The sequence below is a fragment of the Aethalodelphis obliquidens genome, unplaced genomic scaffold (genome assembly GCF_003676395.1).
Source record: "Aethalodelphis obliquidens isolate GAN/ISIS:26980383/991018 unplaced genomic scaffold, ASM367639v1 scaffold11, whole genome shotgun sequence".
Lineage (NCBI taxonomy): Eukaryota > Metazoa > Chordata > Mammalia > Artiodactyla > Delphinidae > Aethalodelphis > Aethalodelphis obliquidens.
Genome location: NW_020837955.1, coordinates 2,139,289 through 2,211,377, shown reverse-complemented (window position 1 = coordinate 2,211,377; position 72,089 = coordinate 2,139,289). Strand labels below are relative to the sequence as shown.

At 37.7% G+C, this 72,089-nt stretch overlaps 1 long non-coding RNA gene across 1 annotated transcript; it reads right to left on the bottom strand.

Moving 5' to 3' along the window:
• Positions 1-12,306: 12,306 nt before the first annotated feature.
• LOC113623626 (uncharacterized) lies at positions 12,307-32,583 on the bottom strand. The gene is made up of 3 exons (XR_003433999.1): positions 32,556-32,583; positions 20,971-20,976; positions 12,307-12,466 (listed from the first exon to the last, which is right to left on the bottom strand). It is a non-coding gene; the product is annotated as an uncharacterized LOC113623626 (long non-coding RNA).
• Positions 32,584-72,089: the final 39,506 nt, after the last annotated feature.

Sequence of the window (72,089 nt, the reverse complement as noted above, 5' to 3'; positions counted from 1 at the left end):
AAAAAAAATAATTCTACAGTAAATCTGACTTTTAAGATTGTTTTGTCTAGTAAGACAAATATATTGCAATCAGAAAGAAATTATACCAGACGTGTTTTCTGGACACTTTCTTTAATCTTTGTTTTTTGATATAAATACTTTGATATATGCTACTTCGAAGATTTATTATTAAGCTGATTGCTCCAGGTAAGAGTGAATGAAAACCTTCGTGTCCTTTTTGTTACAATTGTGTTCCTTTTCTCACCAAAGCAGAAGTATAAGCATAGGCAAAGTGTCCCAAATTTTGTTGGAGTATTTTGTATTTTATGTCACACTAACTTCGATTAGTTTACTGACCTAATAACCTTCATTTCCTAACATAAAATCTTATATTTTTCCTACTTTTAAGCTTTACATATTTGCAAATATGTAACCTGTTATAAGCCATTCTTTCGTAGAATTGATAAATGGATATTTTTCTTATATAATCATTACCATTTAATTTAATTCTCTTTTGAGATATTCCTAGATGTCACCTATTTATTTAATTTGGTTGCACCAGGTCTTATTTGCAGCACATGGGCTCCTTAGTTGTGGCATGTGAACTCTTAGTTGCAGCATGCATGTGGGATCTAGTTCCCAGACCAGGGGTCGAACCTGGGCCTCTCCGCAACGGGAGAGGCTACAACAGTAAGAGGCCCGCGTACCGCAAAACAAAACAAAAACAAAAAAACAAAAAAACCAAACAAACAAATCACTTTTTTTTTTTTTTGGCATACGCGGCAGCACAGGTTCTAGACGCGCAGGCTCAGCGGCCACGGCTCATGGGCCCAGCCGCTCCGTGGCATGTGGGATCCTCCCGCACCGGGGCATGAACCCGCGTCCCCTGCGTCGGCAGGTGGACTCTCAACCACTGCGCCACCAGGAAAGCCCAAGGTGATTTTTTTTTAAAAAAAAGCTCAGGGAGTTTAAATTGGCCAAGGTCAAGTAGCTTATATTCATTCCATACATATCCCAACTTAAATGTTAACAGAGGATATTATTTTAGACTAAAACCATCTTCAGTATAAACTTTAAAAGTACTTTATAAATGTAAAGTAATAAAAAATGCAAGGAGATGTTATTCAACCATGAGTAGAGAGGAAAAAACATGGACTTAGCCTTATTACCCAGAAGACCCATTACAAGTTACCTGACTCCCGCTGAGGGACTGAGAGAAATAATATTCCAGGAATAAGAGAGAAATCAGATACATTCTGCCATCCCTATATTTTGTCATTAGAGTAACTTGGTGAAATTATATGCTAATGAGAAAAATAAAGTTAATAATATTATGAATTAAGACTCTCCTGGGTGTAGTGTTCTAAAATAAACACTTAGATATATGTACATGTAGACAGTGGTTATAGCCAGATGGTTGAATTTGAGGATATTTAACTTTGCTACATCCGTGACATATTTTGAAAGAAGCACATATCAGGATTCTGCTTCAGTGTAAGATACAGTAGGATGCAACAGGCCAAAGCACTCACTGAAGACCAAAAATGCCTAACAGAAATAAATCATTTTAAAGATACCAGAGATCTGTGAAAACAACAAGGATTCAATGAACTCAACTTCAAGAAAGGGAAGAACACTTCTTGGCACTTCCTATCACTTTTCCCTACTTTATTTTATGCATAGGATTTATCACTCCCCACATTATACAGGTCACACTCACTTACCTAAGCTAAATATCTTTGAGAATTCACATGCTTTTTAATTTTAGAAAAGCAATACAGTGCACATATTCTACTTCTGTTACACTGTCCATATCAAATTAAGCAAATTAATACTCCTATAATAAAATATATGAATATCCACTCTGTGATGAGTAAAAGTTATAAACAGTCTTTCATTAATTTAGGTCAGGAGATGAGTTATAAGGAAATTTTGGTCTCCAGAAGTTTTTGATTTCAGAATTATGCTAAAGAGAGATGTATTATATTTTTGTCATTAATTGTCTGCTTCCACTAAAATGTCAGTTCTGTGAGGGCAAGGACCTTTTTATATTTGAATTATGGTAGCCCCAGATCCTAGAACAGTGCATGATTGATAGGAAGCTCTAAGCAAATGAGCGTATGATGATTTGCAAAAGGATGCCCAGGAAACAAAAACAGAGCTGCTTCATCAACCACAAGACAAATCTGAGTACTGTTTATTTACTTTACCAGTATTGCATCACGAGGAACTGAGGACTTTTCAGCTCAGCAGAGGTGGATGTCCTGAAATGTCACAGCGCTCACATATATCAAGACAAGAATAATTGCAAATGTTTAGTATAGATGGAGCCTGGAGAAGCACAATAAAAAGGAGGAAATAACTTTTTCATGAAGATGATCTCTATAAGAGCTCTTCATTTAAAATCCACCACCTCTTCTGGGGAATGGCAGTTCGTAAACAAAATACTATGAACTGTTTGTGTGGAAAAACTGCAAGGAATAGGGGTCATTTCAATACACAAATATATACTAACTGCATTTAGCAAGACAAAATAGGAAAGAAAGAATATAAGATTTAAATTGCATCCATTTAAAAGACATTTCTTAGTACAAAATATCTAAGGTTTTCATGATATTGCAATCTTTGTGTGGAATGAGATCTTGGGAAGTCACTTATGCCTAAATCACCCAGGGCAGGGGAAAAGCTATATAGGAATCAACTTTTAAAAGAAACATTCAAATGAGCACAATTTGTAAAAATGCACCAACCAACAGGTCTTCATTTTACCTTAATTTTATGTCTGGGAGTGTATGAGGACTGTTGGCAAGATACACAAATGAAGACAATGTCTCTGAAGTTGCACAATTTTTTCTTTTTTAAAGAAGAATACAAGAAAGTCATTTTAACTGAGGACTTACAGGCATAAGGGCATATTTATCTGGTACTAAGAATTGAGATAGGAAAAACATCAGTATGGGCTGGCAAAGAACTGTGGGACTTGACCAGAACCATCAATGATGTTCAGTGTGTGGATGAGTGGAAGCTATAAAGAAAGAAATTTCCTAAGGAAGGGAGAAGCACCTGAGAATACACTACAGTGGAAACGAGCATGACAGAGTGCAATAGCCTAGGCTAAAGGCAGCCCTCAGCTTTAGTTTCAGATGTAGTCAAGTGTTGGAAGGAAATTACTAGACATTAAGCATCTATTTCCCCCAGATCCTTCCCAGGGATCGTTATAATGCTTTGCACATGCTTAATACCCTTGCTGGATAAGCAGCTTCTAATTGAGCAATTACACTGTACATTCTGTTTGCCAACATAGCCTTCTTCTGACCACACTGGCATGGGGGAGAATCTATGGAGGAAAATGCAGCACAGCTTTGAGTCATTATTCTAACAGCATCATCCCTATGTGAAACACATCTAGTCCTGTCCACATTTACAAATACCACCCAGTGTTTGTGAGTATATCCTCAATGCTTTATACTCCTCCACACATCACTTTGTTTACGAACCCAAGCAGAAAGCATGTGATGCAAAGGAGGTAATGCAGTATAGTCACGAAGAGCGTGGCCTTTGGAATTTGACCAGTGTGAGTTCTAGAAAAACACTTACTGAATTAGTCATCATAGGCAAATGACCTAATTTCTCAAAGTCTTAACATATATTACAATTATAGATAAAGCCCATAAAGCACTCAGGACAGAGTCTGGCGTATAGTGTGAGTTCAGTATGTGTCACCTGTTAGTAGCATCACTACTAATTGGCTCTATTGCCTTGTGTTATTCAAGAAAATAATCTACAAATATTTTAAATTTCATTAGCAACATTAAAGTATTGCTTATAGAACTGTAATCACTTTGTCATTTTAAGAATCAATACAGTCTTACATAATTTTCTACTTCATAACAAAACTTACTTTTAAGTGGCATGTTTGTTATTCTAGTCTGCAGGGTAAAGATGAACCCATCCCTGCTGCGCCTTATCTTAGAGCATGCTCTGTGAGTCTGCCTACATGCAAAGCAACTTGTTCACAAGTCGGCCTCAGTTAATCAGCACAACCGCCGTAGTGACTTAACAGTTTAGAGTAAATGGGTAACTTTAAGAAATCAGAGGTAGTGGAGGTTGCTGCGAAGACTCATCTCCTTATATTATATACCCTGTTGAAATGTTTTATATGTCAAGTCTGAATGTTTCTATGTTAACAAGTATTTCCATATCTCTGAGGGATTTGGATATTGGCTTCAATTTGAACTTACTAGTAGGAAAGCATACAGCTTTCAGGACTTGACAAGAGTGGCAAATTCTAGAACTTCACAGATTTCTTAGAATCCTCACTTTGACACAATAATATGTAGGACTCACCCAATAAGAAGGAAACATCTTTTGGCTAGACAACAGTTTCAGCTGCCAGGAACAGTGTCTCACCCACAGCAGCCCTTCATGCCTCTATGGCCCCAGAGTTCTCCGAAATGAACATAATATATGTCATGTATCCCATGTTGTGTCAGAAAATTCCAATCACACGCACAAAACCTTTGGACAATCAATCCAGCAGTTTTCATGTGCTGCAATGCTAAATGGGCACAAATTTTAACTACATAGATGGCATAGATCACATTATTTTCTACCCCATCATATTAACCAATAAGATTACCTCAAGAAGTATGCAAGAATTTCTTCTCAAAGTTGTGAAGAGAAGAGGAACTTAGGTGTGTGGAATTCCCAATTTCTATAGCCTTTAATTATTGTTAAATATATTGAGAATAAAAGAAACTTTGTATTTGTGGACTTTCCTTAATCCGCACCCAATGCAGTTACCTTCTATGTCACTTACTATTGCAAACTGTTGCAAGATTTCCCCCACCTTGACTCTATCAGCATCATCTGTAGAAAAATATAGAAACTAATTATGGGCATCAATATATTTTCTAGTGGATTCATACTGCTAACTCCTTTCCAAAAAAACAGCTCTGAGGCAGCTAGACTTTGAACAATTCCTTTCAAAATATAGAGTATCTTTGTCTGATTTTCTATTAGACCCTCACAATAGCCCTATTAATATATTTATTATTGGGCTTCCCTGGTGGCGCAGTGGTTGAGAGTCCGCCTGCTGATGCAGGGGACACGGGTTCGTGTCCCGGTCCGGGAAGATCCCACATGCCGCGGAGCGGCTGGGCCCGTGAGCCATGGCCGCTGAGCCTGTGCTCCGCAACGGGAGAGGCCACAACAGTGAGAGGCCCACATACGGAAAAAAAAAAAAAAAAAAAATTCAATCATGTAGCTTTAGAAAAGCGCAAGTTTTATTGAAAAATCATCTGAGAAAAATATCTACATGCCTCAACATGTTGGACATCTCCAATAAAAAATTCATTGTTAGAATGTTCAGAAGATAAAAATCTATCCTATAATTAATCACTAGGAGGAGGCTGTAAGCATTTTGTCCTAGGTCTTTGGGGATCACGATGTAGTAAAAGATGCAGGAACTCATAATGAAGCTAGAGGAATAATTACAACTATACTGAAAGAGGTAAACTATAATCCAAGCCATCCTGTCTAGTCCATAAGCAGTTAATTTTAAATAAATTTTGCAGACTAACTTTCAGTGGGTCATCAGAGGGAAAACAGATCAATCTTCCCCTTTGATTTGGAGCGATTAGGCAGGCTGCTCAAAATTGGTAGAACTATTTTTGGACCTTGAGAAATAGGAAAACTTCTAATAGAGATGTAGAAATCTGGCAACCCAGACTGGAGAAACAGCTTGAATATAAAAATTTTATCTTGCACAGTTCATAACACACACACAATAATTCCAATGCGTTAGTACAATAACGCTTTGTCACTCATGTCCCTTATGTAAATTCTGATTTAGGCAAGCTGCCCTCATCTATCTTGGAGTTTTGCTATTTACAATACACAGTCTCCAAGTTCATCATTTAGGGAAAGAGAGAGGAGGTGGTACAACAGCTTCTAACTTCCTTAACCTGGGAGTGATCCATGTCACTTTGTTCACAAAGTCCATCCACCGAAACTAGTCATCCAGCCCCAAAAGGAGGCATAAGTGTCAGGGAAGCACATGAATATCTGGGGAGCAATCACTGTCACCACAAGTAGGAATTTAAAAACAAATCAAAACAAAAACAACCCAACAGTTTCTTGTTCAAATGAGAAAGTAACAGGATATGAATATGAAAACGTTAAGTCAGATCTTTTGATAGCAAGGTGAGAATTTGATTTTATTGTGTAAGTAACTAAGTTATTATAACCCAGAAGGCATAATAAATGAGGACAGTGTGAATGGGGTAAAGGCTCAAATACAGTTTCAGGTTATAAAAGGTAGGAACAAAGTGATACAATTGCCTCTATTTTATTTCTTTAAGACTAAAATTGTATGATTCTCTCATTCCCTCTAGCCCTTCGCAGCAAACCTTTGTGTGAATGTATCATTCAATAAATATATACTGAGAACAAAATACATGACCGACATTGTTACGTGCTCGGGATACACCACTGAATAAAAGAGACAAAATCTCTGTTTAGTGGCAGTGGAAAATTTTCTAATTTTTTTTTTTTTTACATCCCTAAGCATTGTAATGACCAAGAATCTACACTCCTAGCAATTCACCCAAAGTTCCTCTAGTTTACATCAAATAACCTTCTCCATTAGAGGCAGTGTGTGTATTTTTGAAACAGATTACTGAACGAAGATCAATAACCTTTGAAACAAATACTATTCAGCAGGTGGAGAAAAATAATCTCCTTTTTCCCTAAAATCATGATCTAAAGTATTAAGATTTAATAAAGCCAATCTTAGGAACAAATTTATACTCTAACAAAGATAGGTTTATTTTCTTGCTGCAACAAAGGAGTACACTTCAAAGCAACGGTGTGTTGACTCTCACAAAACAAAGGAAGAAGCAGTATTATTTATTGTAGGATTCCTGGAAAGGGTGGAGTTTAGGTAAAATTTAAATGAAATGGAGTTTTGATAGGCTCAAAGCAAAGCAAGGGCTTGGTATTAAAAAGGTTTACATTCTGTCTGGACTGCAAAGTGGACTCAAGGCTCTGTTTCCGTGGAAACTATAAAGTTAAAATAAATTTAGCAGGTTTTATTTAGAAACTCCTTATCTATATAGCTCTGAACATGGGTTAGCAATTCAGGTTGCCTCAAAGTGACTCAGATCCTTTATGCAAAGTGAGCTATTCCATTCTTATTGATATGGTCTTCAAACAGCAAGGTTTCTGACAGTCTATGATTTCAGAAAACAAAATTTCTCAGCACTGTGTCCTTTTGTTAATCAACAAAATCAGGTTTTGCTGGTTCATAGTTTTCTCATGCCCACTCCATTCAACCTACATAAAATTACCTCCTAAGAGGCAATGAGAAATTACAATCTCTACCCTCTTCCTCTACCCAGTATCCTCAATATTTACCGAATACTTAATGAATATATACTATTATAAACTAAATGTTTACTGTAAACAAGAAAAAAATAAAGCAAAAACCTAAAGCAAATAAAAAGTGTCTTCAAGGAGCATCGCCTCACTTCACATAAAAATGATAAATGTCCCACTGCAGGACACCCTTTAGATGAGAAGATTTCTGTAAGTTTCTCTATCTTTTGTTCACCTGATTGATAGAAGTATTGATAAAAGGCTAAATGAATAATTTGTCAATGTGGCCACAAGGAAGAATCCTAAAACCAAAATTGTTGGCTTCAAACCAGTCCTGCTCTTCATGGTCAGTCTAATGAAACCAAAGATACACACGCGTGGAAAACAGCCTGGGCATTGGAAGAATGGAATTTATTTCTCAACCTTCCCATAGTTGGACGGACATTTCCATTTGCCTTCATTTATTTAAGTACTAATCATCTTTCAAAGCTCTTATATAGTCCCAGTTTCTCTGCCAATCCTTTCCTAATTACCAGAGGCCACACAGATTTCTCTCATCTATGAGTTGCTTTTGTAGTTGAAACCAATATCAACCAGTATAAACTCATTGTCCCCTAAGTAGCTAATTCCTAAAGTTCTAAAGAAAGCAGGGTTACTGATAAATTCTGTATAATTATTTTCTTGTGAATATGACACTATAAGTTATGGGCAATACGTAAAGTAGATCAGCTATCATTGGTGTTCACCTTTGTATTCCAAGAAACTAGCTAAAGGAACTTCAATAAACATCTGTTGAATAGATGGATGGATAGATGTAATTCATTGTATAGTGTGGGATAAGTAACTTCATGCCCCTTTTCTCAGCTTATATTTTTTAAAGTGGCAATAAATTGCACTTTATGTACTTGCAATCATTTCAAAGTCACTGATACAAACAGAATCCTGAATTCCTGACATTTGAAGGAAAAACCTAAATTTCAGTCTTTATTCAAGGGTAATGAATGGTCTCCTTGAGAAAATGTAGCTAATGGGCATAAACATATGGCAAGATTGGGATAACTCAAGCCTTAAGAAATACGATGGGAATTTTAGGAAGAAGATTTTTACTTCATACAAAAGATTAGCCAATTTACCCTATTTTTTTAGGTTGAGATAATGGAATATAAGTTAGGGGATCAAGTGAAGAGGAGAGGAAGGGATGGAGGTAAGGAAAACAATTATATGGTGGTAGTGTATTTAGTGGGGGCAGTAAATTTTAAAGAAAGTAAGAGGCATAATAATTACCTTTGTGTTGCTGAACCTCAGACTTGGCTATCAAAAATTAGCTTTTAGACTACGACAAGTTGATCATGTCATTAGCAGTAAGGGCAATCATTTTTAATGGTAGGATCTATCTTTTCCCTTTTTGGTGCATAATATATAAGTGAGACTAATGAAAACTATAGTCCTGATTCTCTCGATGACAATTTTGCCCCTATTATAGAATGGTATGAGCCACACAGACTCGCTGAACAATAAATAAAAAGAGGTTGTGCATTTCGGTCACTCTCAGGGAAACATATTCAGAGTCAATCCTGTGAATAGCTAGGAGAAAAGAGTCCACCAGTGCCTGTAAGTCTAGATCAATGAAAATCAAAATGAGCTACTTCCTATCAGATTCACCAACTCTACGAATGAAACACACTGTTTGGTTTGAACCCAAAGACACATAACACTGAACATAGATGGTATGCAACAGTCTACATGTACTGGCCCTTCCCTTCCTCTCTAGCCTCTCCTCCTGCTATTCTCTCCAATTCCAATTCCTCTCTACCTCACTTCCCTGTAGCTTAACAATGACTTTTCCCATGAGGCTTAGGTGTAATGCATGTGGTGCTCGTGCTTTGAATCCCAAGATACCTACAACCAAAAAAGTTAACAGCCTCCAAGGATTCCACAGGCATGGCTTTAAACCTCTGCCACAGGTCTCATGCTTTTCATCATTGTTAGCTGCATTTGTGTTCTTCCTTCTAGGCTTCTTAAGAGCAGTGTTTATACATCTCACTCAGATATCATCTGTAAAGCCTATAAAAGTACCCTATGTATTAAGAACTGAATAAATGCTTGCTGGGTTTACTTAAATAATTCCAGAAAACTACACAATTTTCAAAGTCAGCGGATAATTCTTTTTTTACTATTTTCCCATCAAATGTCCACATGGATCAAAGGTCACTTGAAAACAGCAAATTGGGAATTAACTTCTGGTCATATATCTTCTAGGACTTTTTGTCTGCAACCCATTTGCCTTAAATCTGTTATGCTGCAATTACTGACCTCCTATTAAAACTTACTTAAAAGCCCCAAGAAAAGGAATACTAAAAGTGAAAAAAGACTTTTTACACTATGGGCGGAAAGAAGTCAAGAAGGAGCCCAACCTGAAGGCCTGCAGCCTCTTTGGGAGTAGCTCAGGGGAGATAGGGATCAAACTGGGTGCTACAGTGCTCCCATTTACTGTAGGGTTAGCAGAGTCAGACACCCAGAACAAAGAATGATCAAAGTCAAAAAAAAGCCAAGAGTCCAACTGGAAATCAGATGGCTGGAAGAGTGAAGTAGGAAGTATGCAGTCTAGGATACAGCAAATGTAACTGTTCCCTGATGGTTCTCAGAGAGGGTGAAGCAAAATTACTGCCGGAGTTTTTTTCAGATCAAATTACAGGTCCCTCCTACCAGCAAAGGGCAGATCAGAATCTCTGGGGAGGAAGATCTAAGAGGTGTATTTTGAAATTTCCTCTTATAATTCAAAAAGACTAATTAACACATTTCCCCTATTCAACCCCCCATTTACCCAGCTCTCCTAGTTAGGAATTACTAGAGTAAGTAAAGAAAATAAAGTGAGTAGGAGACAGTTTGTCACAGTAACTAAGTGTTGAGTTCTAGAGTGGGACTGTAACAGTAGTTTCAGCTCCACCAGCTTATAACCTGCAATAATGTACTTAGACTCTTTAAAGTTCTGTTTCATTTCCTACTGAATAGAAAAAATAATAGTACCTGTTGTTGTAAGAACTAAATGAGATGATCCCTCCAAGGACCTTGACACAGTGCCTTGCATGGAATAAAGCTCAATAAATATTGGCTGTAAATAGTAAGAGCACTGTGAATCATAACAAGAAGCAAAATACTATGGTAATGTAGGGATTTATTTGGGGAAGGTCAATGGTAGATGTAAGGAGTGGAAAGCAAGGCAACACAGGCATATCCAAGATGCAGCCCTCTTTAAAGCAAACGACCCAGAGCCACTAGGGAGCTATTTGCGGTCAAGGGCAGCCCCATGTTAACCACTTTATCCCCTGTACTTATTATAACACTCAAGAAATACTTTTTTAAATAAATAAAGAGCAAAATTAGTCCTTAGCAGGTTTACGTTCTATCAAGTACAACATCCCCATCTGAGGAATACTAAGCACAACAAAAGAGATCTGAGATAGCAACTTGTAAACCAAGTCAGAGGTCCCAATCACAGGCAGTGAACTTCACAGACAAATTGTGAGTCACCTGAAACCACAGGAAATAGCACTTCCAGGATCCTTCTTCTTAGTCATGTTTGAATAGACATGGGAAAATCAGGTAGAGGTCACAGAAATCACTGGTAATTACTGTTCAAATGGTCAGAATACATCTTTTCCTTCACAGTTGTGGGTTTCAGTCATAAAGACATCTCTGCAAACTGTAAAAATTCCACCTATGCCCACTATTCAACACTTTGATTCCTCTCATTCCTTTCTGCACAGGATTAATATTAAGACCAACTTTTCAGTTACCTAAGACTCTGTATGATACCGAGCAGGACACTATGGGGCTTCTGGGCACAAAAGCCTTTCTGTGTTCCCCATTTCTTGATTACTGGAAATATGCTTCATTTCGGCCTCCATGACCTTCCCTGAGTTCCAATGAGCAGGTTCCAACAGTTGCTAATTAGGAAAGGGAGGGGATGCGGAGACAAGGGAGGAACAGTCAAGAGAAACAATAGTGCAGCCTTGGGACAAGGTCCTGGTTCCCCATCAAGGGATACACATCACAATATCATTGAGCTGTTTTGCAGATACTGAAACCCCCACCAGGTGGGAGAAATTAACAGTATGCTGCCCACAGGCACTTAGACCCCAGACCCATTGGAACCAGAGGGTTGATGATGCTGACTCCCACTTACCTCACCACCAACCAATCAGAAGAATGTCCACAAGCTGATCACACCCTCTCTGAACCATTATATAAAACTTCTCACTGTGCGCTCCAGGTTGGGACACAGTTTTGAGGTCATTGGCCAACTGTGGCCCCCTTTGCCTGGCAAAGCAATAAAGCTATCCTTTTCTACTTCACCCAAAACTCTGTCTCCAAGATTTAATTCGGTGCTGGGGTACAGAGGCCAGATTCAGCTTCATGTGGAACAATGATCAACACAATGTTATTAAATACCTATTCCAAATGAAGAGACTAAATAACCAGTCAGTGAACAAAGGTTTACTGAGACGCTTCTTGCTTACTCCCATTCGCCACTTGCTTTAGGAAATTACTTAATGCTGAGGGAATTAAAATGATCACGAAAGATACTGATCTATGTAAACAGTAACAATGAGAAAGATATTTGTAACAGTATTCACATAATACTGAATGCTGAAAGTTTTATTATATGAATTGGAGGCATGTAACTTTGATTTTATATACTTAAGATAGCTCTAAAAAGATATTTGACTGCCATTCTCTAATAAAACATGGAGTATTATAAATCCTACATGCATATTTTCATCGTCTAAAGCTTGAATGTACTAAAATAATATCAGAATTTACATTCAGTGTGAGAAATGGAAGACTGCCTGTCATATCAGTAAACAAAGGATATCACAGTCATCAGCTATTGCAGCCACTGCCAGCAGTGAGCTGGTGAGCCCTGAGGGAACTAAGGAAGGAAAAGAATACCTGACATCTAGCAGCCATCAGATTGCAGCCACTCCCCACGGTGAGCCCTGAGGAAACTCAGGATATGAGGATACTGGCCTCAGATAGCTGAGGTGCGTATCAAAAGAATGATTTCAGTGAGCCCAGACTCATGCATCTTCCCATACATAGAAAAGCGCTAAATTCCTTAACTTGAGATATCTGGTTTTCTTTAACAATAATCTTTTGACATTCAGACTACCTGCCATCTGTTGCAAAACTCCTATATATCCTGACTCCCCGCCTCGCCTCCTAGAAGCAGTTCTCTCAGGGTTACTTGAGATGCTACCTCCTGGCCTTGAAGTCTTAAAAATTTCTGCCAAATAAAATGTACCTCTCAAATTTTAGGTTGTCAAATATATTTTTTTTAGTCAACAAGTGTAACAGAACTTCTGAAATAGATCTCTGTTAGCTCTGAACCATCTGAATCATTGAACACCCAGTCTTACCTCTGGGGATAGTTTCTTTCTCACGCCCTTTTCACGTATAGATTACACTTTAACATTACTGGGTGTTCATTATGCATGAAGGTTGATTAAGCCCTCTGTGGAAACCTGAATTGTAGTAAAACCCACTTCAACTGCTCTAATTAGAGTTATTTAGGGCATCCTAGTTAAGGGAATTTATACTGGTTTTCTTCTCTATATATGCAAATTTTACAAAAAGATTAATAAATTCAGTGTTTTTAAAGCAAGGTGTTTTAAAGATATTGGTTTCAACAAGGTGATTTATATTTCCTAACGATTGTTCAAAAAATGTGTCATAATGGTCCAGGGTCCTTTTGTCAAACGTTTTTGTTTGTTTTAACGCTAGCTATAACAGAACCAGGACACTGGAGATGATTCAATTCAGTTCTGCTTAAATTCAATTGTTGGAAGTAGGGAAAGGGGTACTTGAGTGGAAATAGCTGTTAAGAACTCAGAATCCATTAGTGTTGGTACTGCATCACACAGGTGCATTTAAAAATCAGGATCTGAAAGATGAAGGCAATGTTTACAACAACCACAACAAAGCTGTCGTATGATTGACGTGACTATTCTCTTTCAAAAGTAACCAAAATGAAATGTGGCCTTAATCACTGACTGATACTATCACCAGGTAAAAACACCATTAAAGGGCAACTGAATTTCACACCTGATAAATATTGTCCCAGTGATTCTTCAAAGCACTTATCATTGGAAAACTCCTTCCACCATGGGCGACACAAGTTCTAGAGAAATGAAGTTGGCCCAGGGCTCCATTGAGAAATGACCTGGGGTGCCATTTCATCTGGTGTTCTAGTACATCTCTGAGGTTCTAAATACCATAGAAATGTTATTAAATGATCATAATAATGGCTAACACATAATGCTTGCTATGTGCCAGACACTTTCCTAAAATATTTACATATATTAACTTATTTAGTCATGATAATCTATTATCCCCATTTACAGATTACAGGAAACTGAGTCACAAGAGAAGGTAAGTAATGTGTCCAAAAAAAAAAAAATTGCATTAGCAAGAATTCCTTCCAGGGCAATTGTTCTTTGTTTTTGGAAGGAACACTCTGATCAGCCACCTCATATGGGAAATGAGATTACCATTCCCTCCTGAACCAAACACGCACACATATAAAATTTACTTTAAAAAGAATAAATGATCGCTAATTACCATCTCAAGAGAATGGGTCATGTTAACTGTGGGGCTCTGGTTTTCCTGATGGAGTAGGCAAATTCTGATCCAAAGCTAAACTGATTAGCCACACTACTCCCTTCACTCTGGTTTTCAGGGTTTTTTCAGGGTGGAGGTGTCTCTGCTATCTATATTTATCTCCTATTCAGAAATTCACAGGGTTTTGCCAGTGTTCTTTAGATTAAGAAATTGAGGCCAGATGAGAAGAAAATAAAAGAAAAAGATATCATCTCCACTGTCAAATTTACTTGGTAACTTTACACTCACACAGATATGTCAAAAGAAACTGTCCCATCTAAAAAACAGTTGAAAAGTTGAAAAGTCTGAATAAAATTGAACAAAGTGTTGGAGAACTACAGGAAAAATTCAAACGTACTAATATATGTGTAATAGTAGTCCTAGAATGACAAGAAAAAAAAAGAAGAAATTGTTTAAAGAAATAACAGTTGGAAATTCCCCAGTTTTTTTCAAAAAAATTATTATATAGATACAAAAGTTTCAAGGAAACCAAAAAATAAACACAAAGAGATACACACCCAGACACATCATGGTCAAACCACTGAAAGCAAGAGAGAAAATTTTAAAAGCAGCAAGAGAAAAACGACTCATGACACAACAGGTAACAACAATATGATTAATGGCTGACTTCTCATCAGAGACAATAGAGGCTAGAAGGCAGAGGAATGACATATTCAAAGTGCTGCAGGAAAAATAAACTATCAACAAAGTAAAATTATCCTTCAAAAATTAAGGTGGACAGATCCTGAAGAAACTGAAAAGGAAGGGCAGGGGTTGCCGAAAGGGCCACAAATGAGGAGGAATTTCATGGTGAATGGACTGCGCCAGCTGCAGGGGTTACTGCTCCTCAACCTGAGGCCACAGAGGGTGCTCAGGAGCCCCCAGTGCCCATCCTGCCACTCCCTGCTGAGGACCAACTGGGCCTCAGGCCTCTGCTGGAGTCAGGGCTGCAGCTCCCACTGCTCAGGCCTCTGAACACCGTGTGGCTGACAGGGTCTTGGTGCTCCAGCCGGGTGTCAGGCCTGTGCCTCTGAGGTGGGAGAGCCAAGTTCAGGACACTGCTCCACGAGAGATCTCCCGGCTCCACGTAATATCAAATGGCGAAAGCTCTCCCAGAGATTTCCTCCATTTCAATGCTAAGACCCAGCTCCACTCAAGGACCAGCAAGCTACAGTGCTGGACACCCTATGCCAAACAACTAGCAAGACAGGAACACAACCACAAGCATCAGCAGAGATGCTGCCTAAAATCATAAGGTCACAGACACCCCAAAACCACCACCAGATGTGGACCTGCCCACCAGAAAGACAAGATCCAGCCTCATCCACCAGAACACAGGCACCTCTCCACCAAGAAGCCTACACAACACACTGAACCAACCACACCCACTGGGGGCAGAAACCAAAAATAACAGGAACTACGAACCTGCAGCCTGTGAACAGGAGACCCCAAGCACAGTAAGTTAAGCAAAATGAAAAGACAGAGAAACACACAGCAGATGAAGAAACAAGGTAAAAACCCACCAGACCAAACAAAGGAAGAGGAAATAGGCAGTCCATCTGGAAAAGAATTCAGAGTAATGATAGTAAAGATGATCCAAAACCTTGGAAACAGAATGGACAAAACACAAGAAATGTTTAACAAGGATCTAGAAAAACTAAACAAACAATGATGAACAACACAATAAATGAAATTAAAAATTTTCTAGAAAGAATCAACAGCAAAATAACTAAGGCAGAAGGATGGATAAGTGACCTGGAAGATAAAATAGTGGAAATAACTACTGCAGAGCAGAATAAAGAAAAAAAAAATGCAAAGAATTGAGGACAGTCTCAGAGACCTCTGGGACAACATTAAACACACCAACATTCAAATTATAGGGGTCCCAGAAGAAGAGAAAAAGAAAGAGACTGAGAATATATTTGAAGAGATTATAGTTGAAAACTTCCCTAATATGGGAAAGGAAGTAGTCAATCAAGTCCAGGAAGTGCAGACTCCCATAAAGGGTAAATCCAAGGAAAAACACGCCAAGACACATATTAATCAAACTATCAAAAATTAAATACAAGGAAAAAATATTAAAAGCAGCAGGGAAAAACAACAAAAAACATACAAGGGAATCCCCATAAGGTTAACAGCTGATCTATCAGCAGAAACTCTGCAAGTGAGAAGGGAGTGGCAGGACAAATTTGAAGTGATGAAAGGGAAAAATCTACAACCAAGATTACTCTACCCAGCAGTGATCTCATTCAGATTCAACACAGAAATTAAAACCTTTACAGACAAGCAAAAGCTGAGAGAGTTCAGCACCACCAAACCAACTTTAGAACAAATGCTAAAGGAACTTCTCTAGGCAGGAAACACAAGAGAAGGAAAAGACCTACAATAACAAACCTAAAACAATTAAGAAAATGGGAATAGGAACATACATATTGATAATTACCTTAAATGTAAATGGATTAAATGCTCCCACCAAAAGACACAGACTGGCTGAATGGATACAAAAACAAGACCCGTACATATGCTGTCTAAAAGAGACCCACTTCAGACCTAGGGACATGTACAGACTGAAAGTGACAGGATGGAAAAAGATATTCCATGCAAATGGAAATCAAAGGAAAGCTGGAGTAGTAATTCTCATGTAAGACAAAATAGGCTTTAAATTAAAGAACGTTACAAGAGACAAAGAAGGACACCACATAATGATCAAGGGATGAATCCAAGAAGAAGATATAACAATTGTAAATATTTATACACCCAACATAGGAGCACCTCAATACATAAGGCAAATGCAAACAGCCATAAAAGGGGAAATTGACAGTAACACAATAACAGTAGGGGACTTTAACACCCCACTTTCACCAATGGACAGATCATCCAAAATGAAAATAAATAAGGAAACACAAGCTTTAAATGATACATTAAACAAGATGGACTTAATTGATATTTATAGGACATTCCATCCAAAAACAACAGAATACACTTTTTCTTCAAGTGCTCATGGAACATTGTCCAGGACAGATCATATCTTGGGTCACAAATCAAGTCTTGGTAAATTTAAGGAAATTGAAATGGTATCAACTATCTTTTCCAACCACAATGCTATGAGACTAGAGATCAATTACAGAAAGAAAAGTCTACAAAAAATACAAACACATGGAGGCTAAACAATACACTACTAAATAATCAAGAGATCACTGAAGAAATCAAAGAGGAATTCAGAAAATACCTAGAAACAAATGACAATGAAAACATGATGACGCAAAACCTATGCAATGCAGCAAAAGCACTTCTAGGAGGGAAGTTTATAGCAATACTATCTTACCTCAAGAAACATCTCAAATAAACAACTTAAACTTACACCTAAAGCAATTAGAGAAAGAAGAACAAAAAAAAACCCTAAAGTCAGAAGGAAAGAAATCATAAAGATCAGATCAGAAATAAATGAAAAAGAAATAAAGGAAATGATAGCAAAGATCAATAAAATTAAAAGCTGGTTCTTGAGAAGATAAACAAAATTGATAAACCATTAGCCAGACTCATCAAGAAAAAAAGGGAGAAGACTCACATCAGTAGAACAAGAAATGAAAAAGGAGAAGTAACAACTGACACTGTAGAAATACAAAGGATCATGAGAGATTACTATAAGCAACTCTATGCCAATAAAATGGACAACCTGGAAGAAATGGACAAATTCTTTCAAAAGCACAGCCTTCCGAGACTGAACCAGGAAGAAATAGAAAATATAAACAGACCAATCACAAGCACTGAAATTGAGACTGTGATTAAAAATATTCCAACAAACAAAAGCCCAGGACCAGATGACTTCACAGGCAAATTCTATCAAACATTTAGACAAGACCTAACACCTATCCTTCTCAAACTCTTCCAAAATATAGCAGAGGGAGGAACACTCCCAAACTCATTTTATGAAGCCACCATCACCCTGATACCAAAACCAGACAAATATGTCACAAAGAAAGAAAACTACAGGCTAATAACAGTGATGAACACAGATGCAAAACCCCTCAGCAAAATACTAGCAAACAGAATCCAACAGCACATTAAAAGCATCATACACCATGACCAAGTGGGGTTTACCCCAGGAATGCAAGGATTCTCCAATATACGCAAATCAATCAATGTGATAAACCATATTAACAAACTGAAGGAGAAAAACCATATGATCATCTCAATAGACGCAGAAAAAGCTTCCAACAAAATTCAGCACCCATTTATGATAAAAACCCTCCAGAAAGTAGTCATAGAGGGAACTGACCTCAACATAATAAAGCCCATATATGACAAACTCACAGCCAAAACCATGCTCAATGGTGAAAAACTGAAACCACTTCCACGAAGATCAGGAACAAGACAAGGTTGCCCACTCTCACCACTATTATTCAACATAGTTTGGAAGTTTACCCACAGCAATCAGAAAAGAAAAAGAAATAAAAGGAATCCAAATTGGAAAAGAAGAAGTAAAGCTGTCACTGTTTGTAGATGACCTGATACTATACATAGAGAATCCTAAAGAGGCTACCATAAAACTACTAGAGCTAATCAATGAATTTGGTAAAGTAGCAGGATACAAAATTAATGCACAGAAATCTCTTGCATTCCTATACAATAGTGATGAAAAATCTGAAAGAGAAATTAAAGAAACATTCCCATTTACCACTGTAACAAAAAGAATAAAATACCTAGGAATAAACCTACCTAAGGAAACAAAAGACCTGTATGCAGAAAACTATAAGACACTGATGAAAGAAATTAAATGTGATACAAACAGATGGTGAAATATACCATGTTCTTGGATTGGAAGAATCAACATTGTGAAAATGACTATACCACCCAAAGCAATCTACAGATTCAATGCAATCCCTATCAAACTACCAATGGCAGTTATCACAGAACTAGAACAAAAAATTTCACAGTTTGTATGGAAACACAAAAGACCCCGAATAGCCAAAGCAATCTTGAGAAAGAAAAACGGAGCTGGAGGAATCAGGCTCCCTGACTTCAGACTACACTACAAAGCTACAGTAATCAAGACAGTATGGTACTGGCACAAAAACAGAAATATAGATGAAGAGAACAGGATAGAAAGCCCAGAGATAAACCCATGCACATACAGTCACCTTATCTTTGATAAAGGAGGCAAGAATGTACAATGGAGAAAAGACAGCCTCTTCCATAAGTGGTGCTGGGAAAATTGGATAGCTACATGTAGAAGAATGAAATTAGAACATTCCCTAACACCATACACAAAAATAAAGTCAAGGGCTTCCCTGGTGGCGCAGTGGTTGAGAGTCCGCCTGCTGATGCAGGGGACACGGGTTCATGCCCCAGTCTGGGAAGATCACACATGTCATGGAGCAGCTAGGCCCGTGAGCCATGGCTGCTGAGCCTGCGCTCCACAACGGGAGGCGCCACAACAGGAGAGGCCACAAAAACGAGAAGCACGCATACAAAAAAAAAAAAAAAAAAAAAAAAAAAAAAAACCCTACAATGAGGTATCACCTCACACCAGTCAGAATAGCCATCATCAAAATATCCACAAACAATAAACCCTGGAGAGGGTATGGAGAAAAGGGAACCCTCTTGCACTGTTGGTGGGAATGTAAATTGATACAGCCACTATGGAGAACAGTATGGAGGTTCCTTCAAAAACTAAAAATAGAACTACCATACGACCCAGCAATCCCACTACTGGCAATATACCCGGAGAAAACCATAATTCAAACAGAATCATGTACCACAATATTCATTGCAGCTCTATTTACAATAGCCAGGACATGGAAGCAACCTACATATCCATTGACAGATGAATGGTTAAAGGAGATGTGGCACATATATACAATGTAATATTATTCAGCCATAAAAAGAAACAAAATTGAGTTATTTGTAGTGAGGTGGATGAACCTAGAGTCTGTGATACAGAGTGAAGTCAGAAAGAGAAAAACAAATACCGTATGCTAACACATATATATGGATGTAAAAAAAAAAGGTTCTGAAGCAGCTAGGGGCAGGACAGGAATAAAGACTCAGACGTTGGGAATGGACTTGAGGACATGGGGAGGGGGAAGGGTAAGCTGGGATGAAGTGAGAGAGTGGCATGGACTTATATATACTACCAAGTATAAAATAGATAGCTAGTGGGAAGCAGCTGCATAGCACAGGGAGATCAGCTCGGTGCTTTTTGACCATGTAGAGGAGTGGGATAGGGAGGGTGGGAGGGAGATGCAAGAGGGAGGAGATATGGGCATATACGTACGTGTATAGCTGATTCACTTTGTTATAAAGCAGAAACTAAGAAAAACGGAGTAGTGAAAAAATTAATGTAAATAATGAATAATAAATTAATGTAATACAAAAATAATAATATTCATAAATCCTAGGAAGTGCAAAGTAGTGTGGAGAGAAAAGGTGGAGTCCAAGCATAGAAAGTGAGACGGGATGCTAACATTTGGGCAGGAACCAGCTGGTCACTGGATGACATGAGATCTGAAGGAGAAATCCAGAACAAGCTCAGCCTAAAGCTCCACGCTGTATCTGTGTGACTAGGGGAAGGAGCAGGAGACAAGTTGGAGAAGTGAGGGGCCAGATCACATTGCACCTTGAGGGCAAAGTGAGGGAGTTTCCCTTCTGTCCTAATAGTGGTGAGTAGCTACTGAGAGGTGTTGAGCAGAAGATGTGGACAACAGAGTTTAGAGAGAAGAAGTGTGGAAAGGAGACCAGGTGAGAGCCGCAGTAGAGTCCAGCTGAGAGCTGAGGGTGCTTTAAACCTTGTGGTCATGGCAGAAGTGACGAGAAGCCGTCTGATGTGGGATGTACTTTAAAGACAAAATCAGCGGGACATTCTGATAGGAAGGATGTGGCTGTGAAAGAACGAACTGAGTCAGGGATGCCTGCGAGTCTTATTTCCTGACTTGGAGAAGACTGGAGGGGAACTGAGAGCTCTGTTTCAGAAGTGGTAAGTGTGGGCTCCTAGCAGAATTTTAGGGCAGATGTCCAGGAGGAGGTTGGATATACAAGTCCAGGGCTCAGGAGAGACATGAAGACAAGAGATGCAGACTGGAAGCCGCCAGCATGCGGATGGCATCGAAGCTGTGGGGCTAGACAGGGTCAACTGGGATGAGAAAAGAAGCATGAAGGGACGTGAAGATAAGGTGGAGCCACTATAACAGCAGTGGTCCAACCTGGAGCAACCCCTGGGGAGTGTGATACTACCTGTTAACGTGATTAAAGTCTATCAAAGAGAAAGTGACCCGTGGTGTCAGAACTGCCAAAAGGTCGACTGAGATGAAGACTGAGGATGAACACTGCATTTAGTGCCGAGGTCACCTGCTGATCTGACACACGTTTCAGTTACTGAAGTGGCTAGAGCCCCAGCGACACTGGTGGAAGAGGAGAATATGAGAACATGGAGCAGGTGGGCAGACAACCCTTGTTAGAGAGTCTGGCTACAAAGAAACGCAGAGAAATTGTGGCTGAAGGGGGTCTGCGTCATTGCAGCAGAGCATTTACTGCTTATCGAATACCATTCCCCTTCCCCACACCTCACCTCCGTTTTCCAGTCCCTGCAGCAAAACAAGTCAACGATGAGAGGAAGGAAGGAAAAGAAAGTGTTGGAGGTTTGAGAAGAAAAGAGAGGATATTTGTATGGAAAATGGCTTCTTCCTCTTGTCGATGGTTCATGATTAAGAAAGGAATAGAATTCCTGCTCCGACACGGACCTAAATAGCCCAGAGAAAATTCTTCCCCGTCTATCAAACGCAGCAGTCTAATGCAGCTGACAAGGACACCTAAAGGCAGCAAACGACAGTCAGCCATTTATAATGGAAGGTTTTTCACTGAACTATGTTTGGTTCCTACTATAAATTATATCCAGATAGAAACCAACCAGATTAAAATGAAACATTACAATGGAACAACAAAACTTCAGTTTTATTTAGAAATAAAACAACCTTCCAAACAAGCATCCCTAATCTCTCAGACAATGATAAGGCAATCTGGCAGCTTTCAAAAGTCGAAGTGACTTTCAAGCACGGCTATTTAAACGGACAGAAATTTATGCAGCTGTCAATGCAAACTTTAAAAAGAGAACTAACAGTTTTTTAAATGAATGTATAAAACTTTAGAATTTATATGAGATAAAAGCTTGTTTTCAACATTTTTAAGATTGAAAGCAAAAGCAGACACTGCTTTTCTAAAGCTATTATTGAACAAAAAAGTTCAGAGTAAAGAGTACATGGATGGACCTATAGAATATTGCGCTTGGTGAAAAAGTCAGAGAAAGACAAATACTATGTATCACTTATATGCGGAATCTAAGAATTATGCAAATGAATCAATATACAAAACAGAAGGAGACTCACAGACATAGAAAACAAACTTACAGTTACCAAAGGGGAGAGGGAGGGACAAATTAGGAATATGGGATTAACAGATAAAAACTACTATACATAAAATCAGCAGCAAGGATTTACTGTATAGCACAGGGAATTGTACTTAATATCTTGTAATAACCTATAATGGAATATAATCTGCAAAGAAATAACTGAATCACTATGCTGTACACCTGAAACTAACAATATTATAAATCAACTACACTTCAATTTTAAAAAAGGTGACGCATGAGTGAGCATTTCCTCTGATACCAGAGGACCCAGGTGACTTGCAGGACATTATAGGAAGATTACACTTCTGGTCAACCTATACAAACACCAGGAAAAGGTCTGGTTCTTGGCCTGGGATCTGGACCAGTAATTCTGCTTGAAAAGGTACATTAAGAGGATTCCACTGTCAAATGGATCCGAGATAGAGTCCAAAGTGATCAAATAAAAGTTAAAGATCAGCCAGGTACCAAATAGTCAAGAAGACCAATCAAGGTAGAAATAAGAAGCATAGGTAAGAATTGTGAATAAAGGGTATGGGTAATGGGCAGTTAGGAACTCAAATCAGAGTCTGGCTGGGAGTGAGGAATGTGGAGGAGGCATGAATTGGTTCATTCCCTGGTGGTTCAGTGGCTAAGACTCCACATTCCCAATGCAGGGGGTCCGGGTTTGATCCCTGGTCAGGGAACTAGATCCCACATGCTGCAACTAAAGATCCCATGTGGCACAACTAAGACCCAGCACAGCCAAATAAATAAATAAATACTAAAAAAAAAAAAAAAAGAACAAAAAAGAAAAACATTAAAAAAAATGGTCTTATGAAGTATGATCTCCTTCTATCTTATGCTCATGGCAAACTGTCTGAACCAAGAGACGGCTGGATTAGCTGGGTAATGGCATGGGAAGCAAAGGATTCCCAGCGTAAGTTTTGGAGAAGATATGCTGGAATTAGCATGTTGGTTCTGCACCTGTAGCTGTGTAACTCTGAGGAAGCTGCTTCACTCCTCTGAGCTGCAGTATTGCCAACTACTCTACGGGAATAATAACTTCAAAGTGTTGTGAAAATTAAAGTAAAAATCTAATAAAAATCTTTATCTACTAAAGGTGCCTATTTATTGATAAGCATAAAAAGTTGAAGCTTGAAAAGACAGTAGCCACATGAGTGAAGGACAGAATCTTGTTCAGGGAGATCACTGGTCTACACTGCCTACCCTGTTATTGACAAAGGCCCGGTTAGAACCCACTTGTCTCTGTGCACGTGTGTCTAGCATTCATTCTCACTAAAGAAGAAGTGTACACCGTGTTTCCTTGGGAAAGTCCATCTTGGTCCCACAGCTAAGCTGTTCACTCTGGCATAGTGTCATAACTCCTTGTGTTTCCCCTCTCTGCAAAGTCACCATATCGATCATTTCCACCTGTATACAGTAGTGAAGGGCACAGGTTCTGGAGTCCAGCTGAGTTTGAATCTCTTCTCTCCAAATTACTGAACCTACCTAAGCCTCCACAAAGAATAAGAGTACTTACTTTGCTGTGAGAAGAGAAAATGAGATGAGCCTTTAAACTATGCTTGACACGTGATGCAATACATGTGGGCCATTTTTATTACTAGTCAGTAAGGGCAATTAGGGCAAAGAGTGTTTCATACCAGATGTCAATGCACTCATGGTGGGGCACTATCCCCCAAAATACTATAGGATGTGTCCCTTGCCCAACACTTAGTACAAATGAAAACACATGAAATTCATAAACGTTGAAAGTAGTTGTGATTATGTTTTTAAAATATAGGTAGTCCTTGCTGTGCACCATTTTGATTTGCACGCATTTCAGTTTTCATGGGTTAGTCAGATAAACCCAGTGCCTCAACAACATAATAGTTAAATTTTCAATTACTACAGCACATCTTCTATGGTGAAGAGTCTATTGAATGATTTTCTGATTTAAAAAAAAAAAAAACATATGATCATCTCATCTCAATAGATGCAGAAAAAGCTTCCAACAAAATTCATCACCCATTTACGATAAAAACCCTTCAGAAAGTAAGCACAGAGGGAACTTACCTCAACATAATAAAGGCCATATATGACAAACACACACCCAACATCGTTCTCAATGGTGAAAAACTGAAACCATTTCCTCTATGATCAGGAACAAGACCAGGTTGTCCACTCTCACCACTATCATTCAACACAGTTTTGGAAGTTTTAGCCACAGCAATCAGAGAAGAAAAAGAAATACAAGGAATCCAAATCGGAAAAGAAGAAGTAAAACTGTCACTCTTTGCAGATGACATGATACTATACATAGAGAATCCTAAAGAGGCTACCAGAAAACTACTAGAGCTAATAATGAATTTAGTAAAGTAGCAGAATACAAAATTAATGCACAGAAATCTCTTGCACTCCTATACACTAATGATGAAAAATCTGAAAGAGAAATTAAGGAAACACTCCCACTTACCACTGCAACAAAAAGAATAAAATACCTAGGAATAAACCTACCTAAGGAGACAAAAGACCTGTATGCAGAAAACTATGAGACACTGATGAAAGAAATTAAAGGTGATACAAACAGATGGAGAGATATTCCATGTTCTTGGATTGGAAGAATAAACATTTTGAAAATGACTATATTACCCAAAGCAATCTACAGATTCAATGCAATCCCTATCAAACTACCAATGGCATTTATCACAGAACTAGAACAAAAAATTCCACAATTTGTATGGAAACACAAAAGACCCTGAATAGCCAAAGCAATCTTGAGAAGGAAAAATGGAGCTGGAGGAATCAGGCTCCCGGACATCAGACTATACTACAAGCCTACAGTGATCAAGACAGTATGGTACTGGCACAGAAACAGAAATATAGATCAATGGAACAGGATAGAAAGTCCAGAGATAAGGTGACCATATGTGTGTGGGTTTATCTTTGAAAAAGGATGCAAGAATATACAATGGAGAAAAGACAGCATCTTCAATAAGTGGTGCCGGGAAAACTGGGGAGCCACATGTAAAAGAATGAAATTAGAACACTCCCTAACACCACCCACAAAAATAAACTCAAAATGGATTAAAGACCTAAATGTAAGGCCAGACATTATCAAACTCTTAGAGGAAAACATAGGCAAAACACTCTATGACATAAATCACAGCAAGACCCTTTTGACCCACCTCCTAGAAAAAGGGAAATAAAAACAAAAATAAACAAATGGGATCTAATGAAACTTCAAAGCTTTTGCACAGCAAAGGAAGCCATAAACAAGATGATAAGACAACCCTCAGAATGGGAGAAAATATTTGCAAATGAAGCAACTGACAAAGGACTAATCTCCAAAATTTACAAGCAGCTCATGCAGCTCAATATCAAAAAAACAAACAACCCAATCCAAAAATGGGCAGAAGATCTAAACAGATATTTCTCCAAAGAAGATATACAGATTGCCAGCAAACATATGAAAGGATGCTCAACATCCCTAATCATTAGAGAAATGCAAATCAAAACTACAATGAGGGGGGCTTCGCTGGTGGCACAGCGGTTGAGTCCGCCTGCCGATGCAGGGGACACGGGTTTGTGCCCCAGTCCAGGAAGATCCCACATGTCATGGAGCAGCTAGGCCCATGAGCCATGGCCACTGAGCCTGTGTGTCCGGAGCCTGTGCTCCACAACTGGAGAGGCCACAGCAGTGAGAGGCCCGTGTACCGCAAAAAAAAAAAAAAAAAAAAAAAAACTACAATGAGGTATCACCTCACACCAGTCAGAATGGCCATCATCAAAATATCTACAAACAATAAATGCTGGAGAGGGTGTGGAGAAAAGGAAAACCTCTTGCACTGTTGGTAAGAATGTAGACTGATACAGCCTCTATGGAGAACAGTATGGAGGTCCCTTAAAAAACTAAAAATAGAACTACCATACCACCCAGCAAACACATTACTGGGTGTATATACCCTGAGAAAACCATAATTCAGAAAGAGTCATGTACCACAATGTTCATTGCAGCTCTATTTACAATAGCCAGGACATGGAAGCAACCTAAGTGTCCATCAAAGATGAATGCATAAAGAAGATGTGGTATATATGTACAATGGAATATTACTCAGCCATAAAAAGAAACGAAATTGAGTTATTTTTAGTGAGGTGGATCAACTTAGAGTCTGTCATACAGAGTGAAGTAAGTCAGAAAGAGAAAAACAAATACCATATGCTAATATATATATATGGAATCTAAAAAAAAAAGGTTCTGAAAATTGTAGGGGCAGGATAGGAATAAAGATGCAGAAGTAAAGAATGGACTTGAGGACACGGGGAGGGGGAAGGGTAAGCTGGGACGAAGTGAGAGAGTGGTATGGACATATACACACTACAAAATGTAAAACAGATAGCTAGTGGGAAGCAGCCACATAGCACAGGGATATCAGCTCAGTGCTTTGTGACCAACTAGAGGGGTGAGATAGGGAGGGTGGGAGGGAGACTCAAGAGGGAAGAGATATGGGGATATATGTATATGTATAGCTGATTCACTTTGTTATAAAGCAGAAATTAACACACCATTGTAAAGCAATTATACTCCAATAAAGATGTTAAAAAAAAAGAAAAATGAAGGTGAAACCAAGAGAGTCGTACATAAATAAAAAGTGAGATAATTTATTTCTAGCAGAACTGCCTTGCAAGAAATACTAAAGTAAGTCTTTCAGGTGGAAAGAAAATGACACGAAATAGCAACTTTAATACAAAGAAATGAAGAGCATAAGAAATAGAAAATAGGTCAGCAAATAAAAAAGACTACACATTATTAACTGACTGTGTCCACCCTCTGAATTCACATGTTGAGATCTAACCCCCAGTGTGATTGTATTAGAAGGTGGTGACTTGGGGAGGTAAATAATGAATGGGATAAGTGCCCTTATAACAGAGATCCCAGAGAGATCTCTTGCTTTTTCCACCGTGCAGGGACACAGCAAGAAGACAGCTGTCCATAAACCAGGAAGCAAGGCCTTACCAAACAGTAAATCTGCTACTGCCTTCATCTGGGACTTCTCAGCTTCCAGAACTGTGAGAAATAAATGTTCATTGTTTATAAGCCACCTACTCTACAGTATCTTGTTACAGCAGACTGAACTAAGACACTATATCGATATGTTTTCTATTTTCTCCTTAGTTTCTCTAAAAAACATAAGTTTGTAAAAATAAAAAAAAAAAAAAAAAAAAAACCAGCAATGATTATAGTATTGTTAGATTAGGCTTGCAACATATAAAAGTGTAATATATGTTAATATTAGCACAAATAAGAAGAGAGGCAGAAAATGGAGCTATCTTAGAGCAAAGTTGCTCTATTTTACCAGAATTGCATTAGTATTAATCTGAAGAAAACTCTGATAAGATTGTATATCATATTTCTAGATCAATCACTAAATAACCAACTCTAAAAATAGTCCAAAATCAACAGAGGAATGAAATGGTAGAAAGAAAAATATCTGTTAAACAAAGAGATGACATTAAACGAAGGAGAAAAGAATGACATGAAATCTATAGAAAAAAAATAAAGTGGCAGATGTAAGTCCAAACATAGCAATAATTACATTACATGTAAATGGACAAAATACTCTAATCAAAAGGCAGAGATTGTCAAACACAATAAATAAGCAAGATTCAACCATATGCTCTGTACAGAAATACACACAAATAGGTGGAAAGTAAATGAATGGTGGAAAAAAACGCAAAATGTAATCATAAAAGAGCTGGAGGCATTATGTTAATACTAAACAGACGTTAAGCAACACTCCTAGAAACAAAGAATAATTTCATAATGATAAATTATCAATGCATCAGGAAAATATAAAAATTATAAAGGTTTATGCATGTGTCAACTCAGTTTCAAAAGGCACAAAGCAAAAACTTACAGAACTGAAGAGGGTAGATAATTCAACACTTAAAGTTGAATATTTCAATACCCCTCTCAGTAACTGAAAGAACAATTTGCATTAAATCAGTAAGAATATTAAAGACGTGAACAATAGCCACCAAACTGATATAACTGGCATTGGTAGAATATTCTACCCCAAAAGAGCAGACTACATAGTCTTTCCAAATGTACATGAAACATTCTCTAGAAAACACCATTTGCTAAACCATGTGCTACACTATATGTGGTATCAGACTAGCCATGTGCATACAGTCATTGTGGTTTAAATCTGTTTGTGACAGAATGAGAACACTGGGGCAGTCCTGGATTTGAATCATGATTTAGGAATTTACTAGATGTTAAATTTTGGACAAGCTCTTCAACTTGTATGAGATTGTGGATAGCAAAATTGCCTACTTCACAGCTTGCTGAAAGAATTCAACATAATACGTGTTAGTGTCTAAAACAGGAAGGGCTCAATGAAGGGTAACTAACATTGTTTCATTATCATGAACACCCAGAAGTAGCTGTTACTCTTTCCTTATTTTGCCCTTTTAAGTAAGAAGTAGAGAAGCCTTATCTATTCTAAGTGATGAGATGACAATCAATGGAAACTAAAATTTGCTAGGGAGTGGAGCTGAAGTAGTAACAAGATATGCTTCTGGCAGTTGCTTCTGGAGCTTGGTAGTGAAGAGCCAATGTCCTAAACATATTTCCCATACATTTTGAGTATTTGGGCCCAATAACAAGATCAGTTAGTACCCAAGATAATTTATATTATGGTTCCTGAAGGCAAATACTATTTTGGAATGACTAGGAAGCAGGTTTGTTTACAAGTTCATAGTAAGTGGCAACAATTCTATCATACCTTCTATTTTTATACTTTTAATTTACATACTTGTACCAGTAAAATAATAGCTATATTTTACTAAGATTTAACAAGCAGATTTTTTAAAAACAACATGGCAAGTATTCAGTACAGATTTATGTATTCAGTGTGCTCTATGACAGGTGCATTAAAATGTATATACATCCAATTGTCTCTAGTCTGTCATGTAGGATTTCACATTGTATCCTACAGAACAACAAAAAAGCTGATTTTACTCCAGGGAATCAGATTTAATTATCTATTTTCCTTTGGGTCTCAGGCAGAAGAAGAAATGAACTGTCCAGGATTCTCCTATTCCTTAACCCTTACTCACCTAACTGAAGTGAGATATTAAATCAATCAGGATTTTTAACAGTTATTGTGTAGTTACTGTATCATAAAACAGAGTTTAAGAATTAGATTCCAAGACTTGTAAGAGGACGTAAGTCCTCTAATAAGGTAGTTCTTAACTAGTAGTTTTGTTTTTTTAAATTAATTGATTTTATTTTTGGCTGTATTGTGTCTTTGTTGCTGCATGCAGGCTTTCTCTAGTTGTGGCAAGTGGGGGCTACTCTTCGTTGCAGTGCGAGGGCTGCTCATTGTCGTGGCTTCTCTTGTTGCGGAGCACGGGCTCTAGGCGTGCAGGCTTCAGTAGTTGTGGGGTGGGGGCTCTAGAGCGCAGGCTCAGTAGTTGTGACGCACGGGCTTAGCTGCTCCGCGGCATGTGGGATCTTTCCGGACCAGGGCTCGAACCCATGTCCCCTGCATTGGCAGGTGGATTCTTAACCACTGAGCCACCAGGGAAGCCCTTTATTAGTAGTTTATATGATATTAATAGATGTTATATGGAAAAAAAATCTCATGATGAATAAATTTAAAATAAGGTTAAACAAAAGTGAACTGCTATTATTTTTTTCCCTTGCTACAGTATATCTCTGAATGTTTTTTGAATTTTTAATGAATACACATACTGTAGGAATTCCTGAGAGGGAGATATAGAATGCAGTATCTCCCAAACTTGTTTAACTAATGAATCCAATTTTTCTGGAAGATATTTTGAAAACTGTTGCTTCTGTCCAACTCATTCTGTGCACAAAATGAAGCTGAATTTCAGAAAAGTGGCTCATTCAAAGTCACAGGTAATCATAGAACTAGGATTCAAGTTTTCTATGTCTAGAGGAAGAAATATTTTTCATGTCAATCCTTACTCTCCAGCCCGTCTCATGGACTGTTTTGAGAAGAATTCCAACTAGTCTTATATCTTTTTAAAAATTTTATAATATTGTGATGAAAAAATCACATCTACACTTTCAGTAGTCAATTGATTTAGCTTCTGAAGAATAGGAAAGTAGCTCTAACGCTTTGATTTTGGAGATTCTCTTTTATATTTTCTTCCTTTCCTTGTTTCTATAATTTTTCTATCATTTTCCTCCTACCATACTTCACGCTGCCTCAAGAATATGGTATGTTTTCCATTGTGTATATAATCTCACATTAGAGAGGACACTCTTCTAAACACCGTAGGCCCAATATTAACCCAGATTAATTATATTTGTCATAGATTCTGTCTAAATGGTAAATTCAGTATTTCTCATAATTATTTCATGTACCAAACATTAAATATTTTTTCCATTTATATTTTTGTTTAATCCTTATAAATCACCTTATAACATGGATAATATTATTGAGTCTATTTTATAAATCAGAAAAATAAACTTTAAGATGTTAAGGTACTAACCCAAGCTTTCTCATTGCTGAGTTGCAGTTGAAACACTGGTATTAGGACTCCAGAATTACACTCTTATTAATCACTCACCATGTGGTTGGATTAGCTTTTAAGTGCTCCCAGCAGTTAAATGTCAAATCACCAAGACTACAGTGCTTATTTGATGTGATGACTAAGCAAACAGAAACAATTATAGCAAGATTAATGCTCAATCGGTCACCCAACAGCACGCCAGTCTCACTCTTCAACAAAGCATCATTTTATCTTCAATACAAGGATGATGATTATGCCTGATATCAAGAACTTTCTAGGTGCAAACAAACGTGAATATTCAGCTGCATAATCAGTAAAGCACTAAGTTATGACAAATATTTCACTTATATTTAATAGCCCATCAGCAGGAAGAAAACAACACTTGAACAGAATATATCAAATATTATTTTTTGTGGATCAAGATTATTATGGAGTATAAAAGAATGAATTCAAGGCCCACTTGAGTTATTTGAGAAATGATCACTGCTATTCTAATCAATGTGTAACTGAGTCACATATTTAAGATACAGCTTTAACTTAGAATAACAAAACTTCTACATGCATTTTTTCTTAGTTTGTCCTTCCAGATCCATTTTCAGCAATTCTGTGCCCTACTTTGTGCCTCAGGAGACTGACCGGCAAGAACTTTGGTCACTAAGCTCCTTTGCTCTCTGGCTTCCCACACTCAACCGCTGGGAGGCTCTACAGGGTCAGAAGGTAGGAACATAAACAAGTCAAGGAATTTACTGCCTCTATCCCGTTCTGCCAGGATGCTGTTTGGCAGTGGTCCTCTCCTCTGTGTAAAGGCACAACTCTTGTCAGAGCTGTATTTCCTGTGGGTTCAGGTAACTGCTCCCTCTCCTTGCCCTTTTATGCCGAGAAGTGGTAACAGGTTTTCACTTTTACTATCCTATGTTTCTTGTTGATTTCCTTATTCCACCCACATCTCTATAAATAGCCCCTCCAACTCTTCAGATACCCTTTTGAGTAAGACATCTATATTCCACCTGGGACCCTGACTGATATACCTAATTTTAAAAAACAGAAACAATAAACAAACAAGGAGACATCCCTCCACGGTGGAGTGGCTTCTCACCACACTACAGCAAGCATAAAATGTTCACTATGCACTTAATGAGTGTTTGCTATTCTTCCTTGTGCTCAACAACCACACCTGCAACCCATTTGGGAGCTAATAGACTATTTTGCAATCCACTTGGTGTAACTTTGAATTATAAAGGCCTGAACTATAAGAAGTTCCTCCCTGAAGAAAGTTTTGATTCCTTAACTGATATGAATTGAGAATTTAAAAAGAAAATACTTTTAGTCACCATGAGCTATCTTCTTTTGTTCTTTTTTTTAACATCTTTATTGGAGTATAATTGATTTACAATGGTGTGTTACTTTCTGCTTTATAACAAAGTGAATCAGCTATACATATACGTATATCCCCATATCTCCTCCCTCTTGTCTCCCTCCTACCCTCCCTATCCCACCCCTCTAGGTGGACACAAAGCCCCAAGCTGATCTCCCTGTGCTATGGGCTGCTTCCCACTAGCTCTGTTTTACATTTGGTAGTGTATATATCAGTTCAAAAGTCACTTCTCGGCACTTCCCTGGTGGCGCAGTGGTTAAGAATCCACCTGCCAATGCAGGGGACATGGGTTCGAGCCCTGCTCTGGGAAGATCCCACATGCCACGGAGCAACTAAGCCTGTGCGCCACAACTAATGAGCCTGTGCTCTAGAGCCCGCAAGCCACAACTACTGAAGCCTGTGCACGTAGAGCCCGTGCTCTTCAACTAGAGAAGCCACCACAGTAAGAAGTCCACGCACCACAAAGAAGAGTAGCCCCCGCTCGCCACAACTAGAGAAAGTCCACGCACAGCAACGAAGACCCAACACGGCCAAAAAAATAATTTTTTTTTAATTTTTAAAAAAGTTACTTATTTTTGATAGTTGAAGCCAGTTACTAAGAATTTTGCCTTAACCACAGAGACTATCATTTTAATAAATCATGAAATCTTTATATCTGTATAAAGTATACAGATATATACTGTATACTTTATAAGTATAAGTATACAGCATCTGATTTTATACAGATATATACTGTATACTTTATAAGTATAAGCATCTGATTTTAATGCTATTTTATGGGAGAAAAGGGAAAATGAAAAGAGTAAAAGTAAAGGAAACAAGCATCCCCCTATATAGCATAATACTGAAGATATTCTAAGTGAAATATTAGTTATAGAAAACTCGGCTCTAGCTCTACTGAAGGAAAATGTAAATCCATGACACATTTAAAGAAACACATAAAAACAAAAATAAGGACATGAATAAGATCTTCAAAAATGAGTACAAATTTGTATTGTTGAATATGAAAAATGGCAGCTTTTCAAGATCTTACAGGCAATAATTGAAATAAAATTCTACATTAAGGTTTTTATTAATATGTAATTATTAATAATCACTATCTTTTATAATTTCAATTTTTCAAACCTCTGAATTTTTTTTAATGTTATTAGGACCACTTAAGATGATTAGTAGGAAAAACTAATATAATAATAAACATTTACTAGGACTTTATTATGTATCAGGCACTATGCAGTATGTTTTATACATACTAACTTATCCTCCAAATGACCAATATTAGCTGACATTTATTGAGAACTTAGCAAGTACCAGATAGTTTTAGATGCTTTATACACATGAACTCATTCAATCCTCACACCAAACCTACGAGCTAGGTACTATTACTATCTTCATGTTACAAATTAAAACCCTAAGGCAGAGAAAGGTTTTAAGCAACTTGCTCAAGGTTACACATCTATTAAGTGGTAGAGCTGGAATGTGAACACAAGGACTCACCTCAGAACTCATTCTTTTAAACAATTCTGTTTTTATCATTCCCAATTTACAATGGGGAGAACTCAGGCTTTTTAAAAAATTAATTTGTCAAAGTCACACAGCTAATAAGTAATTGTATTAGTTTACTAGGGCAGTCATAACAAAGTACCACAATCTGAGTGGCAGAAATTTATTGTCTCAAAATTCTGGAGACTAGAAGTCCAAAATCAAGATGTTCACAGGGTTGGTTCTTCTGAGGGCTGTGAGGGAAGGTTCTATTCCAGACTTCTTTCCTTGGCTTGTAGGTGGTTATCTTCATGTTCACATGGCATTCTCACTGTGTGTGTATCTGCCTCCAAATTCCCCCTTTTTATAAGGACAACAGTTGTACTGGATTAGGGTCCATCCTCATAACCTCATCTTAACTTAATTATCTCTGTAAAGACCCTAACTTCAAATAAAGTCCATCATGAGGTACTGGGGGTTAGAGCTTTAACACATGAATTTGGGGAGGACATAATTCAACCCATAACAGTAATTTGAGCTAGGGCTCAAATCTAAGTGTACTTTCAAGGTTCTGAAAATGATAAGTAAAAACCTCATTTTCTCAGCAACTCAAATATAAATACAAGCATACCATGGAGATATTGCAGGTTCCAGACTACCACAAAAAAGCAAATATCACAATAAAGTGAACCACACAAATTTTTTGGCTTCCCGGTGTATATGAAAGTTATGTTTACACTATAATGTAGTCTATTGAGTGTGTAATAACATTATGTATAAAAATGTACATACCTTAATTTAAAATACTTAACTGGTAAAAAATGCTAACCAATATCTGAGACTTCATTGAGTCACACAACTCACATCAAAGATCAATGACAGATCACCATACCAAATATAATAATGAAAAAGTTTGAAATATTACAAGAATTACAAAAATGTGATGCAGAGACACAAAGTGAGTAAATGCTGCTGGAAAAATGATGCCAATAGACTTGCCTGACACAGGGTTACCAAAAACCTTCAATTTGTAAAAATCACAGTATCTGCAAAGTGCAATAAAGCAAAGCATAATAAAAGGAGGTATGCCTGTATCACTTACATACAATCCCAGGATCCAAAGATGTACAGAGACTAGTGGCACTATCCTCCAGACTCCTTTAACTGGGACACCATGTTCTCTCTAAGGCACTATGACATGTACATTTAGGACCCTAATTCTCTAAGTGAAGGAAGATGATAGATAAATGGAATGACCATTCCTCTTCCTTAGTCACAGGCCTCTCTTTGGACAGTAAATTCTGAGAACCTATCTAAGCTGCACATCTCGTCTCTTAAATCATTTTACCAATAGTCACAACCCTGGGCCTATGGCAGGCCCAGCAAGAGCTGCTGACATATGTGTAGAAACAACTTAAATTATACTCCAGTCAAAGCCCTGTGAGGACTAAGTGGGCTTTAAATTAACAAATTGATTTTCTTAGCATTTCATAATTTGAATAAACTTCAAGTACATTCCCTTTATGTTAATAGACTTACAATGCTAATTTTTATTTTCTCCCAAAAAAAGATAGCTTTTTAGTACTCGGCAGCTAGGAAATGTGATTCTGGGGGCATAAAAAGCAGATGCTTCTTTAATGAAAGAACAGAGACCACAGGGCTGCAATGTTCCCCTTAATATCATTTTTCACTTCCAGTGTGCATTTATAACGATTATTTTAGGGGAAAAAATGAGTTCAAATGCTGAGCAAGTATTTTGAAATCTCATATTAGAAAGCTTATTCTACAAGATTAATCTTGGGTATTCCATAAAACCCCAAGTAATTATTTAAATCAGGGCCTAAGCAGGAGACGTACTTTGCACATACATTTTCAATACTGCTGTATTTGTTCATTAGCAAATGTGAAAAATCTGACCATGTGTTTTAACTATGGTATAATAGTAATAATAATAGACCCTCTGAGAATCCAAAGCCAACTTTCTCATGCAAGCAAGAATTTACTACTATTTTCTGAGACCCTTGCCATATGTGTAGAATTTTTAGGCACTTTACATACATTTTATCAAATATATGGTTTACCTATTTCTTAAAACAATTATGCAACATAGTTCTCAGTCTTCCTATTTTACAGAAGAAGACAGTGAGACCTCAAAGACTAAGTAACCATCTAAGGAATGGTATGTGTGGACATCAGTATTTGAAACCTAATTCTTCTTTCTTGGTGCCTCAACTATAGTACAGGGTGCCAGAGAGACAGCTAGTCAGAAGGGGCTAGCTAGCCTTTGAATTCAGAAGAAAAGGAGGAGTTACACACATACCACAGGATAGAGTAGACAAGGGATCCAATCTCGGGACTTGTTGCTAAAACATAAGAGGTCAATTACGAGCAAGTGCTCAGAGTTAAGCATACACACAGAATCATGAACAGCACTGGTGAGCAGACCTGCTGAGCTATATGCCTCAGACAGAATTTGCTTTTATTTTGCTGATTAAAGCTACCTGCAGTTAGTCCTTTATGTGTAGTTTAATGAGGATGAGTCTTGTAGGTGATTATTTCCTTTCAGCAAAGAAAGGGACAGAAATACAAGCATTAACCCATAATGTGCCCTGAATTAAGTGCAGTAGAGTTGGTGACTAATCTCCAGTACTAATCTCCCCAAGAAGGCTCATTCTTTCCAAGAAACTAAAGCCTGGATTAATCTGCTTCTTGGTCTTTCCAAATCTTCTGCAAGTCTACGATAACATTCCAGTGAATGAACATCTTGAACATCCTGGCAAATTCAAGCCCTTACCTATGTGTATGTTTGTTTATAAACATGGTAAAAACTTTACAAATAGAAAAGTACTGTTTTCAGAAAGCAGGAGGCAAGTCAATTTTTACTAAATAGGACATGTGCTATTTCCTAGGCGAAATGATTTTGGGTGGTCGAGAGGTGTCTTCTAAATTCATGTTTATAATTTGTAAGTAAATTATTCGTAAGTAATTTATAAATATAGATATTTAAATATGTATAAATGAATGTTTATAAAAATAAATGTATTTAATTGAAATACTCCTAATATTTTGTTTAGTCTCCAACTAAATACCTACATTTTTTTCCCAGTTAGAAAGATTTATGATGGTTCATTATCCCTACAGAAGCTCCAGAAGCTCAGTAAGTTTCTGTGACTGCTGCCCCAGCACGGTGTCTACAGAGATTTTTTTCCTTATAATAGAAAGTGCTCATTTCAGCCTCTCTGTCAAGATCCACTACTCCCTTTAATGACAATGGATTGATGATTAAGATGGAAAAGAAAACCACTAAGGATAACTCGTCTGTTCTTCAGATTTTCAAGTTATTCATTCAACTGAAAGGTGATTTTGCAATGGATGGAGGAAAGCGAGTTGTTGATGCAGTGTTCAGTTCCAGGGGGCAATTCAAGCCTTTCTGTCTAACACACATTGGTCTTGTGCTTGAAAGACTCAAGAATGCTTCAGACAGTTTCCACTGTCCTGTGGTACTTTGATGAGGTAATCCTGACTCAGCAGATCTATGTAAAAAAAAGCAAGTAAGCATTTTCCCCCAAATAAAAAAATGGATAAGGTAGGGTTTTTCAGGGGGTTCTTGCTCAGTTTTATTTTGAAGAAAAGTAGGGAAAACACAATTCAAAGGGAAATAGAGGGGTTATTCAAAATTTGAAGTTAAAAAGAGTCATGTAACGAAATGATTTTTCAGATCAAAGCTGCTTTGCCTGCATATAGCAGAGGCCCATGCAAAGATGTCAGATCTCACTCATGTCACACGAAAAGGTGAAATCAGGTATCACTGAGCAATGGGAAACTGAGCTGCAGATAGGTACCACTGAGGCTCTGCTTCTGTTCCTCTTTGTCTCTCCTTCTGTCTGCACATCTCCCTTCTCTTTTTTCTCCCTCTTTCTACTGGCATTATTGTTTTTCCAACTCTTCTTACAATTGGCTGTAGCTTGTCAGGATTCCAGCACTAGAATTTACCTAACATGATCTTTCATCTCAGCCTTCCCGATCCCATTCCCAGGAAAGGCATGTTACTGGATCAATTTGAAGCAGACGTCCATGTTTGGTCAAGTAGGTGGTGTAGTGAACTGCCTCAGAGGACACGAATCTGACTACCTGGATGTACTACTATGCAGTTGTTATGAACGGTTCAATTCAGAAACCCAAAAATGCCCCTCCCAGCATCTCTGCTATATTGAGGAGTTGCCTACATCAAATTTAGACCACCATCTACCTACAAAACTGGAACTTAATGCCTTCTTTACCTTCAGTGATGGGAACTAACTCTACTTTTGATCTCTACTCTGCCTCACAGCCCAGCAGCCTCTCTTCTACCTACCGTGGTCAAAAGAGCTACAGACCAACTCCAGCAACCTGAGATATTTCATACCTAACCAACTTGGTTGTACGGTCTTGATTAAGAATCCTTAACCTCTCTATGAGCCTCTGTTTTGGGGAGAGAGAGAAACAGAAAGAGAGATGTTAAACCAGATAATCTCTGAGATTCCCTCTAGATCAAATGTGTTTGTAGAACACTTTGCTCTCAGTTATTTTGATATTCAGTATTAAACTCAGTTTGCTAAATGTCAGAGAAATGACTACAGCTTCTCTCTTTATAAAAGACTGGTGTATTTCCTAATCAACTCTCTCCCATCTCACTACATTTCATACCTTACTGAGCATCACAATGTAAAACCACCTCTAGAGGCCAGAGCACACCAAGAACATTACTCTGTATCTTTGTTATTGCTGTTCTCTTAGCCAAGGCTGTCTTATGCACCCTTCCCTGACCTTAAAATACTAGTTATCTTTTAGACTCATTTAAAAAGTCACCTCCTCTCTGCAGCTCTCCCTGGTAAGAAGAATTAATTGTCCTTTCTTCTGAGGCACAAGTTACTAATACAGCTCTTCTAGCATGAATTTAATTTGGATTTAAACTATACTTACTTAGTAAGTGATACAGAATCAATTACCAAGTCATAAATGCCTATAGCACACGGATTATTTCTTAGACATCTTTGAATCCTCTAATAGCACCTAGCAAAGCATTTAGAATAGGGTAGGCACTGAATGAATGAATACATGTATAAGTGAATGAGTGAATCTTCATTAAACAAAAACATCCAAGTTCAGGAATCCACCATTCATGAAAGCACAAAATATTTTTCAGATATATTGGAAATTCCTCCATGGTGCAAAGAGGAATTAATTTTTGTAAATATCATCATTTTATCTTATCAATATTATATCTAAACATGATCACCAGTTGAAGTAACCAGGTCAACAAGAAATAAACTAATTTCTAAAATTAGTTTAAACTAATCCTTTTCTCCACCTTTATAATATGGTTTTATATTCAAGCATTCAAATGTTTGAAATCAATCTCCTTTGCTCATTGTCATGCTTCATCATGAACTTCAGTGGAAATGTTAAATATTCTATACTCAAAATCCTCTAAAAGGCAAGTATTTTATCTATACTGACTTTTATGCCTGCTCTCTAACCAGAGGTACCTGACCTTGCTATATTTCTGACCTTACCCTCAACATCATTTAACTAGTTGCTCTAGTTTCATCCTGTAAAAAGGTGGCAAGGTCAGGATGCTTGAATGTAATACTGTCACCCCTGCTGACTTGGATTCCACAGCTATCTGTGGTTAGTTCTATGAAGACAAGTTACATCCTTCTTTTGGGTACCGCTCGGTTGCTTGAATGTGTGCCCTCAGATCTTGGGCTGAAGTTAAGGGCCTCTTCTGAGGAATTTTTAGAAAATACCAACACCCCAGTACAGGGGTTTGTAATCATCCTCTCATTCTGTTGTATTTGGTCCCTGTGGCCGCTTGACTTTAAAAATGGATGAGCAAGAAGTGATGAGTAGCAAGAGGAAATTTGCCTGCAATTTTTTGAATCATCAAGTACTTCTCCAAACTAAGTGGAAACCGAGTTTCTCCCTACAATATTACTAGGTGTATTGCTCTGTCTTCACAATTAGTGCTATTGCTTTCTCTCCTCCATTCTAGAACTAGTTTTAAAAAAAAAAAAAGGTTTTGAGAACAACTGTGTTATAACTGTGTTGTCTTCCCTGAAAAATACTTCTTCAAAGTGGAATATATTCTCATCTAGTTGAACTGGTTTATGTTAATGTAGTTGGAACAGGGGGAAAGAACAATGATATTTTAATGTTTCTTCCAGTTATAAAGAAGTGAAAATAGCTTAACTACTTCAGTAATATCAGAATACTGCTCAGCCATAAAAAAGAACAAAATAATGCCATTTGCAGCAACATAGATGCAACTAGAGATTATCATACTAAGTCAGAAAGAGAAAGACAAATACCATATACTATCACTTGTATGTGGAATCTAAAATACAGCACAAATGAATCTACCTACAAAACAGACTCATAGACATAGAGACATACAGACTTGTGGTTGCAAAGCGGGAGGGGGATGAAAGAGGGATGGATTGGGAGTCTGGGGTTAGTAGATGCACTAACTATTATATAGAGAATGAATAAACAACAAGGTCCTACAGTATAGCACAGGGAACTATATTCAATATCCTGGAATAAACGATAATGGAAAAGAATACAAAAAAGAATGTATATATGTGTATAACTGAGTCACTTTGCTGCACAGCAGAAATTAACACATTGTAAATTAACTATACTTCAATAGAAAAATAATTTAAAAAAAAATAATAGGGCTTCCCTGGTGGCGCAGAGGTTGAGAGTCCGCCTGCCGATGCAGGGGACATGGGTTCGTGCCCTGGTCCGGGAAGATCCCACATGCCGCGGAGCGGCTGGGCCCGTGAGCCATGGCCACTGAGCCTGCGCATCCGGACCCTGTGCTCCGCAACGGGAGAGGCCACAACAGTGAGAGGCCCGTGTACCGCCAAAAATAATATCAGAGATTCATAAGTGAGGGCACAAGTTAGCCCCAAAGAACTTGAAATTGAGATGGCCCTTTGAACACATCCCCAATCAAAGAATATGATTAATCATGTGGGGGAGTACACTAAGAAATCATTAATGTGTGACCAAAAAGAGCTGTGAATGTTCCAAGGTGATCTGGATATCATCTCAGGTATACAGTACTAAGATACATCTGCAGTTGTCTGAAACTTTTTCATATACATTGCCCTCTACAGACAATGGGAAAAAAAAGATGACATGACCGTAAGGAAAATGCTCATATCATTTTGAAAATAATGAAAAAAAAGATGACTAAAAACAAAATGGTGAGCCTGAAAATAAATGAAAAGGATTAAGAGTAAGCACTGTGTATATAGCATCCTACAGAATGAGACTACATGTGGAAGATACTAACACAGGCACTAGGGGAAAAAAACAACTTTGTTATATAGAAGAAATAAATCATTGGGCATCGACATATTATAAAGAAAAACTCCTCATTATTATTCACCTGCCTCTGCACTCATTCTACACTCACTAAAACCAACTTCTAATTATTAATTTCACAATAATAGAAAGGTTTACCTGAACAAGGGACTTGAATATTCCAGTTGATAAAAATGAATGTTACTTATTGTAAATTAATGCATCTACCTTAATATATTCATCAGTCTTCTATAAGTTTAGTTCAAAGGAATAACTTTTTCTTAATATAAGCAACACAAAGTGCACTGGCAAAGACATGATTGTGGACATGCAAATTAAGGATCACATGCTGAACAATGAAGAAAGTGTATAAAGATATTGCCAAGCTGGGCTTCCCTGGTGGCGCAGTGGTTAAGAATCCACCTGCCAATGAAGGAGACATGGGTTCGAGCTCTGGTCCGGGAAGATCCCACATGCCGCAGAACAAGTAAGCCATGCACCACAACTACTAAGCCCACGCGCCTAGAGCCCGTGCTCTGCAACAAAAGAAGCCAGCGCAATGAGAAGCCTGCGTACCACAATGAACAGTGGCCCCCGCTCGCCACAACCAGAGAAAAGCCCACACACAGCAACAAAGACCCAACACATCCAAAAACAAAATAAAATTTAAAAAAAAAAGGTATCACCAACCACCGAGACCATCCAATCATTCTTTATTAATAGAACAAATTCATCATTACACTCTTGGTCTTTTTAATTTTAAATGGAAGTATAACACATTGATGGATTTTCAGACAGTTTTTGATTTAGGACTACTACAAAAGTGTGGGGTATATTTTTAAGGGTAGAGTGGCTACATATGAATATGATCAGCTTTAATAAGTACTGCCCAAAACAAGTCTTTCAAGGAGTTGTACTAGTTTTCACTCTCACTAGCAATATGATTTGCAGTTACTGCATATCTTCATCAGTGCTTTGTTATCCTCCTTTAGTCTACAATAAATAGTATGCCCCTTTGTGTTTATCTAGTACATTGACCTCCTACAAATATTTCTGAATCAAAAAGTTATGAACTAACTGCATAATTTGCTGCATCAAATACTGCATTAAATTTTCCTGGCTGTAAGAGCTCTCATGATGTATTACAGTTAAGTGATGCAGAGACTTAAGTAAACATATCTATCCTAACCAATCACTGGCAAATAATGAGCTACAATAATTTCCTAGCAACTATAGCTTTCATGTAACTTCATTCATTTCTTCAAAGTAGAAGAGAGAAATCGTTTTTACCATACTGTAAAATATGAAACTCATTTTTTCAAAAACTGTTTTCAGGAACTTTGATTAGAAAATTTAAAAGTCCCTAATGAAAATCCCTGTTTGGTTTGGCGGTGATTAAAAGAATACCATTATTCAGAACTTAGCTGTCTAAGGATGAAAATTTCTCTCTGAAAAGCAATGTTGAAAACAATTACGCAAATATGCAGAATGGGGGAAAGACAAGATCTTAAGCCCCTTAATATGGCCAAAGACTGCAATTTTCAAACCAAACCAAACTCAGTTCTTAAAACTATTATTCTATAAATCTAAAAACAGCAGCAAAAACAAACAAGAATCATGTGCACACCAGTTTTTTTATGTTAATCTAAGACAACTGTGACCCCTGCTGTCCACGTGTTGGCACATTTAAATTCTCAAGGAAAAATTTAACACCATTACTGAATATTCTTTAAGTTTCTAGTAATAAAGGCCATTAGACTAGAAACCAGTGCAAGGTCTAAAAGTATGACTCTTATTCTCAAGAAACAGATAATTCAGCAAAATTTGAAGGAAGGACCGATGTGTCAGCATGTAATAGTTCTACTTTTCCTCAAAACTCCCTGCAAGTTAGCCACAGGCATTGCACCTGTCCCTCTCCAGCCCCCATTTGTGTATGGCTAAGATTGTAATATAAAAAAAAAGGTTCAACATGTTAAGTTTAAAAGGGCACAATAAGAAACGTTATCACCCACAGCTGCAACACTTATTTTAATTGGTTGTTTAGACTTTTTAGTGTAAACTCAGGAGTTAAGTTTTCCCAGAAAGAAAAATACACTTAGTTGTAGATTAAGCATACTAGTAGGCCTTCCAGATACCTGGATGGGGTTTTAATGTAACATTTGATGAAAAAGATTAACTGGACAACTCATCAGACCAAAGCAATGTTTATTTACATATGCAGTTTGGGATAAAGGGTGTGGAAAAAAGCAATTATTATTATTATTAAGCATTTTCTACTTTACAATCACTGCGCTAAGTGCTTTACACTTACTTTCTCAAGTTAATACTTGGAACTTTATGAGCTACTAATTATTATCCAAATGTCAGAAAGTCTGAGTAAATTTCCAATGTTACATAATAACTGAGTGAAAGAGCCAGGACCCAAACCCAAGTCTACCTGACTCCAAAGCACAGGCTCTCACATTAAACCATCCTGGCTCCCATATCCTACCATACTCAGGATTCAGAAAACAGCACAGAGATCATCAGTTGTAACAAATGTACCACTCTGGTGGGGGACATTGACAATGGGGGAGGCTATACACGTGTGAGTGCAGTAGCAATATGTAAAATCTCTGTACCTTCCTCTCAATTTTCCTGTGAACATAAAACTGCTCTAATAATCGAGTCTTTTAAAACACAGCTCAAAGAAAAAGAGGAGGAAAACACCAATTTCTTCAAAGACCAGAAGAACACACTTTTCCTAACTCTATGAACAAATATTTACTTATTGCCACTATGTAACCAGAAGTTTGCCTCATTCTAAAGAGAATTCAAAGTGTAAAAACATGCCACAAAGGGCAAAGGACAAGAACAGGTAATTCCCAAAGGAGAGAAATACCTAATAAACCTTGGAACACATGCTCAACCTATTAAAGGATTCGATTAAAACAATAATGAGAAAACAATTTTCATTTTTCATATTGGCAAAAATTAACATTTGGCCCTTGTAAGTATTGACAAAGACATATGGAAAGTGGTTTTGTCATATGTGGATAGTGGGACACTAAAATGGTTCAGCCTGTTGTGAGTTGCGGAGTAATTTTACAAAGTCCAATAAAATTGAAAAGGAATATATCCCATGACCCACCAGTTTCACCTCTAGGAACACACCCTTTGAGAAACTTTTACACAGGATCTTGTACAAGATGCATATATAAACATATTTTTGCAGCTTTTTTTGTAACACTGGGGAATTCAAACAACTTAGAAGTTTGTCACTCAGAGAATAGATAAATTAAATATGGCCTATTCATATAATGAAATACTACATAGCAATGATAAGGTATGAACTATATAAAAAATATATTACATGAAAGAAGTAGATACAGAACAATATGTCTAGCGTAAAAGCAATGATATCCGCATTAGCACAACATGAATGGCTTCCCCTAGAACTGTGCAGTGTCTTAAATAACATTTATGGAGATTTGCTAGAAAGTGTTAATGATAGAAGACAGGATGAATTTGTGTTTGCATGTGCTTGAGTATATACCTATATATAGTAATGTTTCTGTATCTGTCTTTATAGCTATCTATCTGCAAGGGAATAATGATGACAAAAAGAAAACATACCAAATTTATGATAGGATTGCCTCTAGGAATAGATGAAGTGAATTTAAAATCAAAAGTGGTTGTTAAGAGAAACTACTTTCATTTGTAATATTTTTATCTTCTTTAAGAAAATATGGTAGCAAACAAAATACTAATGCTATTCTGGGTGGTAAATTACAGTACTTACTTTTATTCATTCATTCAAAACAAATATTTTTGTATCGACAATATGCTATCCATCCTTCTTAGTGATGTGAATAAACAGCGAATAAAATAAATAGACCCACCCCCAAGAAGCTTATGTTATGTTTTTCTATACTATTCATTTTAATTTTAAAAATGAAAAATTAGGAAATATTCATGACAGTTATTTAATACATGGATGGGCAACTTTGGGCTGAGGAACCCAGCTGTCTTAGAACAAGGCCACTTTCTGGCTTACTGGTACTCCAGCTATCTGGTTTTAGTCTTTGGAAAGAAGTGGAGAGTGAGAAGCAGGAACTTTACTCTTAGGCTTTTTAGGCTATTAATTTACGGAGCCACCACCTCCTGCCAACATGTTAACGTGTACTGCAATATCTAACTCTCAAAGCTTGACTTTTTTTCCTTCAGCACTTTAAAATACATCATGCCATTTTCTAATTGCTTGCATAATTCCTGAAAAGGAATCTGTAGTAATTCTTATCTTTTTTTCTCTGCATATGCTTTTTTTCTCCAACTACTTTTAAGATTTTTTTCCTTTATCATCAGACTGCAGCATGTTGATAGTATGCTTTAATGTTGTGTTTGACCTGCTTGGACTTCAGTAAGTTTTGTAGATGTGGAAGATTTTCAGCCGTTCTTTCTTTCTTTTTTTTAAAAATGTCTTTATTGGAGTATAATTGCTTTACAATGGTGTGTTACTTTCTGCTTTGTAACAAAGTGAATCAGCTATACATATACATATATCCCCATATCTCCTCCCTCTTGCATCTCCCTCCCACCCTCCCTGTCCAACCCTCTAGGTGGTCACAAAGCACTGAGCTGATCTCCCTGTGCTATGTGGCTGCTTCCCACTAGCTATCTGTTTTACATTTGGTAGTGTATATATGTCCATGCCACTCTCTCACTTCATGCCAGCTTACCCTTCCCCTTCCCCGTGTGCTCAAGTCCATTCTCTACATCTGTGTCTTTATCCCTGCCCTGCCCCTAGGTTCCTCAGAACCATTTTTAGATTCCATATATATGTGTTAGCATACGGTATTTGTTTTTCTCTTTCTGACTTACTTCACTCTGTGTGACAGACTCTAGGTCCATCCACCTCACTACAAATATCAGCCGTTATTTCTGAGAATAATTTTCCTTCCCCTCCCCCACTCATTTTGGGACTTCACTTAACACATATGTGAAATTGCTTGATAATTTCTCATAACTCTGTTTATTCCCAATCATATTATTTTCTGGTTTTCATTTTGGATAATTTCTATTGTTATGCATTTAAATGAACTGTTTCTTCTGCAGTGTCATATCTGTTAATTTTATCCAAAGAAATTTCATTTCAGATACTATATTTCTCATCCCCAGAAGTCCCATTTGGTTCTTGTTTATATTTTCCAGTTCTTCCCTCATTATGGTCATGTTTTTGCTCACACCTTTGAGCACATGGAGCATACTTATAATAGATGATATTAATTTTCTTTTTATGACACTATTATCTCTGAGTTTGTGTCTGTTTTTATTCAGGTTTTTTTCTTCAGGTTATAAGTCACATTTTCTGCTTCTTTATATATCTAGAAATTTTTCTTTGAATGATAGACATTTTATATTGTTGAATACTAGATTGTCTGCGTATTTCTTTCAAGTTTATGAGTTTTTTCCCTAGTAGGCAGTTAAGTTATTGCAGGTCAGTTTGATCCTTTCAGGCCTTATTTTTACAATTTCTTTTAGGAAAGCTCAAGAAAAGACTTTACTCTTGTACTAGTTCCACTTCTTAGTCACGACCCATCTACAGTCTCTACTGAATGCCCCACGTATTCAGTAAGATCTGTCCACTTTGGCTGGTGAGAACTTGAATGATCCCCAGCCCTATGTAAAACCTGTGAATTGTTCAGCTTTCAGCTTCCTTCCATAGAATTTCTTCTTTCCTGACCTCACAGGGTTTTATCCTATGCATTCTCAGATTTGTATTTGGCTAAAGTCTCAAAGAAATCCCTATGCAAGTTTCTGGCATTCTTTCTCTATGCAGCCCTCTTCTATTGGGCACTATGCTCTCAAAATTCTGTGTTGGCCTCCCAGAATTCTGTTAAATCTTCTGCTTAGGGTCTCTCTTTCTCCTTCACAATCTGGAAATTACCTCTGTGTAGAGAGTCTAGCTTATGTAGGGATAAACTCATTTTCCTCCTTCTCAGGGATCATAGTCTCATGCTATTTGCTTTTTAATATCTGAAAAATGTTTGTTTTTATAGGTTTTTTAGTTTTTTGTTTGTTTGTGATGGAAGGGTAATTTCAAATATTCTTACTCCATGGCTAAAAACAAAAGTTGGATTCCTTTTTTTTATTAACAAAAGGAAATGTGGGGTTCTAGTGTGATATTAATGCTAGTAGAAAAAATACAACAAACAGGTAACATTTGATAAAGTATAAGGAGACAGAGAATCGCTAGAACTACTGCCTTGTGTTGGCAAAAAGGCGAAAGGATGTAATATTTGTAGAACTGGAGTGGTTTGTCTTAGACAAAATCATGAAAACTTCATGTATATGATTATGGGAGAAGAAATATAAGAGGTTTGAAAGAAGAGAAGTATAAATTATTATCTAGGAAAATAGGGGAATGAATGAACTAAAGTAGGATTTCTAAGCAGCAATGAAGGTAAGCCTGAGATTTAGTACCCTGAATTTTAAATGAGAAAAAAAATGTGGTTTTGACCAGTCATATTCACATAGTGCAGTTACAGATCCAAGGGGGGCAAAGATTTGGATTTAATCAGTGTTAAAGTTTCACTTTGGTGATACAGAATTATATGCCTTTCTATTTGATTCACTCATTAATTTGTGTGTTCATTTTCTTGCCATAAATACTCACAGTCCCTATAATATTAAAAAAATGTATCTCCAAGGTAAAGCAGACCCTAACTTATTTTTGTCTTTTTTTATGTTCAAGGATTGAAAGCCATGCCCTATGTCCTGAAGCATGCTCAAATCTCACTTTTTGAACTCAAGATTTTAAATAATTTTATTGCATAATTCTCACATTTAACTTTCTCAGCTTAGCCTGATTTGTGTGTAAGGTAAATTTAAAAACTCAAGAAAATACACACTTTGCTTCTGATACTATCCTGATAGTTTCAACAAATCACAGAAAGTAAAAGATGTTTTAACGTTATTGCAATTTTATCTTCAGAAGAACAAGATTTTTAAACCATAATAAAATATGTTTATCATTAAATATTCACAGATTGTTCTACCATCACTACCTTGTACACTCCCACTGGTTATAGATAGCAGAAAGTTACTATACAATCATTTTGAAAATATCAAGGGATACAGCTACACTGATCCATTATTACATTACACATTCTTTGGATATTATCTCATCTATTCCTTTCAGAGTGATAGTAAGACAGCAGTCTCGATGCTGTTTCTTTTCACTTGAAGTGTTTTAAGAAGCAAGGATTATAGCTTATTTCTCAATCTAAGGATCCTCCATCATTTTCTAGGGAGAAGGGGAGACATCAAGCCATAAAAGTATGTATATGCTCTTTGCTTGCCCTTAACTTCAAATTTTATAAAGTAGTACCTTTAAACTTTTAAACTTATTAAGTACTATACTAACAGTGCATGAATATATATGATTATATAAATCAGAAATTGAACTAAATAGAAAACAAGAAAATATTTTATAAAGTGAAACTGTAGCAATATTCACACTTTCTTCATCACTTTCCTATTCTTCTAAAGTCATAAATTATAGAAATATACTGAATTCTCAAACTCAAGGCTGGCACCTACAATCTCAATAACAAAACAGCATTATTTTTCTTGAGGAAAATTCTCCTCCACCATGAAAATTCCTCATGTTAGTTTTAAGCTTTCATTGCCTTGACTGCTTTTCTCCAAGTATATTCAATTTTGTCATAGCCATTCTTTTAAATGTTGCACTAAGAACTGTAAACAATTATCCAGAGATTCCAACAAATGCAATGAGACCAGTGGAATTATCAACCCCTCTGCACTGAACACTCTACTTCCATCTAAATAATGTCTTTACTTCCTCTGCATAATGTGAACTCATTCTGAGGCGTTGCCATTTTAATAGGATCTCTCCACTCTCGTTCTTAGACATTTGATTGTATGAGCTTAGTACAACCCACTACATTTTTCACTAGTAAATGTCTTGTTATTAAGGACAGTTATTCCAACCTGTAAAGTTTTTTTTAATTTTACCGTTATTAACATTTTTGGCTTTCATTCACAAGTATAATAAAATTGTCTCTTATTTAATGAATCAAGACATTTAATGTTTTCTATGTTTTAGGTATGCTAATCATATAGTTTAATTCATTGCTGACACTAGTAAGGCTTACTCTTTGTAGACTTCTAGGCTTTCATATGAGTACATAATAAAAAACACTGAATGGAGCAGATCTGTGGCTCAGCTCAGCCCAGGTATCAGTCTTCTGGCAAGTCATTCCCATTCTCTGAGGCCAAGTGAAGTGCCCTCCTCTGTGTTTCTGCAGCCCAGTGTGTTCAGAATCCAGTACACAATCTCTTAGCACACAGCACTCAGGACAATACTGAATTCACCCATGATGTGTCTCTTCCACTACTGGATACTGAGTCCTTGTCTTTTTTATCTCAGCATCCCAATCACCAAGCACTGTATCTGGCTTTCTGAATAAATGTTAGCTGAGTTATTGAACCGGACAAACCAAAGCAAGTATAGAGACTTAAAGCATGATATCCATTCACACAATACCTTCTCTTTCTCCTCAACCATCAACTTTTGATTAAACAAGCTACAATTTCATATAATTTTCTGTATCACTCTATAGAGAAAGAGAAGTAGAGATAGGTAGATAGATTGATATAGATATACTCACCTCTTCTATCAGACTATTCTAAGAAATACTTCAGTTCTTCAAAACTCTCTTGCTCTCTCTAATCTCTAGGCTCTTGCATAAAGTTCCTCTGCATCCCCTTCTCTGGCTGACCCCTACTTACCTTCAGGTCTCTATTTTCTCATTCTCAGCAAGCTTTCCCTGATCTTCCTTTACCAAAGCTAGCTTCACCTCTCTGGGCTTATGTTAAGAACTTTAATTGCCCCCCTATAGCCCACTGCATTACAAGGACTAGTTTTAACTGCCTTATCTTCTAGAGTCTCGGCTCCATGAGTGCAAGTGTGTATATTTCCCTCACTCTTACATCCCCCATGCCTCACAGTGTGCTTATCACGTAGTAAGAGCCGATTAATAATAATTTGCAACATGAATGAATGATGCATACTATTTAAAGCAACTTTCTGGACTGCTTATAACTCTGATTAAAAGGGGAAAAAATGCCCATCCCTATATTTAAATATGAAAAGCTTTTTAGTTTTGTATGGCTACAGTTAAAATTATAATCTTTGATATGTTAGGTAACCAGAGTACACAGGGTATTTCACAATCTGACACTTACCCCCACCATTCCAGTATTTTACCTCTCTCTCTCCACATGGACCCAAAAGAAAAGTTCATCTTTCTAAGTTGTTGGTACTTCTCCTTCTTTCATGTATTTTATTGGGCACTTAAACATATAATTCTGAGAATTCTCTCTTTCCTTTTTACTACATGTTACTGTTTAACTCTCACACTATTAATTTTATAAGTGCATATGTCCAATTTCCTAAATGATTAAAATCTTGAGGGCAGGGTCTGCAGGTTGCTTTATCTTCATACATCCAGATATCACAGAGCTTAGTTGATATTGCATTAACTGATGTTTAAAATCTATGAACATTGAGTGTTAGGTGTTTGTTTTTCAAAAAAAATTATAAATTTATTTTTTAAACCATAGCAAGTATTAAAGTCACTCAAGTTTACGCACTTCTTTGTAAATCCTCCCACATGCTAAATTTTGCTGAAATCTACATCATAAAATAATAATAGTGGTATTCTAAAAACATTAACTTCTGCCTTTATATTTCAGGAAGTCGGTTTAAGTTTGGAGAAACCTCATTTTCTTCCTGCCAGTTACTAGTAACCTTTTATATTCTTCCATAAGATGACTGGTGTTGACCTAAAAGAAATTCAGTTCTTATTGCAGTTGTATTTCTCAGAACATGACTATATCAGTTGTTTTTAACGTTGTCTCTGTTTTCTGTATAGGCACTGTTTGGTGGGGAGTGTGTGCATAATTTTTTGAGATAATTACTAGGTCTGCAACATACCTAGATGACGTAAGAGACTTAGTTGTTAGATTTATAAAACACTGAGAACTCAGGTGGAACTGTTGACCAGAGCTCCTCAGTTGCCTTCCACATGGCATCACCATGTGTCTTGGGCTTCCTACAGCATGGTGGCTAAATGATGACAGGCAGCAGCCAAAAGCAAACATTTCAGAAAGCAAGGTCCAGTGTGCAGGTGTTATCAAGGCTTTGAATGTATCATGCATGCTGGTGACCATCAGGAAAAGTTAAACCTAGAGTAAATACAGGAAGGTGTATACCCAGGTGGAAGCAAAAGGATGAGTCCACTCCACCAAGAAAAAGTATGTGATCACTGCATGGTTTAAAATTGAAGTAGAGGCTCTACAGACAATGCCTGCATTCTAGGGCAGATTGCCCCCATCTACGAAAGGCATGAATATTGGAAGCATAGTTCCTTTGGGGCCAGCAAAGTAGCAGTCTACCACAATGTGAGAGGTATTTTAAGGCAAAAAATCAAAAAGTTTGGGCAATTGATTAAATATAAGAAATAAAGGAGGGGCTTCCCTGGTGGCACAGTGGTTGAGAATCTGCCTGCCGATGCAGGGGACATGGGTTCGTGCCCTGGACCAGGAAGATCCCACGTGCCGCGGAGCAGCTGGGCCCATGAGCCATGCCTGCTGGGCCTGAGCGTCCGGAGCCTGTGCTCCTTAACGGAAGAGGCCACAGCAGTGAGAGGCCCGTGTACCACCAAAAAAAAAAAAAAAAAAAGAAATAAAGGAGAAGAATAAGCCAAAAGTTACAGTGAAGAGTTTCAAGCCTGAATATCTTAGGATATGGGTTGCTTCTGAGAGAGTAAACAAATGACAATAATACTGAGGCCAGGAGGTATTTTAGCAAGATAAGATGTGTTGTGTAAAGTACTGATTAAAGTGTACAGGTGGAAATTTCCCAAATGTAACTGAAAATATATCTGTAACTTATGTTAGGAGGGAAGACTAGAAATATGAGTTACCTGTATGAGAGATTAAAGCATGGAGAGAATGAGATGAAGAAAGTTGAAGCATTGCAGGGGTGCTCACGTTTAAAAGCTAATAGGAGGAACATGAATCAGGAAAAACAACTTAGTCAGAAAGTTTCAAAAAGTAGGAGACAGTAAATTGGGCCAAATGCTAGGGAAAGAAACAATAATAGTGAGATCCAAAAATAGGCCAATTAACTTAGCTATGGAACACTTCAGTTGAATAGTGCAGAAGAGTCAGGTTGCAAAGGTTATGGCAGAGGAACAATGACAATCTAATGATAATAACAGCACCTGGCATCTGAGTGATCACTACATAATGTGTATGGGCTTAACATACCATATCTTATTTAATACAACAACCCTGTGAGGTAGGTCAGAATAACAACATTTCATGATGTCAGAAAAATTATCTGAAACTTAGGAGCAGTTGAAAGTGATTACTGGGTTTTTTCCCAATGTAGTGCTAGACTTGACTAATATTGTCTGAGCAATTTAATAAAGTCTGAAAGGCCAAGATTAAAGATTTTTGCCCAGCAGAGATGCAAACAATTTCTGGTGTTGGAACAGGAAATGTCTGTTGACGTTAACCAATCTGGTATCTAAACAAGCAGTTTTCTTGTAAAATTCTTCCTAAATTGTTGATTATTCCTGACTTTTCAAATACTCTTTTACCAATTTTAAAAACTTACTTCTTCCCTCATTGCAGTTTTCCGGCGGGAGTTGCAGTCAAGGCCATATGGAGGAGCGGCCTTGGCTAAGGAACTTTCTCTCCCCTCTGACTCAGTACTTTTCCACTCCTAGCCCTTCCCTGTCTTTCCCAAGACCAAGGCTTCATAAAAATGCAGGAGCCTTTTGTTTGGAGGCTGTGAAATAATTTCCTTGTCTGTGCTACATCCATTTGACCCTCTCCAGGTGGCTTCCATGGGGGAAACGGAATACTGGAGAACCAGGGTCTCTCTTTTTTGCCTTTTGACTGCACTGTGGTAATAAGTGAATGAAGACTTGATTGTAACTTTTCAGTCTGGCTCATTATTCTCACTGACCACCTCTACACCTGGCAGCCCATCATGTGCAAAGCACTGAAAGCATTCAGAATCACCCTCCCCCAAAATGTGCCACTTTAGCATGAATTATTCCGAGCTAAAGTCAACTGAAACCTTGCAGGCTCAAGAAAAACTTCTGCCTTCCTTCAACTACTTAGGAGAATTTAAATTGGGGGTCTTAGAGTGAGAATTTTACCAGAGATAAATTTTATCTGAGTGACCCATCTGTATGGCAGGGCAAACATGTAATTACCCAACATCTGCTTTTTCTTATTGTCCTGTGAATTACCCTCCCGTCCTTGAAAGTCCCAGGCTCTTATCCTTAACTCAGGATGGCACATATACCTCATATTACCTTTCTGTCTTTGAACCTCTCATATGTACAAAATTAAATTTGGTTTCTCTTCTGTTAATCTATTTCACATCAACTTGATTATGTGACCAGCCACGAGAATCTTTGAATGATAGAGGAAAATTCTTTCTCCCCAACAACACTATGTTAGCAACTTGATTTAACCAGAAATTTCTGACAATTACAGATACTGGGAAATGGATAGTGGGTAAGGAAGCCAGTTTTAGATTAAGGCTAGCACTTGTGCATGCATTCTGGTACTGGAAAAGTGAGTGAAGAGAGAAAAACTGAACCTGCCAAAGAAAGGGAGGGAAACAGAAGGAGTTCTCGATAAGGAAGGAGGAGTGGGGCCAAAGCACAGGGGAGCAGTCAGCTCTGAAGGAAGGTTACCTTGTTCTCTAAGCCAGGAGGAAAGAAATATGGATAAGCAAAAGTGCAGAAGTAATTAGACACAGCAAGGATGGTGTTTTGGCAGGTAGCAAGGGGTGAAGGAATGAAGGAGTTCTCACTCAATGACCTCAATCTGCTCAGGAAAATGGGAGACAAGGTTGTAAGCTAAGGATGAAAGATTTGAGGTTGATTGGAAGGGACAGGACTGGAGTAGCCACTCAGGTGATGCATTAGGAAGTGAACGTGACATAAATAAAAGGATTGCTAACTAGCAGAGCGAGCAGCAGTGTTGTTACAGGGTCCAACAATGCAGTCTGAGACTGGAATGCATAAAAAGGGATTGTTGAGATCCAGGAATGAAAAATCTTCAGGTGAGAGGGAAAGCAACCCTGAGATTTGAGAGAAGCACCCCTGCAAGGCCTGGGAGGAGCAGTCTAGGTGTCCTTAAGTGTTCTCATAGCATCCCATACTTCCATCATCACAACTCTTCTCACAAACAGTCATAACTGCTTATTCTTTAACTGTCCCCCAACTGTACTCAACCCAAGGGCAGAGGCTTGACTCCCTTGCTCACGCCTCAGTGCACAATACACCTCACAGTACCTGCCTCGTATGTAGTCAGGGACCAGTAAATACTTGTTATCTGTTTGGACTCTGACCAACGGCACTGTGAGCCTTCTAGCTTATATACTGTTCTTGTTCTAGTCACATCTCTCCTAGGTTTGTCTCCTGCTGGAGGCTCTGATTCTCATGATTTGTGTATGTCCTAACTTTGACCTGCTTAATGGCTTCGTCTGGTATACTTGTCCTTACCTTTCAGACTGATTATCTGATTCTAGAACCATTCTCCTTTTTTGATTACTAGTTATCAGATATCCCTATCTTGGCTCATTGCTTAAATTCACTATATGTACTGCCTCTTTTATGCCCAGCACCCGCTACAATGTGGAGGTCAAAGAGAGAACAAAGAAAACGTGGAGTCAAGGGTGGCAAGAGGGCAATAATTACAAAGAACAAATGTAATCATTGCAGCCTGCAGCCAGCCACCCTGGAACTAAGCCCCACCCACCAGTAGGTGGGCACCAGGCCCAGGATCCCCCAGCCCACCTAGCCAGCCACCCTAGACTCACCTGAACCATCAGCAGCTACAGCAGGGGCTGTGCAGCCAGCTGCATCAGGGGCCAGCCCCACCCACCTACAGGCAGTCACCAGGCCAAGCCCACCCTGGCCATACAACCACCTGCCCCAGGACCTAGGTGCAACCACCAGCAGGCTGGCAACAGCCCTAGGATCCCTGGGCCACACAGCCAGCCATGCTGGGACCCTCCTCACCCACCAGCGAGCCACCACCAGACCCAGCGCCCAGGCCCCACAGCCAGCTGCCTCAGGAATTGGCCATGCCCACCAGAGGGCCAAAACCAACCTCAGGGCCACCTGGGCCCAGCAGCCAGCCATGCTGAAACTGAGCCCTGCCCACCATCAGACCACCAGCCACTGCACAAGGCAGGGCCTGGCAGCCGAAAGGGCCGGGGGCCAGCCTCACCTACCGGCACACCAACAGTAATCAGTCCAGCCACAACAGAAGGGTGCACTCAACCCATATAGGGGACAGTGCTAGAACATACAACTCAGGTGACCAAAGGGGACTGTGCTGCTGAGACACATAGGATGTCTCCTACACATGCCACTTCTCCTTGATTGGGAAATGTAATCTACCTACCTAATACATAGAAATAAACACAGAGAATTAAGAAAAATGAGGAGACAGAAGAATGTTTCAAAAAAAAAAAGATAAAACCCCAGGGGAAAAAAAAACTCAGTGAAGTGAAGATAAGTAATATACCCAATAAGGAGTTCAAGGTAATGAACATAAAGATGCTCAACAAACTCAGGAGAAAAACACAGCAAGAATTCCAAAAAAGTTAGAAAATATAAAGAACCAAACAGAACTGAAGAATAACTGAAAAAGTACACTAGAAGGAATCAATAGATCAAATGATACAGAGTAACAGATCAGCCAGCTAGAAGAGAGTAGTGGAAATCACCTAGGCTGGACATAAAAAATAAAAAAGAATTTTTTAAAATGAGGACAGTTTAAAAGACCTCTGGACAACATCAAGCATACTAACATTTGTATTACAGGGGACCCAGAAGGAGAAGAGAGAAAGGAAGGTACAGAGAACATACTTGAAGAAATAATAGCTGAAAACTTCCCCAACCTGGGAAAGGGAAAGGACATTTAGGTTCAGGAGCAGAGTGTCCCAAACAAGATGAACCCAAAGAGGTCCACACCAAGACACATTATGATTAAACAAGCAAAAATAAAAAAGACTACCTTAAGCAGCAAGAGAAAAGCAGCTAGTTTCATACAAGGGAACTCCCAAAAGACCATCAGCTGACTTTTCAGTAGAAACTTTACAGGTCAAATGAGAGTAGCACAATATATTCAAAGCAATGAAAGGAAAAATGTACAGCCAAGAATATTCTACCCAGCAAGACTACTGTTCAGATTTGAAAGAAACATAAAAAGTTTTACAGACAAGCAAAAGCTCAAAGAGTTCAATGCCACTAAACTGCCTTTACAAGAAATGTTAAAGGAACTTCTCTAGCTGGAAAAGAAAAGACAACAACTAGAAATATGGAAATTATGAAAAGAAAATTCTCATTAGTAAAGGCAAACATACAGTAAAGTTAGTAGATCAACCACTTATAAAGCTAGTAGGAAGGTTAAAAGACGAAGTAATGAAATCATCCATACCCACAATAAGAGGTTAAGTGATACAAAAGCCAAAAATTTTAAATATAATGCCAAAAGCATTAAATGTGGGGGGAGGGCACAAAAATGCAGAGTTACAGGGTTGTTAGAATGTGTCTGAAATTAAGAGATCCTCAACTTAAAATAATCACATATATATATATATGGTATGTTGTTATATATGAACCTCACGGTAACCACAAAACAAAAATGTCTAATACACACACACACATACACAAAGAAAAGAATTCAAATATAACACAAAAGATAGTCATCAAATCACAAATGAAAAGAGCAAAAGAAGAATAAAGGAACAAAAAATAACCACAAAAACAATGAACAAAATGGCAACAAGTATATGCCTATCAATAATTACTTTAAATGTAAATGGACTAAATGCTCCAAGATGTTGATGAAAGAAACTGAAGATGACAGAAACAAATGGAAAGAGGTACCGTGCTCATGGATTGGAAGAAGTAATATTTTTTAAATGACCACAAGGGACTTCCCTGGTGGTCCAATGGTTAAGAATCCATCTTGCAATGTAGGGAATGCTGGTTCGATCCCTGGTCAGGGAACTAATATCCCACATGACGCGGGGCAACTAAGCCTGTGCATCACAACTACAGAGCCCACATGCCACAACTAGAAACACCGAGCACTGCAACTACTAAGCCCATGCACTCTGGAGCCCACACGCCACAACTAGCGAGAAGCCCACGCATCAGAATGAAGAGCCCGTGCACCACAACAAAAGATCCCACGTGCTGCAACTAAGACCCAACCCATCAAAAAAATTAATTAATTAATTAAAATAAATAAAGTAAAATAAAATGACCACACTACCCAAGGCAATCTAGAGCTTCAATGCAATCTCTATGAAAATCCTAATGGCATTTTTCACAGAACTAGAACAAATATTTCTAAAATTTGTATGGAAACACCAAAGACCCTGAATAGCCAAAAGAATCTTGAGAATTAAGAACAAAGCTAGAGGAATCACACTCTTTGGTTTCAAACTATACTACAAAGTTACAGTAATCAAAAGTGTATAGAACTGGCACAAAACAGACACAAATGGAGCCATATAGAGCACAGAAATGAACCCCCACTTCTATGGTGGTTAAATCCTCAGCAATGGCCATCAAGAATATACAATGAGGGCTTCCCTGGTGGCGCAGTGGTTGAGAGTTCACCTGCCGATGCAGGGGACACGGGTTCGTGCCCCGGTCCGGGAAGATCCCATATGCCGCGGCGCAGCTGGGCCCGTGAGCCATGGTCACTGAGCCTGCGCGTCCGGAGCCTGTGCTCCACAATGGGAGAGGCCACAACAGTGAGAGGCCCTCGTACTGCAAAAAACAAAACAAACAAACAAAAAAAGAATATACAATGAGGAAAAGACAGCCCTTCAATATATGGTGCTGGGAAAACTGGACAGCTACATGCTAAAGAATCAAACTGAACTACTGTCTCATGTCATATACAAAAACTCAAAATGAATTAAAGAAATAAAAGACTTGAAACCATAAAACCCCTAGAAGAAAACATAGCCAGTGCACATGTTGACTTCAGTCTTAGCAATGTTATTTTGAATCTGTCTCCCCCTGCAAAAGAAACAAGAGCAAAAATAAACAAGTGGGACTACATCAAACTAAAAAGCTTTTGCACAGCAAAGGAAACAATCAACAAAACAAAAAGGCAATCCACTGAATGGGTGTAGATATTTGCAAACAATATATCTGATAAGGGGTTAATATGGAAAATATACAAAAACTCATACAACTCAACATCAAGGAAATGAACAACCCATAAGAACTGGGCAGAAGACCTAAATGGGCATTTTTCCAAATAAGACATACATATGACCAACAAGCACATGAAAAGATGCTCAACATCACAAATCATAAGGGAAATGCAAATCAAAACCACAATGAGACATCACCTCACACCTGTCAGAATAGCCATTATCAAAAAGAAAACAAACTACAAGTGTGGAGATGTGGAGAATCTCCACATGTGGATGTGGAGAAAAGGGAACTCTCATGCTTGGTTGGTGGGAATGCAAATCGTTACAACCACTATAAAAACAGCATGAAGGTACCTCAAAAAATTAAAAATAGAACTACCATACAATCTAGCAATTCCACTTCTGAGTTTTTTCAAAGAAAAAAAACACTACTAGTTCAAAAATGTATGTTTATTGCTGCATTATTTACAATAGCCAAAATATGTAAGCAACCTAAGTGCCCATCAATAGCTGAATGGATAAAGAAAATGTGGTGTGTATACACACACACACACACATACATACACAATGGATTATTATTCAGCCATAAAAAAATAATGAAATCTCGCCATTTGCAACAACATGGATGGACCTAGAGGGTATTATGCTAGGTGAAATGAACAGAGAATGACAAATACCAAATGATTTCTCTTTATGTGAATCTAAGAAACAAAACCTAAAACACAAAACAAACCAACATATCAAAACACAGAGTCCCAGATACAGAGAACAAACTGATGGTTGGCAGAGAGGAGGGGGTTGGGTGATGAATGAAGTAGGTTAAGGAGATTAAGAGGTACAACCTTTCAGGGCTTCCCTGGTGGCGCAGTGGTTGAGAGTCCACCTGCCAATGCAGGGGACACGGGTTCGTGCCCCGGTCCGGGAAGATCCCACATGCCGTGGAGCGGCTGGGCCCGTGAGACATGGCCGCTGAGCCTGCATGTCCGGAGCCTGTGCTCCGCAACAGGAGAGGCCACAACAGTGAGAGGCCCACGCACCACAAAAAAATAAAATAAATTAAGGAGGTACAAGCTTTCAGTTATAAAATAAATAAGTCACACACATGTAATATACAGCATAGGGAATATAGTCAATAACAGTATAACTTTGTATGGTGACAGATCGTAACTAGACTTATTGTGGTGATCATCTTATAATGTATAAAAATATAGAATCACCTCATTGTATACCTGAAACTAGTATAATAGTGTAAGTCAATTATACTTCAATTAAAAAAGAGAATAAATGTAATCTTGTGGGTCAGAGGAGATAAGGTCAATGACCCATGTAGCCCAAATAGCTTAGCTCTGGCACTTAGGATTTTTGGAGACAAAGCAGTGAGACTGAGACTTGAAAAGTAGTCCTATGTCCTCAATTATATTTATTCTCATAAGCATGGTAAATTGTAATTATTACCAGGGGACCTATGGATTTAGGGCTGATCTAATATTTAAAGTCAAAGTTATGAGACACGGATTCATGAACATTTGCTGAATATCCATTGCGTGATTGTGTGCAACTCAAGAATACCCAGAACAATAAAGAAAGGCACAGTCATTGCCTTCAAGAAGTTTACAATCTCGGGAAGAGAGATGCATGAATATACCTTGGGCAGAGATATCTTCAGATGGGTAAGGAAGCCTTTCTTCCCCTGGAGGGATCAAAGGGGATTTCCAAGTAGGTGTTATTAGGGCGAGTCCTAAAAGACAACAGGAGTTTGCTAGGTGGGAAAACTCTTCAGAGCTCTTCAAACATAGGAAGAAATATGCCTCTGAATACATCACTGTGAAAGATCATGATGCATTTGTCAAACTATGGGTATTTTAGCATGGTTGGCACATAGAAGAGGTATTAGAGAATTACAGGAGGTGAAACTAAAAAAAAAAAAAAAAAAAAGGAAAAAGTAAGCAGGAATTAGATGATTAAGGCCCTTGCCATGATAAGACATTTGGAATTTTATGCTGTAGGTAAGAAGAAAAGCTCCATAAACAGATACAGAACAGGAAATTTTCAGCCAAGGAAATGGAGAACTCATGGGGAACAGTATACTTTTTCTGATATTAATTGGGTAAAATGCAGAAATGTAAGTTTCCTGTGGTATTTTATAGAACTAGAGTCGATTTGTAGACTTTAAAGAAATGGTCTACATAAGGAGGATCTTTTATTTCATGTAGGCTCTCTAGCAACGAAATAGTATTGTGAGGTAGTGTGCTTCTTATCACAAGAGGTATTAAAGTAGAGGCTGCAGTTTGCCTATAAAAGGCACACTAAAAAAAAAGGTAATATGGGTAGTAGAAAAGACAACCAATAATGCCTGTTCCCATTTAGATTATAAGATTTTCTATTTCTTCTGTATTTTGGGATGCTGCCATATTACACGCTCCGTAGATATTGAGCAGTTGATTGTCTATAGCAAAATCTAAAATTAACTCTGAAATAAGCCTTTAAAAGCAGTTTCCAGACCTCAGTGACTTTGTGGAAGTACATATATAAACCAGATTTCATTGTCTAAAGAACTCCTCGGATTTTAGAAGCTGAGATTTCAAGCTAAAAGTACAAAAAGGGAAAGCTCCTAAATTATAGCTAAAATAGTTTACCATTCTTAAATGTCTTTTTTCTGATGTTTAAGGATAATTTAGCCTTCACTCCACAAAGACATAAAGTCAACTATATTAAAGTATTTTAAAACTGCCTTCTCACAATTCGGGTTTATAACATGGCTGTGTTCTTTAGCAAGAAAACTGCTCCCATATTCCTCCTAGTCTAAATTATCTTACTTGAATTAATTTCCATGGAGATTAAAGTATGTCGATCTTATTTTTCACCCCATGTATGATGAGTTCTTAGAGTTTGCATTTAGCTTATCAATACAACTGTTCCTGCTAATTATAAAAAGGTGCTCAAATAGATGAAAATCTATGAATGGTGTTATTTTTATAGCTCATTTTTTGATCAATAAAAGAGTATTTGACAAACTAGTCTCTCGTGTTTTAATGAAATCAACTCATGAGAATCATGGAACTGGTTCTTTAATATTGTTTCATTTCTTAAATATACCTGATTTGGTTTTACCTGGAACTGTACCACACAAAGTAAATACTGGTTTAGTGAGCAGAGCCTCCTCAGACAAACTCCGTGCATAATTTAATTAAACCAGGAAAAATATAATACAACAGGGAAATTTTGGGTTTTTCTGAGTTGCATTTTGTAAGTCTCTCTTTTATCTCAGGAAATTGAAAGTCTCTTTTGAGAGTCGGAACTTATGTGGTCATCTCCTCATTTTCTCATCACATGTTACCTGTCATCAGAAACTGTTCCGATACTTTATGAATTGTCTAGGAAGTGTTTCCCAAGCCTGATGGCTTATCAGAATCAGAAACCAGAAAAAAATTTCTTTTTTTTTTTTTTCAGTTTCTAGGCTTCACCTAATCTCTAGAAATATTATGTGTAAGGCTCTGAGATTTATATATTTTTTAAAAGTTCCCCGTGGGGAACTAATAGAGCAGATCTATGGACTGATGTTGAGTCCAGATTTAATCTGAGTTCCACAGTTGTTCTGAAAGTTCCCTATCAAAAATATCTGGTATAAAGCCTTTCTCTATTTCAGTGAATTGTATTTAACTTTCTCTAGTGCTTTTCTACTACCTGCATGGGCTCGACTTTGGGATGTTTTCCCCATCACTAGCCTTAAAGCCCTGAGATAATTTCAGTGCCCTCCTTCTCCATAAAACCAAAAATCTTGTCCTCTATATTTCACCACCTAGAAATGGGAGAAATAGTCCTAATTTTCTTCCTTGTTACCAGTGCATTTTGGATTACATTAAGTTCATATGTACTAGCCTTTACTTTGATGTTCTCATAGGACTAACTCAGTGGATATGAAAATGCATAGGTAGAGACACAGCAGCCTCTTTTGGCCCTGCATAATTATCCTTTTAAATTTACTTTTCTAAACATAGCAAAGTCCCTCAGTAGCTTAACTTTATGATTTATGCATTATGGTCCATATCATTGCCCAACATACTGAACTGCTACCACATAACACGCTCACTCCTACTCATGTACAATGAACCTCTGCATCATGATTGTACTGCCCGTAATCTTCTCTCAAAACACAATCTCCTCAATGCTTAAACATGAATTTCAGGACTTCCCTGGTGGTGCAGTGGTTAAGAATCTGCCTGCCAATGCAGGGGACACGGGTTTGAGCCCTGGTCCGGGAAGATCCCACATGCAGCGGAGCAACTAAGCCTGTGTGCCACAACTACTGAGCCTGAGCTCTAGAGCCCGTGAGCCACAGCAACTGAGCCCATGTGCCACAACTACTGAAGCCTGCGTGCCTAGAGCCCGTGCTCCACAACAAGAGAAGCCACTGCAATGAGAAGCCTGTGCACTGCAACAAAGAGTAGCCCCACTTGCAGCGACTAGAGAAAGTCCATGTGCAGCAACGAAGATCCAATGCAGCCAAAAATAAATAAATAAATTTTAAAACAAAAAATCATGAGTTTCTTTAAACCCAGCCTACCTGCTGTAATGCTCATTTCCTTAATCTTAAAGATAGTATCTGAGACCTAACCTTGCCAGAGATTTGACACAGAATAATCACCTTTATGACGTGTAGAGATGCCACTGCACATTTTGATGGCATCCTCACTGTGTCAGGGCAAATCTAATTTCTGGTCCTCTCACCAGATATTTTCTTCTGCCTTATGATTCATAACTTATGTCAGCTATAACAAATCTTCCCTTCCATATAATTATCATATGATATTTTCTTAAAGTAAATCATTATGGGTGGTTTGCAACAATCTCCAATTATTTATTTTTAAAATAAAAGCCAAAAGAACAAAAGGATTGTTGATTTGGGACACCCTATTTTCAAAGATTGGTAGACTCAGTTATTTCTGAGGGATGGGATAAGCCAGGGAAGTTCTTTGCTCTGGAACTAATGAGAATGGGGTGAAGATCAAAGGAATTCAAAGACACAAGTAGAGTCCTGCTTGCCTATTTTGATTCCCAGCAGTCTTTTCCACAGCTTTCTCTCAGTAACTACAGCACTACAGCTGTCAGTACCCTCATCCAACTAAACCTGGATCTGAACGCTTATTACCTAACCCCATCCACCCCCAGTATAACCATACAGGTCACCACTTGCATTTCACCCTGCAGCTCTACCACCCTTTATCTTAATTTCCATGTCCTTAAAAAATATAGAGTGGACTAGAGAATATGCTCTTTCTTCCTGGTGGCCTTGTGGACCCCTTAGTACTAGAGGAAATATACAATACAATGATTCCACAGGTTACTCAAGCCGTCCAGAGGGTCTGAATGTACACTAAATAACACTGATCAAGGTACTGACTGTGCAAAAAGGTTTAATAAATGCTAGGAAGATCTAATGATAAATGAAAATAACCATGCTTGCCCTCTATGAACTGACAAACTAGACTGAGGGTGAATCAAGCTCATTTCTATAGCCTCTACTAATAAACAAAATCTATACACTTCAGAATTATCCTCACTAATACAACTATCTAATTTCTTGACAAATTCTGAATTTTAGAGTCAAAATGGTCCTTGGAAATCATCTAATTAAATTTTTCACAAATATAAAAATTGGGAATGACAGAGAAGTGGCTTTTATAAGGCCACAAACAAATCTAGTTCAAAATGTAATTAATGCTACTTTTCTCTTGCTGTCTTACCAAACTACTCTATACCAAAAATATTCTATACCCTCAATTTTCCTAGATCTTATTGGGAGTACTGTCTCAATTTTGGAAGAAGCATTTCTGAGGTTAAGAAGGGGAATGTTACTCTTCATTCAATAAGAAGCATGAAATTGGGAGCATTTTGTGAGAGCTGATACAGAACATTCATTCAATAAAGTCAAGGGCAATGGAATCAATGATTTTGAGGTCTGTATATAAACATTTAGTACCATGGAAAATTAGAAATAAAAACAAATTTGGTGAAAGAACTTATCAAAAAAGGATTAGTAATCCAGAAGGAAAGAAATCATAAAGATCAGAGCAGAAATAAATGAAATAGAAACAAAGAAAACAATAGCAAAGATCAATACAACTAAAACCTGGCTCTTTGAGAAGATAAACAAAACTGATAAACCATTAGCCAGACTCATCAAGAAAAGAGGGAGAGGACTCAAATCAATAAAATTAGAAATGAAAAAGGAGAAGTTACAACAGACACCACAGAAATACAAAGCATCCTAAGAGACTACTACAAGCAACTCTATGCCAATAAAATGGACAACCTGGAAGAAATGGACAAATTCTTCAAAAGGTATAACCTTCCAAGACTGAACCAGGAAGAAATAGAAAATATGAACAGACCAATCACAAGTAATGAAACTGAAACTGTGATTAAAAATCTTCCAACAAACAAAAGTCCAGGACCAGATGGCTTCACAGGTGAATTCTATCAAACATTTAGAGAAGAGCTAACACCCATCCTTCTCAAACTCTTCCAAAAAATTGCAGAGGAAGGAACACTCCCAAACTCAGTCTATGAGGCCACCATCACCCTGATACCAAAACGAGACAAAGATACTACAAAAAAAGAAAATTACAGACCAATATCACTGATGAATATAGATGCAAAAATCCTCAACAAAATACTAGCAAACAGAATCCAACAACACATTAAAAGGATCATACACCATGATCAAGTGGGATTTATCCGAGGGATGCAAGGATTCTTCAATATATGCAGATCAATCAATATGATACACCATATTAACAAATTGAAGAATAAAAACCATATGATCTTCTCAACAGATGCAGAAAAAGCTTTTGACAAAATTCAACACCCATTTATGATAAAACCTCTCCAGAAAGTGGGCATAGGGGAACCTACCTCAAAATAATAAATGCCATATATGACAAACCCACAGCAAACATCATTCTAAATGGTGAAAAACTGAAAACATTTCCTCTAAGATCAGGAACAAGACAAGGATGTCCACTCTCACCACTATTTTTCAACATAGTTTTGGAAGTCCTAGCCATGGCAATCAGAGAACAAAAAGAAATAAAAGGAATAAAAATTGGAAATGAAGAAGTAAAACTGTCACTGTTTGCAGATTACATGACACTATACATAGAGTCCTAAAGATGCCACCAGAAAACTACTAGAGCTAATCAATGAATTTGGTAAAGTTGCAGCATACAAAATTAATGCACAGAAATCTCTTGCATTCCTATACACTAATGATGAAAAATCTGAAAGAGAAATTAAGGAAACACTCCCGTTTACCATTGCAACAAAAAGAATAAAATACCTAGGAATAAACCTACCTAGGGAGACAAAAGACCTGTATGCAGAAAACTATAAGACACTGATGAAAGAAATTAAAGATGATACCAACAGATGGAGAGATATACCATGTTCTTGGATTGGAAGAATCAATATTGTGAAAATGACTATACTACCCAAAGCAATCTACAGATTCAATGCAATCCCTATCAAACTACCACTGGCATTTTTTACAGAACTAGAACAAATCATCTTAAAATTTGTATGGAGACACAAAAGACCCCAAATAACCAAAGCAGTCTTGAGGGGAAAAAAATGGAGCTGGAGGAATCAGACTCCCTGACTTCAGACTATACTACAAAGCTACAGTAATCAAGACAGTATGGTACTGGCACAAAAAACAGAAACATAGCTCAATAGAACAAGATAGAAAGCCCAGAGATAAACCCACACACCTATGGTCAACTAATCTATGACAAAGGGGGCAAAGATATACAATGGAGAAAAGACAGCCTCTTCAGTAAGTGGTGCTGGGAAAACTGGACAGCTACATGTAAAAGAATGAAATTAGAACACTCCCTAACACCATACACAAAAATAAACTCAAAATGGATTCGAGACCTAAATGTAAGACCGAACACTATAAAACTCTTAGAGGAAAACATTGGAAGAACACTCTTTGACATAAATCACAGCAAGATATTTTTTTGATCCACCTCCTAGAGTAATGGAAATAAAAACAAAAATAAACAAATGGGACCTAATGAAACTTCAAAGCTTTTGCACCACAAAGAAAACCATAAGCAAGACGAAAAGACAACCCTCAGAATAGGAGAAAATATTTGCAAATGAATCAATGGACAAAGGATAAATCTCCAAAATATATGAACAGCTCATGCAGCTCAATATTAAAAGAACAAACAACCCAATCCAAAAATGGGCAGAAGACCTAAACAGACATTTCTCCAAAGACAATATACAGATGGCCAACAGGCACATGAAAAGATGCTCACTATTAGAGTATTGCTAACTATTAGAGAAATGCAAATCAAAAGTACGATGAGGTATCACCTCACACGGGTCTGAATAGTCATCATCACAAAGTCTACAAATAATAAATGCTGGAGAGGGTGTGAAGAAAAAGGAACCCTCCTACACTGTTGGTGGAAATGTAAATTGGTGCAGTCACTGTGGAACATGGCATGGAGGGTGCTCAAAAAACTAATAATAGACTTACTATATGATCCAGCAATTCCATTCCTGGTCATTTATCTGGGAAAGATGAAAACCCTAATTCAAAAAGATACATGCACCCCAATGTTCGTAGCAGCACTATTTACAATAGCCAAGACATGGAAGCAACCTAAATGTCCATTGACAGATGAATGGATAAAGATGATATGGTATATATATACAAGGTGGAATATTACTCAGCCATGAAAAGGAACAAAATGATGCCATTTGCAGCAACTTGGTTGGACATAGAGATTATTATACTAAGTGAAGTTAAGTCAGACAGAGGAAAACAAATATCATATGATATCACTTATATGTGGAATCTAAAATATGATACAAATGAACTTATTTACAAAACAGAAACAGACTCACAGACATAGAAAACAAATTTAAGGTTACCAAAGGGGTGGAGGGAGAGATAAATTAGGAGTTTGGGATTAATGGATACACACTATCATATATAAAATATATAAGCAACAATGATTTACTGTGCCACAGGGAGCTATAGTCAGTATCTTATAATAACCTATAATGGTAAAGAATCTGAAGAAGAATATATGTGTGTGTATATATACATATATATATGTGTGTTTTATATATATATATATAACTGAATCACTCTGAAACTGTCACAACACTGTAAATCAACAATACTTCAATTTTAAGAAAGTCTCTGTATCCATTGTCCATTTTCAAACTAAGCTATAAACTATAAATGCTCAAGACTGTCTATACCAATAAGAAGTCATCTTAATGTAAAGGACATTTTTTAAAAAGAACGATACATTCACATGTCCATTTGAATTATAAGATAGCAGAAGTTTTATAATGAGAAGCACCAGTTTTCTCCTTGGTTTCCATGCCAACTATCCACTCCTCAGAGTTCACTGCATTTAACTCTTTCTGTCTTTACTTCTTGCTGTTACCTTCAAAACACTAAATAATATGTTTACGTCTCCATTTATTTATTTACTTTCACCCCTCTATTTACTCCCAGCTATAAAAAATGAGCATTTTATTTATGATACCTCTTCATCTTTTAAATTTTTGAGATATAAAAATTTTCAGCTCTTCTATTGGTTGCCTTGGTAAAGTTGAGTATTATACCCAGAACTCTATACATTTGGCTATCAACTTTAAACAATCACTTGGTTGTTCACTATATAAAATATTTATGTTTTTATTCTTTTTTTTCTGTCTTCCCAACTTTTATCTCCCAGTTTCTGCCCTTTTCTCTATTTTTACATCGTTAACATTAATAGCATATACATTTTATTTTGTAAGCTTAATTACATTATCCATGTTTTGATGAAAGGTTGACTATAAAGTTGAAAACTAAGAAACAGAGGCTACACTGACATGTCTATATAATGATTGATTCCCTACAGGAAAGATAAGGATGATTCTAGGACACTAGAGAATAACTGGCTTTGTTTCCTCGCCAGGCCTCTTAACTGAATGGCAAAGCAAGTTGGGCTGTCTCTAATGGAAGGGGTTTGTTGCCTGGGAGGCTAACTTTAGGATGCAGAGCTAGAAGCCAGTCGACAGACTGCCCCCTACCACCCCACAGGTCAAATGAGAAGCACCTCACTTCACAATGCCAACATCCACCCCGAGGTTCTCCTTTACTTTCTTTAGGACACTGGTTCTCAAGACCAGCAGCAGCAGCAGCAGCAGTACCTGGAAGCTGTTAGAGTTGAAAATTCTTGTTCACTCCTGAACTACTGATACTAAATCAGAAACTCTGAGAGTGGGCTTCCCTGGTGGCACAGTGGTTAAGAATCCGCCTGCTAATGCAGGGGATGTGGGTTCAAACCCTGGTCCAGAAAGATCCCACATGCCGCAGAGCAACTAAGCCCATGCACCACAACTACTGAGCCTGCGCTCTAGAGCCCACGAGCCACAGCTACTAAAGCCCGCACGCCTAAAGCCCATGCTCCTCAACAAGAGAAGCCCCCGCAATGAGAAGCCCGTGCATTGCAACAAAGGGTAGCCCCCACTCACCACAACTAGAGAAAGCCCGCGTGCAGCAATGAAGACCCAACACAGCCAAAAATAAATAAATAAATTTATAAAAAAAGAAAAAGAAACTGAAACTGAGGTCCAGTGATCTGTGTTTGAACAAGGCTCCATGTGATCATGAGGCAGGCTAAGGTTTGAAAACCACTGCTTTAGAGAGAACCCTCTAGGGTTTGGCACTGAGGCAAATGTCAAGTACAGGCAGAAACAGGGTAAGAGGATTGTCACAGCTGATCTAAACCTTTAATAGTTCTACTCCCTTTTTTGAGCACACCCTCATTCTTACCATTTGGACCAGTATACCGAAATCTTGGATTTTCTATGGGGTTCCTTACAAAGATGCACTGGTAAATGCTTAACAATCAGCTAATGAGAAGGAAAGGCCCAAATTTGTACTCACAGTATGGCCAATTTCAAGATTCTAACGTGGTATCTCTGAAGTCACAGTTGGGAAGAGATTATCACAATCCCAGGTCAATGAGACCTGGCTCCACCACACCACTGATTTTCCACCACTGGGAAAATCAATTCTCATGCAGTACCCTTCTGCATGTTTTCAATTCTGTTTCACCCACCAATGTGCCTTCAAAAGCTTTCTGTCTTCCAGAAGTTCTATTGACATCTAACTATTGATCCTTTACAGTTAAACGTTTATATCATCTTTTATAATTCTTTACTAATATTCCACTGGGGTTTCAAATGCATGTGTTCACTCTATCACCTTAAAGCAGAAACCTAAATATATGTTTATCCAAAGTTTATGACCCACTGCACTGGTCAAAGAAGACAAAGTGGCCACTCACCAATGTGTTGTTGACATTACTGTTTGTATTGTAAGAAGGCAGCAACTCCTATGTTAACAATAGCCCTGGAATTTGAGTAGTCCTCTATAGGTTAAGCATTCATCTATTTATTCAACAAATATTCATTGTGTTCCTTCTATATACCAAGAATTGATTAGGAATTGATTAGAAATTAACAAAAGAGACTAAAATATAATGGGCCCTAAGACTGTCACACTGGGGACATTGGGATAACATAAATATGAAAGCTAGCCTAGAATGTGAAAAATCACATAAAGGCAGCTAAAAGGAGTCTGGTGAAATGGAGAAGGACTGACCCAGCATTGCTTTCTCCCTGATAAAGTGGGGTGGGGACAAATTTATGGGGCTCTTTTTAACCATAGAAATAATGCACATTATAAAACAAATATAAAGTACAAAATGGATATATATTGCATATGATATCTAATAAGACTCAGCCCTTGATCATGGTACATGTATCTTTGATATTCCAGATATACAGTCACTATTTAGTTACTCAGAAAACAGTGGAACAGACTCCCCTAAAAAAATGCAGCTTAACAACACTAATCCTTCTATGACTTACTTGCCTTGCCAGTAGTGAGCTCATTCCCAGACACATCTCTTTTTGACTGAGAGGCATAGTGTTGCCTGCTAGCAAGGGGCATGAAGTTGAAGTCTTAAACATGCCTGCACATCCTGACACAGCTCCTCCCCACTTTATAGCCTTGGCACATTCGTAACCTCTCTAAGTCAAAGTTTCCTCATCTATAAAATTAATTTTGTAACAGTACTTCAGAAACTTGCCAGAAGAATTAAGTGAAATAATGCAAAGGTGAGGTATACAGCAAGTGCTTACTAAATGCTTGCTATATATAGATTTTGTCATGCTCTATTGTACTACAGTCTATGCTGTCTTCCACCCACTCAACTCTGACACTACAAAATTGTGATGATTTACAGCTTTTTTTTTTCTCTTTTTTACACAATATGTTGCATTTCAGCTCTCAAAAGCCTCTAAATTATAGTGAGGAAAGCTTTTGTTCCCCAGGAAAAAACCTCTGCTCGCTCTGCTCTACTTGGGGCCACCCCTTGTGAGATGTCCCACAGCAGCATGAAGGTTCAGAAACTGGCCTTTCCTAATTTGTCCATTGTTTAGGTAGACCATCCAGTCTTAATGAAGGCTAACAAAAAAATCTTAGTCTTTTAAATTATAAAGCACAAATATACATACAATCTGGGATGTAGGATAAATGAACAAATGTTCCACTAGAGAATACAAACATAAACAGATATACAGTTTATCTATGGTACTAAAATTTCATGAGGTGGGGAGGGTAACCAGGGAAAAAATTTCTAAAAAGGCTAGATGAGAAATAATGAAAAAAAGTTAGAGAAACACTGAGTTATAGAAAAATACTCAGAGTTCCCAATTTACAAAGATGTAAATTGATAACTTAGAATGTTCATGGAAAAAGTATCAAAGTCACAAGGCTTTCAAGTACCCAACAACAGCCAACTTAACTCCATAATGCTTTTGAACTCTTACCTGGCCAGTCTAAGAAAAACCACATCTCTGCCTTCTACAGTGGCTGCTACAAAAGAGAGAAAGATCTGTGGTGGTAGCAGATCCCCCATAGTGGTAAGAAGTCCACAAGAATATAACTTGTAATTCAGGCCTGAACTCAAAGTGGGAAAAAGAATACACCAATCTGTAAAACCTAGAATACACTGTGATAACAAACGATTCCAAGATTTATTTCCACCTCATGCAGCACCCCTGTGGAAAGGCTGTGGCTCTGCCCTATGTCATCTTCCTTCTAGGATCTAGGCTGTTGAAGCAGCCTTCTTCTGGAATATTAACAGTTATGGCAGAGGGAAGGGGGCTTGGAGCCTCTTAAACATTTTGCATAGATGTGACTCATGGGACTTCTAATCCTATTTCTTTGGTCAGAGAAGTCACATGGACAAGCCTAATGTCATTAGGATAGGGAAACAGAAGAGGATCTTCCCAAGAGGGAGAGCAAATAAATGTGCATATCATCCAGTCTAGCACATAGAGTAATAAGAATGATACCTTCAGATACATCTCACTTCACTGAATATACTACATTTTCTATAAGCATTATCTCATTGTATCCTTACAACAAGTTTGTGAGATAAAAAAGGCAGTATTCATTATATCCATTTACATTTATTTACATAACTGAAAACAAAAGAACTCAGTGTTTGGAGAATATACTATTACTTAGAGTTGCCTGAAAATGGCCAAGTTTCCTG